Source organism: Oryx dammah, unplaced genomic scaffold, assembly GCF_014754425.2.
Source record: "Oryx dammah isolate SB20612 unplaced genomic scaffold, SCBI_Odam_1.1 HiC_scaffold_20, whole genome shotgun sequence".
Lineage (NCBI taxonomy): Eukaryota > Metazoa > Chordata > Mammalia > Artiodactyla > Bovidae > Oryx > Oryx dammah.
This window is the reverse complement of record NW_024070204.1, coordinates 67,908,404-67,978,164: the sequence shown is the minus strand read 5'-3', so window position 1 is coordinate 67,978,164 and position 69,761 is coordinate 67,908,404. Positions and strand designations below refer to the sequence as shown.

The window sequence follows — 69,761 nt, the reverse complement described above, 5'->3', positions numbered from 1 at the left end:
ATTTGATTGGGGTAAGTCCGAGTTTGATTGGGGCAGAAGCATTGTGGGCCAGGAAGGCAAATCTACATACAAAGTGAAGAGTCCAATCCAGTGAGAAAAAAGTGCTATCCCTTCCAATATGGACTGACCCATAAAAACAATGTAAATTATTTCTAACATCATACGACTTGTTCATTCCTCTGGGAAATAAGTTGTAAGAAGCTCATTGCTAATCTTTGCTACTGGCAGTTTGGGCTATAGAATTCCATGTTGCCAAGCCCATGCACAGCCTCTGTTTCTGCCAGTTTGGCCTTTTTTGTCTTTTTAATGAGCTTTTTCAGCAGGGATGGGATCACTGGAGATAGAGGCTGACTGACATTGGCAGACTCATATGATAATTAAGATTCTTTTTCCCTTAGGTTGCTTAGTAGTAAGTATTCATCTAAATATCCTGTGCCCGTTCAGAGAGGTCTGTCCACATATCTATGCCTCAGATTTCCTTAGCACCATTTTTCTAGTTGCCCCCACTCCAAGTCCAAATCATGAATCATTGCACGTCTGTACTCCTGACCATTTCTTTTTCTAGGCAGAATGTACAACCAGGTACACTACTTAGACATCTCCATGATGAGAGGATGTCTCTTCTCCATGACCTTTCAGGGCCCTGGATGAGTAGAGCAGTTATCTATTGCTATGTAACTAACCACACCAAAACTTCATGGCTTAAAATAGCAATAACTTAGTTTTGCTCATGATTTACTCTTTGGGCCAGGCTCAGTAACAACGGCTCGTCTCCTGTTGGAAGAGTCAGCTGGGAAACTTGACTGGGGCCTGGAGGAGGGACCTTCAGTTTGGCTCAGTCACATGACTGGCAAGTTGGTGCTGGCTGTTGGCTGGAGCATACCCAGGACTACGGGCTGGTCCTCTGCTCTTCTCTGTGTAGGCCATTCCACAGCTTTCCCAAGGTAAGGTGGCAGCTTCCAAGAGTGAGAGCCTCAAGAGCCTTGGAAGTCACATGACATCACTCTGCCTTACTCTGTTGGTCAAGGTGCAGGTTCAAAAGGGGGCAGAATACATAGATTTGGCTTCTTCATGGGGGAGTGTCAAGGTTATAGAAGAACAGATGGGGCAAGAGATATGACTGTGTCTATAAAGCAGATTGAGAGAAAGGAACAAGGAAGTGGCATTAGGGACCATAGGCACCCAAGCCCCTTGCCCAAGAGACTTACTTGTGTCTTCTGGATTTATCTGAACCTAATGAATGCAGAGTTCCAAAGAATAGTAAGAGATAAGAAAGCCATCTTCAGCGATCAATGCAAAGAAATAGAGGAAAACAACAGAATGGGAAAGACTAGAGATCTCTTCAAGAAAATTAGAGATACCAAGGGAACATTTCATGCAAAGATGGGCTCGATAAAGGACAGAAATGGTATGGACTTAACAGAAGCAGAAGATATTAAGAAGAGGTAGCAAGAAAACAGAGAAGAACCGTACAAAAAAGATCTTCACGACCCAAATAATCACGATGGTGTGATCATTCATCTAGAGCCAGACATCCTGGAATGAGAAGTCAAGTGGGCCTTAGAAAGCATCACTATGAACAAAGCTAGTGGAGATGATGGAATTCCAGTTGAGCTCTTTCAAATCCTGAAAGATGATGCTGTGAAAGTGCTGCACTCAATATGCCAGCAAATTTGGAAAACTCAGCAGTGGCCACAGGACTGGAAAAGGTCAGTTTTCATTCCAATCCCAAAGAAAGGCAATGCCAAAGAATGCTCAAACTACTGCACAATTGCACTCATCTCATTTGCTAGTAAAGTAATGCTCAAAATTCTCCAAGATAGGCTTCAGCAATACATGAACCATGAACTTCCAGATGTTCAAGCTGGTTTTAGAAAAGGCAGAGGAACTAGAGATCAAATTGCCAACATCCACTGGATCATGGAAAAGCAAGAGAGTTCCAGAAAAACATGTATTTCTGCTTTATTGACTATGCCAAAGCCTTTGACTGTGTGGATCATAATAAACTGTGGAAAATTCTGAAAGAGATGGGAATACCAGACCACCTGACCTGCCTCTTGAGAAATCTGCATGCAGGTCAGGAAGCAACAGTTAGAACTGGACATGGAACAACAGACTGGTTCCAAATAGAAAAAGGAGTACGTCAAGGTTGTATATTGTCACCCTGCTTATTTAACTTCTATGCAGAGTACATGATGAGAAACGCTGGGCTGGAAGAAGCACAAGCTGGAATCAAGATTGCTGGGAGAACTATCAATAACCTCAGATATGCAGATGACACCACCCTTATGGCAGAAAGTGAAGAGGAACTAAAAAGCCTCTTGATGAAAGTGAAAGAGGAGAGTGAAAAAGTTGGCTTAAAGCTCAGCATTCAGAAAATGAAGATCATGGCATCCGGTCCCATCACTTCATGGCAAATAGATGGGGAAACAGTGGAAACAGTGTCAGACTTTATTTTTCTGGGCTCCAAAATCACTGCAGATGGTGACTGTAGCCATGAAATTAAAAGATGCTTACTCCTTGGAAGAAAAGTTATGACCAACCTAGAAAGCATATTGAAAAGCAGAGACATTACTTTGCCAACAAAAGTCCGTCTAGTCAAGGCTATGGTTTTCCCAGTGGTCATGTATGGATGTGAGAGTTGGACTGTGAAGAAGGCTGAGTGCTGAAGAATTGATGCTTTTGAACTGTGGTGTTGGAGAAGACTCTTGAGAGTCCCTTGGATTGCAAGGAGATCCAACCAGTCCATTCTGAAGGAGATCAGCCCTGGGATTTCTTTCGAAGGAATGATGCTGAAGCTGAAACTCCAATACTTTGGCCACCTCATGCGAAGAGTTGACTCACTGGAAAAGACTCTGATGCTGGGAAGGATTGGGGGAAGGAGGAGAAGGGGACGACAGAGGTTGAGATGGCTGAATGGCATCATGGATTTGATGGACGTGAGTCTGAGTGAACACTGGGAGTTGGTGATGGACAGGGAGGCCTGGCGTGCTGCGATTCATGGGGTCGCAAAGAGTCGGACACGACTGAGCGACTGAACTGAATTAAGTAGAGGCAGATATGGTGACTTCCACTTGGCTTTTTCTCCCATAATAGCTTTTGTTCCACAGGTTAGGGAACCAATCGGGGGGCTCTGTCGGCTGATGAATATGTCTGTGCCAATTATGCACCCTGAAGGAAGGAAATGATAACCTCAGGTTGGCCAATTACCAATTAAGGACGTGGGGAGAGCCATAAGCCTTCGTGTGAGGTTTAAATGTAACTTCAACCATGGGCATACCATGCTAAAAGACTGGGTCTAGGCCTTATTAGTAACAGTATATTTGTAGACTCTCTAAATCTCTTGAGTCATGAGAGGGAAGAAATGGGCCCCCAAGACCTGGAGTGGTAATACCTGAGGAGACTATGTTTGACCTCAGAGGCACTCCAGCTTCCTCTGAAGCCACGGGTGCGCAGGAGTGTTCCACTGCCCCTTGCTGGAATCCCCTTGCCTGAAGATGACATAGGTTCTGACCAAGGTGGATGCCTTTCAAGATGATACTTTCCCTCCCCCACATCTGTCCCCAACTCCCCCACTGGCTATTAGGCCAGTGACTAGAGTCAAGTCACAGCATGGGCCAGATCTGATAGGAAAGAAAAGGGATTATTCCCTGAAGAAGTTACATGGCCTAGAACCGGGAAGAAAAATCCACTGACAATGGATTTTAAGGAATGAGAGGTGAATATAAAGTTTGTTGATAAACAGGATCTTTTCACAGCCTAGGAATCAGTACCTTAGCAAGGTTCCTGGAGCAGCTCCAGCTGGGGTGATTCCTGAAACTTTGGGGGGAAAAATTATGGCTTACATAAATGCAGTTGTGTTAAAGGATGATACTGAGGAAGAAATTGCAAAACTCATTATGTAAGACACCAGATGATCAGATGAAAGGGAGGGCAGAGGTTCTTCCTTTCATTAAGTGATACAGATGTATTCATAAGGGAGACACTGTAAGAAACTCAGTAAGAGACACTAAGAAACTCAGGACTGGCTCTTCTCCTGGACCAGGTGGTGATGCAAAGGCAAGGTGGATAGAATTACCCAAATGGGCACTAAGCCTGGAGTATCATCTGTGGTACAGATGAGAAGTTCCTGACAAGCTTTATGGGAGAAACACAATGCAGACCCCTAGGGTGCTGGAGCGAGGGCAAGCAGTCTGCAGTAGAGAACCACTCAAAGAATGGCTTCTGCAGTGCTACTGTGTCCCGGGAAAGACTGAGTATCTGAATGTTGGGTTTTAAGCCAGCTTTTTCACTATCCTTTTTCACCATCATTGTGGCAAATAGATGGGGAAACAATGGAAACAGTGACAGACTTTCTTTTTTGGGGGCTCCAAAATCACTGCAGATGGTGACTGCAGCCATGAAATTAAAAGACGCTTATTCCTTGGAAGAAAAGCTATGATCAACCTAGACAGAGTATTAAAAAGCAGAGACATTACTTGGCCGACAAAGGTCTACATAGTCAAACCTATGGTTTTTCCAGTCATCATGTATGGATGTGAGAGTTGGGCTATAAAGAAAGCTGAGCGCTGAAGAATTGATGCTTTTGAATTGTGGTGTTGGAGAAGACTCTTGAGAGTCCCTTGGACTGCAAGGAGATCAAACCAATCAGTCCTAAAGGAAATCAGTTCTGAATATTCATTTGAAGGACTGATGCTGAAGCTGAAGCTTCAATACTTTGGCCACCTGATGCGAAGAACTGACTCATTGGAAAAGTCCTTGATGCTGGGAAAGATTGAAGGCAGGAGGAGAAGGGGATGACAGAGGATGAGATGGCTGGGTGGCATCACTGACCCAACGGACATGAATTTAAGCAAACTCCCATGATGGTGAAGTCCCGTGATGGGAAGATGGTGAAGGATAGGGAAGCCTGTTGTGCTGCAGTCCATGGGGTTGCAAAGAGTCAGACACAACTGAGTGTCTGCACAACATCTGATTGCAGGGTCAAATCACTGTTAGACCCACTAAATCATAAAACTTGGGAGACACAGCTGTGCTGTGTGCTTAGTCATTCAGTCGTGTCTGACTGTTTGTGACCCCATGGACTGCAGCCTGCCAGGCTTCTCTGTCCATGGGGATTCTCCAGGCAAGAATACTGGAGTGGGTTGCCATGCCCTCCTCCAGGGGATCTTCCCAACCCAGCGATCAAACCCAGGCATCCCGCATTGCAGGCGGATTTTTTTTATCATCTGAGCCACTGCACTCCACTGCACAATGAAAGTTAACACATCCAGGATTAGGGTGAAGTGGGTTCAAGGCGCACAAGCAAGTTATTTGAATAGATGGCTAACTCCATATCACCTACGTCCAGTGCACCAGTGCTTGTAACTATGGCTTCTTGGGAGGCTCCCTAAAACAAGCTGACTACGAGAGAAAACCCTGGGCTGGTTTATAGATGGGTCAACTCAGCATGTTAGTGCAAGCTGGAAATGGATGGCTGTCACACAACACCTCCACTCAGAGGTGACTCTGAAAGACAGTGGAGAGGGAGAATCTTCCCAATGGGCAGATCTTTGGATGGTGCTGTTAGTCGCCCACTTTATGTGGACAACAAAAAGGTCTCATGCAAGGAAATAAAAATACTCACAGGCAGTGACAAAAGGCTGATTGCCCAGGAACTAGAAGGAACAGGATTAAAAGATCAGAGACAGGAAGATCTGATAAGAGTTGGACAGGAAGAACTTAGTGACTCAACAGCAACATTCTTGAAAAGGGATTAGTTTGTGGATGTTGTTATTAATTATTCTAATTATTGTCATATGGTATGCCAGGAAAAAGAAAAAAAAACAGGAAAAAATAATTACACCTAGGAAACAGATAGAGGACTCAAATATCATGAGCTGCTTTAGGGCAACCTTAGTGTAGCGGCATTAATATTTCCTAGCCCTTCCTTCTCTTCCTTCATTTTAGCCATTAGATTGGGGGTGCACACAAAATTAAAATTAATTCCCTACCTACAAGGAACTCACATGTAAACACAATGAAACATGGTAACGTTAAATAGTGGCAGTCAGTGAAAGGAAAGTCCTTTCTTCTAATGCGTGTGAGCCTCAGCTGCAGCACAGTTTCTCCACTCAGGACTGTTTGAGCACATCTTGAAACCCATAGCACAGTTTGGTGCTATCATCACCCCTACCTGGAATGGCTCTCACATTATCTCCTATGAAACTCTGCCCCTCTCCTCTCCAAAGGTGGATGTTTCAAGTAAGTACATAATGAGAGGATGGATTTAAAATATCTGATAATAGAAAGTTAGTGGGAGAGATGGCAGTTTAGGCTCATTCCTCGATCAGCCTCCAATTTTATATTGCAGTTTTTGCATGGTGTCTTTTTTGATGAAATATAGTTCAACAAAATAAATGAAACTGAAGTCACTCAGTCGTGTCCAACTCTTTGCAACCCCATGGACAGTAGCCTGCACCAGGCTCCTCCATCCATGGGATTTTCTAGGCAAGAGTACTGGAGTGGGTTGCCATTTCCTTCTCCAGGGAATCTTCCTGACCCAGGGATCGAATCCAGGTCTCCCGCATTGTAGACAGACGCTTTACCATCTGAGCCACCAGGGAAGTCAAATCTTTATTAAGTTTTCAGATAATGCCAGAGTGACACAGTAAGAAGTAAATTTCTTAGTGCAAAGACAAATTTCTCAGAATCTTTGGGCAGGTGGACTAGGCCCATACGAGGGAGGTGGGAGAGAGGCAGTGAACGCCAATAAATCAATTGTATGTATCTCTGCTCTATGAATTTATAAGAAAGCATCTGTCTTCATGTCTAACAGGTGAATGTAATAAAGGAATATGTGCTGAGTTAAACAGTCCCACCTCCTACATAGAAAGCATAGTCTCTTGGGCGATGATTATTTGTCCAACAGTGGAGAGGTAAACACACAGACATAGGAGGCAAGCAGAGGTTTCACTCTCCCTTTCATTAGCTTTGGGTTTTGGAAGTTACTTAACCTATTTAACCCTGTTTTCACATCTGCAAAATGAGAAGAGTTATGAGTTGAATTGTGACCTCCCAGAACTCACATGTCCAAGTGTTAGCCCCCAGTACTTCAGAATGGGATCTTGTTTGGGAATATAATACAGATGTAGTAAATTAAGTTAAAATGAGGTCATACTGCAGTAGGGTAGGTCTCTAATCCAGTACAACCAGCAATCTTATTAAAAGGGGAAATTTGGACATAGAAACAAAGAAAGACACAAAGGGAGAATACTATGTGAAGATGAAGGCAGAAATCAGAAGATGCTTATAAAAACCAAGGGACCAGCCCTGCCAACACCCTGATCTCAGCCTCCAGAACCTTGAGACACTGAATTTTTCTTGTTGAAGCGCACCCAGTCTGTGTTGTATTGTTAAAGCACTCCTTACAGATGAATACATAGATTAAAATAGTTACAGCCCCAAAGAACTGTAGTGAAATTATATGAGGTGATGCACAGGAAGTGTTTAATATGGTGATTGGCTCATAGAAAGTACTTAAAAACTGGTTGCTATTGTTATTGTTTAGATTAATAGACTCAACCAACAACAAGTGTATCTTAATAGATGCAGGTTCCTGGGTAGGGAAGATCCCCAGGAGAAGGGCATGGCAACCAACTCCAGTATTCTTGCCTGGAGAATCCCATGGACAGAGGAGCCTGGCAGGCAACGATCCATAGGGTTGCAAAGAGTCAGACACGATTAAAGCAATTTAGCATGCACACACACACTGAGACAAGACGTACTCTGAAGTGGCCTCCCCGGTATCCACCCCACGTTCTTTTCAGATATCCATAAGAATATATATGGGAAACCCCTGGTGGCTCAGCAGTAAAGAATATACCTGCAAAGATCTCATGTGCTATGGAGCAACTAAGCCCATGCACCCTATTAAGCCTGGGTTCTAGAACCTGGGGGAGAAGGCAATGGCACCCCACTCCAGTACTCTTGCCTGGAAAATTCCATGGACAGAGGAGCCTGGTAGGCTGCAGTCCATGGGGTCGCTAAGAATCGGACACGACTGAGCAACTTCACTTTCACTTTTCAGTTTCCTGCATTGGAGAAGGAAATGGCAACCCACTCCAGTGTTCTTGCCTGGAGAATCCCAGGGACGGGGGAGCCTGGTGGGCTGCCGTCTATGGGGTCACACAGAGTCGGACACAACTGAAGTGACTTAGCAGCAGTAGCAGCTAGAACCTGGGACCCAAAAATACCAAGCCCACGGGCTGCATCTACTGAAGCCCCTGCACCCTAAGAGCCCACTGCTTGCAACAAGAGAAGTCACCGCAATGAGAAGACCATTCACTGCAACTAGAGTGTCTCCCACTCGCCACAACTAGAGAAAAGTCAGCACAGTTACAAAGACCCAGCACAGCCAAAAATAAATATTAAAAAAACCCCAAGTTGAGCAATATATGGATCATATGTGTTAATATACCAAACCTCCCCCCCCCACAACTATGAAATCCTTCCCTTCTCCCCATATATAGTCTAGAAGTACAGTCACTCAACTACTAACACTGATTAACCTTAGGGAATAGGAATGGGGATATGAGAAGAGGGGCAGTTTAGTTTTTTACCTGCTTAAGTTTAAATACTTCTGATTTATTTAAAAGATGAGTATTCATTACATTTTTAAGTCTGAGAAATGCAAAAAGTGTTTTTTTAAAATCAGTTGAGATCATATCTATCTATTCCATGAGATCATATCTAGACTAAGTGCCTGCAATATTGAAAGAGAAAATGTATTTATATAACATGGGCTATGGCTCCCAAATGGTACGGGCTCTGTGCAGAGTTGTATTGAATAATCATGGTCCAGAATCCAGAAATTACGAAGTGGTTCCAACTCGTTTGAGCAGGCTTAATGGGGGAGCCTGGTGGGCTGCTGTCTATGGGGTCGCAGAGTCGGACACAACTGAAGTGACTTAGCAGCAGCAGCAGCAGCAGAAGACATTAATTCCTTCTCCACCATCCTGTAGCTCTTCTCTTGAGACATCCTCATTCTAAATGTCTAAATCCTCCTCAGCCACAGGCCTGTCCTCTCTTCTATCAGCCTTTCTCAGTTTTTTCTCTAGCAATTGCTCACACTCTGCATTTTAAAAGATCCAAGAACCAGGCTGGTGAAGACTTTTCTTCATCTGGGGGCAGGGAAAAGGAGGGGAACAGCTTAGTCCATTCACATAGTGTAAGCATTGATTTCTCCAAATTTAGAAATGTTCTGTTAGTAATCGGTTTATGTGCATCACAGTTTATCTCAAGTAGATTGTATTCAGAAAAAAAAGAGGGTAGGGAATTACTGCCACTACTTTTATTCCTTACAGCACTTCTCTATTATTTGATCTGTTGACATAAAAAAGATAACTAGGGGAATCCTAGGAAAGTGTCCAGGGGCTGTGGTTGCGGGAGCGGTGGTCCTCAGTTTGTCAAAGCGTAGCTTGAGATGCTCATATCCCGGCTTACTTCCAAAGAGACTAATTAATAGGCATTTCTTACAAGTCTTATGCCTTCTTTACAGGTCAGAATCTTCTCAGGAATGTTAAAGACTAAAGACTAAGTGCACTGCCTCAGACCCTCATACAATGAGGGTCTCATATATGCACCCTCATATAATCCTGCGAGCTGTTTTAGATGGATGTTAGTATTGAACTTAGAGCTAGAGAACCCTGTCAGTAATCACCTCATTTGTTTGGGCACCGGCTGGTTTCCTTATCTGAGAAGTGGGGATAGTCACACATATCTCACGGGATCTTACAGTGCGCACTCCGACGTGTCCGAGTCTTCGCGACCCTTTGGACTGCAGCTCGCCAGGCTCCTCTATCCCTGGAATTTCCCACAGCAGAACACTAGAATGGGTTTCCATTTCCTACACTAAGGGATCATCCTGACCATGGATGGAACCGGCGTCTCCTGAGTTGCAGGCGGATTCTTAACCCTGAGGCTTCGGGGAATAGCAGTTTAAAACCTTCGGTCTGGAGAAATCACTCAGACTTGGTTCCTGCCGTGCTCATGAGGAATAGGCCGATTCAGTCCCTTTTTGCCTCCGAATGACATAATGAATGACAACTTCGGAGATGTTTCCTCAGAAAGGACAGGGCGATTAAAAACAGTTGAATGAGTGACCAGCAGCTATATCTTTTCTCTCCAACAGATGATATTCCATAGTTCACTGTATGTGGAACCACAAGCTTTAACTTTAGGGAAACAATGAATTCTGAGCCCAGGCCTTCAGGCAAGTCAAATAAAAACCCGCAGTGGTTACGCCTGTGTGGAGGCCTGCGAGGCACGAGGGGATGGAGAAAGGTGAATGGAGCAGCTCTCCGACCCACAACCAGCTCGCCCTCCAGTGCCTAACACAGCTCAGCGTTGCCGGCGCCATTTTGCTGGGTGGGCTGCGCAGGCTTTTGGCGCAAGGCCCGCGCGCCAGAGCGGGAGAGGACGTGGAAGGCTTGAAGGGAGGGGGGATCGCGCGCTACCCGGGGAAGCACGCCTGCGCACGGGACGCAGCTGCTGCGGAGGGGTGGGGCCGAGGTACAAGTGCGCGTGCTCGGTGGGAGCCCGCGGAGTACCTGGAGGAGGTGGGGGGCGAACTAGAAAGGAGTGAGGTTGAAGAGCGCTTGCGCGCGAGAGCGACCGGGAGGGGCGGGTGCACCGGAGCACGCGCGCGGAAACGGGACTTGAGGAACTCTCGCGAGATCTCCAGGGTGCTATATATGTACGCGGGGAGCCCGCGTCCTTTCCCTGGTGTGATTCCGTCCTGCGCGGCTGCTGGCTTGAGTAGTAGTCGTTTAATTCCGTCCGGCTTCTCTCCCACATAAGTGCGTGCTGCCAACCCATGGAGGATTCAATGGACATGGACATGAGCCCCTTGAGGCCCCAGAACTATCTTTTCGGTAACAGCTGGGGGGTTGGAGCGAGGCCGCGGAGGGCCTGGAGGCTTTGATGGGGGAGTGTAATCATGTTGAGGCCTGGGTTGGCGGAGAAAACTATGCAGGCTGGAGGTCTGAGGGAGTCGGAAGCGAGCTGCCAGGATCTTCCAGCCTGAGGTATGGGGATCCAGGAGAGTCGAGCCGGCAGCACGGAGAGAGGGGAAGAGCATGGGAAGGAGGTGCGGCCTGAAGGCTGGAGCATGAGCGGTCGGGGCCTAGGGCCTGAAGTAACTTGGGAGCGACAGGTTGAGAGTTTGGCGTTAGCCGGGGCCCATGGTAGAACTCCGGCTAGTTATTCTTGGGGTTTTGTGAGTTGGTAGGCTTCTGATTCTGGGCGGGTGCCTGATGCTGATCTCCGGGTTGGTGGTGCAGGAGGTTGTGTGTTTTCGGAGTGTGAGGCCTGAGCCTCCTTTCTGAACGAGAGGATGGATTGAGCATGGCGTTGTCATCGGGCCTCAGGGTCAGGACTGTAGGGCCAAGACTCGGTCCCGTTGCTTCGGCCGGTTACGCGGGGACGGGAGGTGCAGCCCAGGCGGGCGTGAGAAGGCCGCGACCGCTGGGAGCACGTGGTTGCCACGTGGTTGGGAGGAGGGGGTGTGGGCGCTACATCCGGGGCTTTCTGGTGTCTTGTCACCCCCCAAGCCTGGCGACTTAGGGCTTAATTGAGGCTGGTGGGCGGGAAATGTTAGGTGAAGTGTTTGGTAGCGCCAGGACTCTGGAGGTCTTTGTTCAGTGCTTAACATCTATGTTGGTAGTACTCGTTTAGAGAATCCTTTTTCTAATTTCACCGCGCCCACTTTACAGATGTGGTACTGAACTTAGAAGCGGCTTAAGGAAAATTAGACGATCCTTGCTTCCAGAACTATTGCATTACAGTTGATTTGGGGCGGTAGAGGGAGACCAGCGAAGGCAGCCTTGTGTTTTGGGGATTTCCCTCTCAGGCACAGTGTACCATGCTAAGGGTCTTTCTTGGTTTTTCAGTCTCACTAAACTTAATTGTTGACGCCATTTCCTTGTGTCAGGCTCTGAGGCATCTCTTCCAGTAACTGTTAGATGGTAGTTAAATAGAACTATTTAAAATTTAATTCTGATGGTATTTCAAATAATTGCCTATTCATGAATGATAGTAGTAACATGCACTGTATACGTTAAGGCAGCGTTTCAGATCTATTTCTATCAAAATTTTTATGTCAACTCTATTAGAAATATCCTTAACATATTTCCATGTTTTAACTTCTGAGCAGAGTTTAATGTGCATGATTTCTGACACCTCAAAAGTGGAATGTTGACCCCTGTAAGGAGTTTAGTTCTACATTTGTAGTTTTCTGCTACAAATACAAGCTGTTGATGTAGGTGTTTGTGTAACTCTTGCCACTTATAAATTTGGTTGGCACTTTTTTTGGGAATTTTGGTAGGTAATCAACTTTTTTAAATAGTGGGATTTTATCAACATTGTTAGGATGGGTTTGAATTCCAGCTTTACTAAATTTTTGATCCTATTTCTGAGACTATGTAATTGAGAATTAAATAGTATAGGGGGAAAGTGGAATTTATAATGCTCTGTATGGATGTTATTTGATGTTGATAAACTTGTGATCAAAAAATCCAGGGAGTGGTACCTCTTCCTTTTTGGTAGCTAGAATAGTAAAAATTCCTTTACAAGTTAATGCTTAAGTTACACACACTGAGTTTCAGTGTTACTTTTCTCCTTGTTACAGTTGGTTTTGTTCTTAATTTACAGGTTGTGAACTAAAGGCTGACAGAGATTATCACTTCAAGGTGGATAATGATGAAAATGAGCACCAGTTATCTTTAAGAACGGTACTTAAACTTCAAAATAAATTAAATAACCTTTCTTGATTTCAGCCTTTTAGTTGTTAATACTTAAGTGTGGCTTAATACTTTATAATAGTGTTTTTCTGAGTAATTGTACATACTTGATTTTCTAAATGTGTGACAGGAAACTTGGCCTCTTTACCACTTGGCAATTGTAAAGTCCAGTCACACTGTTCAGCTTTCCTTATTTGTGTACACTTCTTCAGTTGGATTAAAAAGCCTTTTAAGAGAGGGATAGATATAGATATTACTTTGTTCCCCACAGACAGCCTATAGCCTACAACCTAAGTTGTAAGTGTCTAATAAATGTTAGGTGACTTAAACATTGCATGTGTGATGACATAAACATATGTGTTATCAAATGTGTTTTTCTGTGTTTAGATTTACTGAATCTTAGTCACATAAAACTTGAAGACAGCATTGTGCCCAAGTCAGTTTCTCTGGCCAGTGGTCATAATGAAAGGTTATAATTGTCTGCTTTTACAAACAACTAGTTTGCAGGGCTTGTAGAAAGTTGAAGCACTGTTTTTGTCTTTACAGGTCAGTTTAGGGGCTGGAGCAAAGGATGAGTTACACATTGTTGAAGCAGAGGCGATGAATTATGAAGGCAGTCCAATTAAAGTAACACTGGCAACTTTGAAAATGTCTGTACAGCCAACGGTAAGGGCGCATTAGTACTTTTAGTCTAATTTTGTCTGATTAGATTTTATTCCAGTTCCGTCACATTAAGGTGGCTATCATTTAGGTTACTCTTACTGTCCCTGGGCTGACTGATAACTCTTGAACATGGTGGTAGCTGCTTGTTTATGAAAAAACAGGCTCACTGATTTGTTCATTTGGCTGATGGGTTTGCTTATTCAGAAACATTTTAAAGTTATGAACAGATTTCATACCAAACGTGTAACCTTTTATTTTTTTCCACAATATTTAGTGGTTTATAATTTCTTTTAGGTTTCTCTTGGGGGCTTTGAAATTACACCACCTGTGGTCTTACGGTTGAAGTGTGGTTCAGGGCCTGTGCATATCAGTGGACAGCACTTAGTAGGTATGTTACACTGTTTATTCTTCTTATTGCAGTTGCCTTGTTCCCAATTTGGACTTTATAAAGTATGTTTAGTTCTGGTGCTCCTGTCTGTAATAGGTTCAAGTGGGAACCTAGTAATTTATAACTAGAAAAGCAGTGTTTTTTTTTTTCTGAGTTCTTGCTGTTGAGTTTTAGTAGTGGCTAATAAAAGAAATTTATTTTAGCTGTGGAGGAAGATGCAGAGTCAGAAGAAGAGGAGGAGGAGGAGGTGAAACTCCTAAGTATATCTGGAAAGCGTTCTGCCCCTGGAAGTGGTAGCAAGGTTCCCCAGGTATGGATGTAATTTACTGCACAACACATAATATATTCTTGCCTTTAGTTCAGTAGTTTGGATAAGCACTTACTGATGAGTGTGTGTCCAATTATTTTTTAAAGAAAAAAGTAAAGCTTGCTGCTGATGAAGATGAAGATGATGATGACGACGACGACGATGATGATGATGAAGAGTGAGTAGTAAGCCCTTAGAGACTTGACCGAGTTGTATGGGAGTGATGATAAAACAGTTTATCAAAATCATCCTGTGGGATTAAGTAACTGTTTTAGTTACACAAGAGGTGAATGGTCAGTGGTTGTCAGTAAGGATGAAGTATGTTAAAGGATGAAGTATGAAGCGTTTCCTAAATATATTTGACTAGGTTCCTTTTTTCCCTGGGGAGCATTTAGTGGATACATTACTGTATGCTGTCTGCTGTATTTCATCACTGTACAGTAATAAATGGATTAGGCCTAAAGAGAATCTGAATGGCTCCAGCTGTATACATTTTGTAAGTTGTCACATGGTTTTTTTCCCCCAAAAGGATTTTGGCCCATGGTTGTCTGGTCCTTAGGAGAGAATTAGACTCTAAAAGGGAGTAGGGTTTTATTGGAGAGTTAAATGATTGTAAACAAGATTTGATATGTTTATTAACTAGGTTGGACTATGGTAAGTGTTACAAACATGCTATGGAGTAAAATGTTAGTCATAAGTAGTCTTTCCTATATGTAGCAATATAAAAATTTGTTAGTACTGAATGTTTAATTGCCTGTCAGCTTTGTTCTTGAGTTCTCACGTTGGTCCATACATACTGAAACCAACCGAAGTTGGAATCTTAAGACTCTGAGAGAACATGCACTAATGAAAAATAAAGTCTGCAAATCAGATTTTCAGTAACCTCAACTAGCCAAGCTGGTAGTTAATTAAAAAGGTCTTTGAGCATGATTAAGAAAGCAGAAAATAGGAAGGAGTTGAATGCTTAAAATTCTAAGTTACCTGCATCACTTTCAAGACAGGGATAATTCCTGATGTAAATAGTTGGTGTTCTTGTCTTCCATGTCTCCTTTAAGTTTTCTTCAATTAGTTGATCAGGGAGGAATGAATAGTGTAGATGGTAACCAGGTCCAAATCAGGAAGATTTTTGGTAAAAGGGGAAAGTATCGTCAGATACATGAGTCAGTAGAGGCAGTTAATAGATTCGTTGAGGGTACAAGTTTTAGATTCTGTTGGTTAGGAGATAAATGATCAGTGGGTCCTGTTTTGGGGGTGGAAAGGGTACGGTGTGGGGTTGGTTGACTTGCTGTTGATGTAAGCAAGAAAAGCTGAAGACCATTTAGTACGTTAAAAGTTTAATATGGCCAACACAACACTGTTAACTGTATTCCAGTAAAAAAGTTTAAAAGTTAGTTTCCAAATGCAACCTTGGTAGATGATTGTTACTGAGTGGCCCAGGCAACTGTCATGGGTGACACTACGGGACAGTTTTTAGGGGCCGGGAAGGTGTTAGGTGCGCAAGCCTGGTTGACCTGGGGCCCCTGTTGGGCAAGAGTGGCCGTTCTCCAAGTGGCCCGTGCTTAGGGCTGGGTCCTGATGCTCCTTGGGCTGTACTTCCATCCAAGTTGTAGGTTTTCCCACAGGAGCCAGGTCAAGTGAGGGGGTAGTGGAGACTGTTCTGGTTCTACATTGAGGTAGCAATGGGAAAAGTGGGGTTATCCAGGAAAAAACACCCTCTCCACCTGTTTTATTAGGCAATATTCTGATGAAGTAAAACTGCTTACAGTACTGGTAGTGGTTGTATACAAATCATTGTCATCTTACTTTTCATTATGGGGGTAGCATGTGTACTTTTTGGGTACTAGGGCCAAAATTGATTAAAAAATCCCTGATAAGAGTCACTTAAAAGATTTTATATGCTTTTAGTGTAAATTATATGGTACTTGATGCAGTTAACACAGCAGATGTGTTTCTCTGGTATTGGAAAAGAGGTGTTTCTTTGGTTGAACATAGATAAAGTTGTCTTATTTTTGAGACTATATAATACTCAGTTTGTGAGGTAATTAAAATTTCAAGCAATTCCACAATTTCCTGTTTCAGACTTGTGGACTTCTCTAATAATTGGATTCCACTCCCCACCCCCAACCCCCCAGTTTGTACATTTAGAGTGTACAGTTCTGTAGTTGATGGTATATGCCCAGTTGGGCAGCCAATTTCAGAACCTTTCATCACCTTAAAAGAAACCAAGGTATAACCCCTCATTTTCTCCAGCTCTAGTCAACCACTAATACACTTTTTTTTTTTTTTTTAGATTTGTCTGTTTTGGATATTTCATATAAATGGAATCATAATATGTGCCCTTTTCTGCTGCTTGGTTTCACTTAGCCTCAGTGTTTTTAAGATTCACCTTTGTAGCATGTGCCAGTACTTGTTTTATATTATTGAGCTATAAGAACTTTTGTATGTTTTGGAAACAAATCCCTTAGAATTTACAAATGTTTTCTCCCATCCCATGTGTTGTCTTCTTTGTGTGACAGTCCTTTACAGAAAAGTTTTTTACTTTCATAAAGTCCAGTTAATTTTATTATTTGTGCTTTTGGGGTCAAACCTAAGAAACCATTCCAGTTTTATAATTTTAGTTCATGTTTGATCTTTTATCCATTTTAAATTGTGTATGTGCTGTGTTTTGTATGTACTGTGAGGCAGGAGCCAGGGACTGTGAATACCCAGTAGTCCTAGCACCATTTGTGAAAGATCCTTCCCCACTGACTGGTCTTTCTCCCCTTTTTGAAAATAGTTACTATGCTTACATAGTTTTTGTTTCTGGACCCTTCAGTTCCATGTCTGTCCTACCACTAGTAAAACATTCTGATTTCTGTTGCTTTGTAGTTTTTATACACCTTAGTTTGTAATTACTTAACATGAATGCTTCAACATTGTTCTTTCTCAGGTTCATTTTGGCTTCCTTGAGCTTCAATGTGAGTTTTAAGATCAGTTTCTATGGAGAAGCCACCTAGGATTCTTTTAGGGATTGTGTTAAATCTGTAAATTAATTTGGGGAGCTGCCATCTTAGTATCTCCTAGTCCATGAATGTGGGATGTTGCTATTTTAATTTCTTTAACCCTATTTTCATTTTCAAAAATCTACTTTCAGTTGTAAAAAATAACACTCTACCATCTTAACTATTTTAAGTGTGCAGTTTAGTAGTTTTAATCATAATGACATTTTGTTGAACCAGGTTAGGCTCGTCTAGTAATACTAAAAACTGTAACCAGTGAATGAAAAGTCCCCATTTCCACCTTTCCTCTGGCAGCCACCCATCTTCTGGTTTCTGTAGAGGGATTGCTGTAGGTAAACCTCAGATGAGTAGAATCGCACAGTATTTGTCCTGTGACTGTCTTGACTGTCTCGCTTAGTGTAATGTCCGTAAGGTTCATCCATATGCTGCATTTGACAGGATTTCCCTTAAGGATTGTGCTTTCAGTTCTTTTGTCGACCCCCAAAAGTTTGATTTGCTTTGATTGACTAAACTTGCAGGTTCTTCCACTTTCTAGATAAGCTTTCTAGATTTGTTGAGTACATTGAATAAGTAATAAGCACTTACTTCATTTGTAGTGATGATGATGACGATTTTGATGAGGAAGTTGAAGAAAAAGCTCCAGTAAAGAAAGTAAGTAAGATACAGTAATTTAAGATTGTTGGAAATAGTAACAAAAGGTGGGGATTTTTTGATGCCATTGCTTGTTTGATGGTTATCAAAAGTTGTCATAGAAGGTGCTGATCTCCTACTTAAAATTGCTCTTGAGTAGGGCTATTTTGGAAACATTCCTAATAGTGAAGAATTAACTTGTTTTCTTTGTGTAGTAGTAGCCTTCTTCCCATTAGCCCTTTTGTGAAAATGATTATTTTATCTTAACCTGATTGCTGCTTTTATATGGTTTGAGGCAGTTTAATTTGCAGTAACTCTGTTCTGTAGGGAGGGGCATTGATTAAGATTAATGTGATGAATTTAATTAATTGCAGTCTGTACGAGATACTCCAGCCAAAAATGCACAAAAATCAAACCAAAATGGAAAAGACTCAAAACCGTCAACACCAAGATCAAAAGTAAGTGGTAACAGATGTACTGATGTGAGCTTCACTGAAGTGGTTAGGTTCTCCTGCTCTCATAAAATTTGGTAGGTCTTTGGAGAATGACTTCAGGGTGTCAGAAGAGCTAAAATGTGCTTATTTTATCGGCATTCATCCTATACTGGAACAGTTTTAAACTGCATGGGCCCATTCATCACGGGTTTAAGTGGTAAACACTGTAGTACTGCACGTCCATGGTTGGTTCAGTCTGGATGCAGAGGGATCACAGATGTGGAGGGCTGACAGTAAGTTATTAATACGCATGTTATTGACCATGGTGAGTGCTGGGGTCATCTGTTGACATTCACTGGTCAACTGTATGTTGCGGCTGGCTTTCTCATAAGGGAGAAAGCCAACAAAGATTCCTGTGATACTGCGTTATTTAAGGGTTCTTCCTTATATATAAAAAGTATATTTATCACATAGGGCAGTTTCTCCCAGCTGGCTGCATATTGGGAGATTTTCTCTTAAGTTCTGTGGAATGGGCCCCAGGCATAAAACTGTAATTTGATTCATTCTTGGGTACCTTCTAGTTTCCTTTTCCTTTCGTAAGGAATAATTTAAGGGCAAAAATAATTGTTCAGATGAATTAATTTATATTGGTAACTCAACTCTGGTGTATGCACACTTGTTTTTATAGTAAAGGATTTAAGAATTTTTATTTATTGAGAAAATCCAGATACTGTGTTGACATTTACTTTTTCTTCCAGGGTCAAGAATCCTTCAAAAAACAGGAAAAAACACCTAAAACACCAAAAGGACCTAGCTCTGTAGAAGACATTAAAGCAAAAATGCAAGCAAGTATAGAAAAAGTGAGTAAAATAATATTCCTTCAACTTTCTGGGGATTGGAACAGGACTGTTTTCTCATTTTTTATCCCAATATACCTGCCCTTTTGTGGTGTGAAATTCTCTCAAAAATGGCTTACTAGTTTATAATCTCTGATGATTTCTTTTTTTGTATATTTGAATTTACGTGTGCTTTATTTTCCATTATAAAAGGAATACAAGTAAGTTGATTGTAGGATATATTCTGACTTTAGATTTAAATTAGACCATTTCCCATTGCCTGTTCTGTTCATAAGATGCCACAGTACCAGCAGAGGGCGTATGAGTCTTCTAAAATTGCAAACAGCTGGAAATGTAGTCTGGCTGTTACAGTTTTAAAAAATTACTCACTTTTGACTAGTCAGAAACATTCTTCAACAAATGAATTATTTCTGTTTGCCTTTTGCACCAAAGTGTCACCAGTCAGTACATGTGATGCTTGAATATTTGAATGACAAACATGTTTACATTTAGTTATCTTTTGTCTTAAATAGTGGCAACGTGTGAGAAAAAGATTAGCTTTTGTCCTACTTGCTTGATTTGTAGTTGGGCGAATCGACATTTCATGGACTTTAGTGAACTCTGGAGTATGGTGTAATTGATTTAAATGCCTTGAAACATATTTGAGAGGAACCTTTAAAATTCTGTGAACAATATTAATATTCTTAGACCTCAATTATTGAAAATAAATGTAGAATTGAGAGGAAAAGTTAATGACTCCTTTTCCCTTGTTTGCTCTATGCCTTCTAGGTTCTGCAAGGCTTCAGTAGATTTCCTTTCCTTATGCCGTTACGAGTCAGTTGGAAAACTAACATTTTAGAACCAGAATGTATTTCTTGATTTGTTTCAGTACTGCTGTAAACCTTTTAGCCGGAATTGCTGGTATCACTGCTGTGTTTTTATCCCTTGCATACAGTGCTTGACTGACAATTTAGATATCCTCCCCCTCAATTTTAATATGGTCCTATCTCCTTGGTTTAATTGCAGGCACATTGAACAGCCCTGGGCACTACTGGTAAATTAAGCCCAAAGATGGGGAGAGGAAAAGGAGAGACATATAGTCCAAACTGAGTATCATCAACAATCCAGACTGAAGTCTTCTATTTTAATCTCAATCCCCTTTCCTGATTGGCCACCCACCCACACCCTTCCAGGCTGGAAGCAATCAATTGATCTCCTAAAACACTTTGCCTGCTGTGATTCAGTGAACCTTATACTTTGCTTTCTGTTTGTACAATTGCCTCACCTCTGACCATGTATTTCCCTAGCTGCTCAATAAATATTTGAATCAAATAACAGATGTGGCAGTAATTTAAAAGTAAATGAAAGTGAGGTTTATTTTCTAGGTTATAAGGAGTTAAGAATTCACCACACTTGAAACTCCTTCCTCTTTCTTAAATGCATAGAAGATTCAGATTAACAATTTTTGTCACTTGTGTGTATGATACTCAAAGGGGCTATCTTTTTTAGAGTGGCTGGGAGTGGGTGGGCGGAAGTCAGAAACTTTGGTATGAAAGACCTAGGTCCTAATATGCTCTGCAAACGTCTTTCTAGGCTTTTTTTAAAAAGGATTTATTCAGTAGTAAAAGATTTGAAATGACAAGGAGTGATCACAAATAATCCCATGTAATAAATAGCACGCAAATCTTTGAGGAATTTCATAATGATCTCCCTCAAAAAATGCTTCTATACTTACCCGTAATGCTTTTGTCTCCATAGGGTGGTTCCCTTCCCAAAGTGGAAGCCAAGTTTATCAATTATGTGAAGAATTGTTTCCGGATGACTGACCAGGAGGTAACTGAACTTTCTGGAGACATGACCAAATCCAGAATTTTTATTGTGATTTATTATGGTTGTTTAGTCTCTTTAGGTATTGGCTTCTTTTAAAAGGTTCCTAACCACCTAACCACAGACAATACTTCAGATTAAATACATGGAAACTCTTAAGATTTAGTTGGCAAAAACTGAGAAGATAACTTTTTTAGTACATTTTTCCCAGCTTTTATATAGTTGGTAAATTATTTCTTGGTTACTGAACTCAGTTTGCTTTTGGTACCGTGTTGGCTAAGGAAATGAGCTGTGGTTTTCCTTGCTGCTCCATTTGGCTCCTTGGGACAGTCTGGTCTTTTTGCTTTCTTACGAGTTGGCAGAGATGATTTTCTTGATGTTATGGGAAGTACATGTTGCTGAAATAGACCTAACTGTAAAATCTGGAAGCAGGAAGCCAAATTGTACTCAATATATTGATTTAGATTTTGTATTTCTTAATATGAAGGCATTGTGTCAGTAAAAGAAAAATCATGCATTTATTTTTACTGTCTTCTAGTTGACGACTCAAGTTGTAAAGGAAAATGTAAAAGCTGTTACACAAGGTTGCTAGGCATTATGTACATACAGGACATAGTCTGTGTTGTTTTTGTCAGGACTCCCTAAATCTCCTGTGTTCAGCTTTCTTCAGTAAATTAAGAAATTTGTTATTAGAGCTCTTTTTCTGCCACAGTATTTAGTACTTAAATCACTTAATGGTAACACTTTTTCTCAGGTTTGAAAGCCTTTCAGTGATTTAATATTCTTTACGTGAGTTCAGCCTTCATTGCTATGGCCTTGAGATGATCAGACTAAATCTTTATGATTCTTTTGGTTGCTATTCTTTCTTTATGTATATTTGAATTCCAGAATGCCAGTGTATATTCTGTGAATTTTCTGAATAGCGGGCATTTTAGTAAAAATAAAAGCCCTTTTAAAATAGTGCAGTAGATAATTATTAATTCAGTGTTGAAAATCATGGCAAGTGAGATATATAAACTATCATCTGTAACTGGTAAGCATAAGAAAATATGTAATTTAAGCTAATACCAAAGGAAGTGGTAAAATAAAATTTTTGATGAAGAAAAATTCATGTGATGATAAAGTTGAAATTGCAAAGGCCTTCCAAATAGTATACCAGTCTTGTAACTGAAATGACTGAACTCACTGCTATCAGAAGTATTTTCTGACTTCAAAACTGAAAGCGTATTTTGAAGTGCCAAGATGAAATTCCTGTAATAATGAAAAACATGATCACTCACTTCACTATTAATGGAAATTACCAAAACACTGAATGCATCACATTTTTATTGCACAGTTGCAGATATGAATAATCACAGTGTATAAAATAACTTCCCATTGCTTGTGCAGTTTTTCTTTAGAGTTGCTTGTGAGAATTAGGCTAATAAAATCTAGATGGGAACTTGAGAAATAGCAACCTTTTGCAGAAATTTCTTGAATTAAAGAGTTAAGAAAATGTACTACCTTTTGAGGAAAAAACTGCAGAGAAAAGTTTTGCTGAATGTTTGTATAAAGGTGCAAACAATGTTTGGTCAAAGTTGAAGCATGAATTACTCCAAGGTCAGTATTCTCTATAAAGCAGGTCAAGGAACATCTGATAACCTTTGACTTTTTCAAATACTGTGAAATAGTTCGATATTTGTATTTAACTTATTGATTAGAGAATGACATGATATTCAGTTCCTGTTGATTTGAAGCACAGCAATATCATTAGTTTTCAGGAATGGAAAGACAAGTCATGGAAGATGGTTTTATGTGTTTAAACTGGAAGAGCTTGTCTGAGTAACTAATATATATATATATACTGCCTCATAAGTCTACTCATTAATAAAATAATCGGGATGTGACCACTCTAGAAACTTAAAATGTACCAAGATAATAAGCCTAACTAAGGAATTTATAAGCAAATTCTATAAAACAAGGAACTATTAGGATATCGTGGAAATATAATTAGAGATAAAGAAGGATATAACTGGTATATTTATATAGTTTATTTCAGATAAATGTAATTTTTTAGTATGTGTCCCATGTACAGGTGCATGTTTTTCTCTGAATTTGGCCCTAAAGCAGGTGGCATTGAGGCAACATTGACCAAACTAGTCTGATTTCCTTAGCTAAATGTCTAAGCTGTTAAGTGTATATTAGTATGAAAGTGACTTTGCGTATAAGAATCCTATAATTTACGTAAATGTATGATCATTCAATTTATGTTCAATCATTCAATTTATGTTCAAATTGAAGTATTTGAAATTAAATAAGTTTCCTTGAAATCAGTTATTAATTAACTAGAGTGAACCTTTTTGGTGGTGGAATGAAAAATAGCTATTTTGAATTGTACAAAGAGACGTGGTTTAATTTATTGGTGTCTATGAAGTGTTGTGGTTTTTCAACCACATTTCTTTTTTTTTCCAGGCTATTCAAGATCTCTGGCAGTGGAGGAAGTCTCTTTAAGAAAATAGTTTAAACAGTTTGTTAAAAATTTTCCGTCTTATTTCATTTCTGTAACAGTTGATATCTGGCTGTCCTTTTTATAATGCAGAGTGAGAACTTTCCCTACCGTGTCTGATAAATGTTGTCCACGTTCCATTGCCAAGAATGTGTTGTCCAAAATGCCTGTTTAGTTTTTAAAGATGGAACTCCACCCTTTGCTTGGTTTTAAGTATGTATGGAATGTTATGATAGGAATAGTAGTAGTGGTGGTCAGACAGATGGGAATGGTGGGGAGACAAATATACATGTGAAATAAACTCAGTATTTTAATAAAGTAGCCCTGTTTCTCTTTCTATTATCCTCTTTATACTTTGTCAAAGAAATACATTTACATAATCAAATGTTCCTCAGACCTTCCTACCACCCAAACTAGCCTTTCACTCCCAAAAAAATCTGGCATGTTAAATAACCTGCAGCAGCCTTTCTCAGCCTGGCTTCTCTGTGTGAACCAGAACAGAAAATGCTTTCTGTGACTATCTTTTCAGTACATAAGGTATTTGAGATTCTTGGGGGAGGATAATTTATTGCACGTAGTGGTTATTTAGAACATTTGGGGACTAATCCTTAGAAACCCCTTTAACTGTCTTGGCAAGATTCAATTGCGTGACAGGGCAAGATTCCTCTGCTACTTGTCTTGCTGTCGTGTGTCCTCCAATAGTTTCTAAGATTGCTTTATTGATGCTGTTCTGGAGTTTTATGTCTTGCAGTCTTCTGGACCCTGGGTGGACTGTGGATCTGGTCTTGAGACTCTCAGATGTTTTCTTGGGAGATTTAAGCCTCCTCCTAAACTCCCATGCATTCTTAGGCCTGTATGATTCTTTGTTTATCCTCATTCCTTTTTGTTTAAACTTGGAGAGAGACTTTATTTTCTGTCTTCAAATTTGTGTTGCTTTTCTTTAATTTCCAAATGTTCTTCCTTGGTTCTTGGGATGTAGCATCTAGAGTCTGAAAAAGACCTTTCTTATCCATGCATTGTTTACTCATTACCCCACTCACTCTCAGCCTATTAATTTTATATTTTATATTGATTAGAAGGGTGGTACTTGATGACTGGGTTCTAGTTCCAGATTATTTTGATGGAGGTCTGAAGATACTAGCTTTTCCATCTCGGGTAGTTTTCCAGAGTAGATTAATTTTACGGGGTGGGAACAATACTGGGGTAGTACTGTCTTGTCTGATCTGTTTCCAAGTGTTAGGTTTCTCTTCTAGTCATTTACGTTGTGATTTTCTTCATCAGTTATTCAATTATATCTGAATAAGCCATGTCTGCCCTGTAGCTCCTCTTTGTCTTTATTTTAATGGAGGCATACTGCTGCTGCTGCTAAGTTGCTTCAGTCGTGTCCGACTCTGTGCAACCCCATAGATGGTAGGAGATGGTAAATGTTAAGTGTTCTTAATTGAAATCACATCGGTTTTAAAAGATGTTTATGTACTTCAAATTTAAAAGATCATCTGCTTTAAATTGATAGTAAAATCCCAAATCACTTAGCCATCCTATATTGAAAAATTGCTGGTGTTCAAATAATGCAACTGCATTAAAGTTGAGTTATTCCTTCCCTAGGTAGTGTTTTTTTGTTACTGTTTGTGATGTAGGAGTGTTAGGTAGTTACTAGTATTAGTTATTTAACATGTTCAGAAGTAGAAGTATGCTTGCTGATAGTAATGTCTGAAATTTGTATTGAGTTGCGTTGTGTGGAAGTTGAACATTTGGTTTACCTGATGGGCACTTCTTTGTGGCAGGGAACCTAAAAGAACTTCCCACCATTCCGAGGGAAAGCAATTGGCCTTACTGATTGTTCTGTTCTTAGCTTATTAAACACAGCTAATCAGATCTAGAGGGCTGCTTTTTTTTTGAAAGGACAGGAATTAAAGATTCCCTGTGCCTCAGAAGTCTGATAGTGCTACCTGTTAGATATCACCCAATTAAACATGATAGTAATCTGGAAGTTAAATTACTAGTACTCCCAGGCTTAGGAAATCTCTTTTAAAGACACTTCCCTTTGTTCTGTATAAACTACTCAGTGCGATTGGTCATAAATTATTATTGGTATAAATGCTAAAAGTAAGTATAGATAACGGAAATCCTAAATCCTATGGACTAAAAATAAAATTTAAAATAAATAAATCCTATGGACAGGAGTTTGGTGGGCTCCCTTGTCCATGGGGTCACAGAGTCAGACACAGCTGAGTATATGCAACCAACTATAGAAAACAATATTTTTACTTTTAAATCTCTACTGTACAGCCTCTGCCTAATTTTGAAAAACATTTAATGTTTTCATTTACCAATTTTGAGAATGATGGTTGATGTCTTAGCGTACCTGAAAGTAACAAGTGTTCTGAATTCAAATTTTTTGTTTAACTTGAGTATTTTTTCAAAACTATAAAAATTTTTTGTTGAAATATAGTTGATTTAGAATGTTGTATTATTCTGCTGTACAGCAGAATGATTCAGTTTATACACATATAGACAATTCTTTTTAAAAATGTTTTCCATTATGATTAATCCCAGGAATGTATTGAATATAAGACTTTGTTTATACATTCTATGTGTAATATTTTGCATTTTCTAACACAAAATTCCTAGTCCATCCCTCCCCTACCTGCCTTCCATTTGGCAACCACGTCTGTTCTGCTTCTCTTTCACAAATAGGATCATTTGTGCTGTATTTTAGATTCCACATAGAAGTGCTACATGGCATTTATCTTTCTCTTTCTTGACTTAATATGGTAATCTGTAGCTGGGTCCACGTTGGTGCAAATGGCATTATTTCATTCTTTTTTTTAAATGGCTGAGTAATGCTCCATTCTCTCCTCACCCTCTCCAGTGTTCATAGACTTTAATGATGTCCACTGAATTCAGGTTTAAATACATTTTCTTTATCTCAGACCTTTATCTCTTCCACAGAGCTTTGGTTCCTTAAAAGTGGCATTTAGAGATCACAGCCTGGGTGGGAGTTGATGGTTCATTAATACTGAGCTGATGATGTTTAGCAGACTTAACCTGGATGATCAGATCAGACCCTTTGCAAAAAGAACATTTTTGAGCTTTAGGAGGGCAAAGATAACATTTGTCTGCAGGAAGCTTCTCTTTTTGATGCCTTTTCATTTTTATATCTTTAGGTCATGGGTGAGAACTCTACAGAGTTACCTTCAAACCTGAACCAGAGGACAAAATAGGTTAATAAGGGAGGCTATTTGAGAGTTGTCCAAGTTCCTGGACCATGCATATGATAATAAAATGAGTCCTGTGTAAAACTTATAAAAACTATAGTTAATGGGGAGGGAATTGTGTATACATTGTCAGGATAGGGCTATTTTTGTTTGAAATTATCTAAGAAAAGGTTAAGCGTCACAAAATTAAAGGTTAGTGGTCTGGGCTCTGGAGATACAGGGTTAAAGTCTGAGCAGAAAGTCTAAGGCTACCTTCTAGCCAGGTCTTAACAAAAGAACCAGTTGCTCCCTGACTCATGAACTTGGCAGTAGACATCCCATTTTAATGCTGTGAAAGTTCCAAGAGCTGATCTAGAGAAAATTTTACAGCTGCATCTGTGCTAAGGGTCTACTTTTCTCACTGAGCTACTTGATCCTCTTGAAGACTTGAGGCTGTGTTTGTCCTATTTTCTTAGGCTAAAAGTTCTCTCATCTTTGTCTCCAAAATATAAGGAATCCCTGAATTTTTTGATTCTTAGGTTTGGAAAGGTGGAAAAGGAATACTCTGTCCCAGAGCATCTAAATGCTTAGGATTAATCAGCAGGCAGAACACTTAACTGCCCTCCAGGGGTTCCTTTCCATTGGGCAAGCAGCCTACATACATTCTCAACTACCCTTGAGACAACCAGCGAAGTTTTGCCGATGAGATCTGCTCAGAAAATTGCAAACTTGCTAGCTTAGTGCTGGGAATTTGAATGTACGAGTGTCCAACTCCCAACACCAAATTAGCACAGGGCCACCTGGTTTCCGCTACCATAACTAGCTGGACTAGTAACAGTGTTTTCATTGGCCTCCTTAAGGCCACTGTCATTACAATGTATCCATGCTGCATTAAGCTTGTTAAAAACAGGCTGGGCTGTGGCCCTTACCAAGCCTTTGTTAAATTGACAAACAAATGGGTATATCCACTTTGAGTACTGAAAGTGTTAGTCACTTAGTTGTGTCCAGCTCTTTGCAACTTTATGGACTATAGCCTGCCAGGCTCCTCTGTCCATGGAATTCTCCAGGCAAGAAACTGGAGTGGGATGCCATTTTCTTCTCCAGGGGATCTTACTGACGCAGGGATTGAACCCTGGTCTCCTGCATTGCAGGCAGATTCTTTACCATCTGAGCCCCCCGGGAAGCCACTGAGTACTAGTTGGCAGTAAAAAGGAACAACAGTGATAACAGCAGCCAGATGGGGCTTGCCAGGTAGTTCAGAGGGTAAGACTACTTTCCAATGCAGAGAGCATGGGTTTGATGACTGGTCTGGGAACTAGGGTACCACAGCTGCATGGTGCAGCCAAAAAAGATGAGTGAGAATGAATCTCAAACATGCTGAGCAAAAGAAGCCAGACACGCAAGAGCAGGTACTGTGTATGGATGCATTTATGTGAAACGAATCTAGTGCCAGCATATGAATGGTAACTTGAGACTAGGGATGGGTGTGGGGAGATTGCTCAAGAAAGGTGTTTCAGTTCAGTCCAGTCCAGTTGCTCAGTCGTGTCCGACTTTGCGACCCCATGAATCGCAGCACGCCAGGCCTCCCTGTCCATCACCAACTCCCGGAGTTCACTCAGACTCAACGTCCATCGCCATCCAGCCATCTCATCCTCGGTCGTCCGCTTCTCCTCCTGCCCCCAATCCCTCCCAGCATTAATCTTTTCCGGTGAGTCAACTCTTCGCCTGAGGTGGCCAAAGTACTGGAGTTTCAGCTTCAGCATCATTCCTTCCAAAGAAATCCCAGGGCTGATCTTCAGAATGGACTGGTTGGATCTCCTTGCAGTCCAAGGGACTCTCAAGAGTCTTCTCCAACACCACAGTTCAAAAGCATCAATTCTTCGGCACTCAGCCTTCTTCACAGTCCAACTCTCACATCCATACATGACCACGGGAAAAACTATAGCCTTGACTAGACGGACCTTAGTCGGCAAAGTAATGTCTCTGCTTTTGAATATGCTATCTAGGTTGGTCATAACTTTTCTTCCAAGGAGTAAGCGTCTTTTAATTTCATGGCTGCAGTCACCATCTGCAGTGATTTTGGAGCCCCCCAAAATAAAGTCTGACACTGTTTCCACTGTTTCCCCATCTATTTGCCATGAAGTGATGGGACCAGATGCCATGATCTTCGTTTTCTGAATGTTGAACTTTAAGCCAACTTTTTCACTCTCCATTTTCATCAAGAGGCTTTTTAGTTCCTCTTCACTTTCTGCCATAAGGGTGGTGTCATCTGCATATCTGAGGTTATTGATATTTCTCCCGGCAATCTTGATTCCAGCTTGTGTTTCTTCTAGTCCAGCGTTTCTCATGATGTACTCTGCATAGAAGTTAAATAAGCAGGGTGACAATATACAGCCTTGACGTACTTTTTCTATGTGGAACCAGTCTGTTGTTCATGTCCAGTTCTAACTTTTGCTTCCTGACCTGTATATACGCATAAACATTTGTTGAATTCCAAGCATTTAAAAGTTATACATAAATAGTGCCTTAAAAGGCCTTTTTAAGGCTTGTCGACTTAAAGCCTCTGCCTAAAAGTTGAGAGATGTTACATTTGGTGGAAATTTTTAAAACTTCAAGCCTGGGAGACTGCTTCTCAAGTGACAGAACTGTTTGGAGGAGGTGGGTGGAGGAGTTGGGTTTTACAGACGTTTGCAACAAAGCAGGTAGTCTGAAAGTCAAAAGTGTTTCTGTGAATTAAAACCAGATACCTCAAGGAATTTAGCGCTTTTCTATATATGGGAAAATGCAAGAGTCTGGGCTCATTGAAATCTTGCCTTACATATGCATCTGGGCTATCTGGGGCCAATAACCTGCCTTTTTCAAGCTCACTGTAGGGAGTGGCTATAGCCTGATAGCTGCTGGATCAGGTATTGTTCTTCCTGGTTGCCTAAGGGGCTCAGAAATTCACATTTGGAGGGCCAAAGTCGCTCATCACTGTGACATCCTGCTTTACTGATTGGGCAGGAAATACTCCATTTCTCAGGCTTCTGATAGGTACCTACCCCGTTTTCACCCTCTTGCAACTCTTGGCTAACTTAAACCCATCCTTTTCCCACTTGGAGACAATTGATATATTTTCCCTGGAATACTTTGTATGGCTGGCTTTCCCATCTTTGGGTCTTAGCCGAAGTATCGCTAATTGGTGCTCTCTATCCCATTGTTTTCCTTCAGTGTACTATTAAGCTTGAATTTATCTCTTGGCTTATTTGCTTATTGCTTGTCTTAGTAGAAGTGAAGTGCTTTTTAAAGCAAAGGCTTTGTCTGCCTTCTCCCAGGGCCTGATGCAATAAATAGTGATTGAATAAATTGGAGAGAAGTGACTACCAGACTAGTGACCCATATTGCTACATGAACATGTCAAATTTGAATAGAAAAAGCTCATTTAAGATTCATTTGTATGGTGAATCAATAGGTTTGAAGGTGTGAATGATGGGGAAAGGGAAGAATGTAAAAATTTGATTTGAGTAGAAAAATTCAATAAATTGAGAATGATCCTACTTTCCTGCTTGGTGAACAAAAAATAATGAGATAGTAACCTGAAAACCCTGATCAGGATTATTAAATAATAACTAAAACCTTTGAAACCTTCATTGTGAGCCAGACCAAATGATCTCATTTGGTAACTCACAGCAACTCAACACTTGTTGCTGTTCTTAGATGTGGAAGATGTGGCTTGTAGATGAGGAAGCTTGTAGGAATTTATAAGTAAGTGTTGGAGGCAATACTCAAAGCCAGGACCTCTAACTCTTGAGTTTACACTCTTACTCAGAACATCTTTTCAAGTCAATCCTATTTGTAAGTAAGTGTTAGTCGCTCGGTCGTGCCTGGCTCTTTCCGACCCCATGGACTGCAGCCCACCAGGCTCTTCTGTCCATGAGATTTTCCAGGTAAGGACATACTGGAGTGGGTTTCCATTTCCTTCTCCAGGGGATCTTCCCAACCTAGGGATTGAACCCAGATCTCTCCCGCACTGCAGGCAGATTATTTACTGACTGAAGGGAAGCCCAATCCTATTTGGGTGACAACTTTGTGAAATCAACAAACACTATCTGAGCCTTAAAAAAAAACTGCAAGCATTTTAGAATATGAGTGATGATAGACTCATTCAAAAGTAATAGAAAACAGTAATAGTATAGGAAACTGGAAGTGTTGATTCTTAGCCAGGAGATGCTTCAAACACCCCACAGTAGGCCCAAACTACCTCTTAACTGGTCTGTCAGAGGTCTTAATGAAGTAAGATAAAGCACATGGTGATGTCACAGGACCCAAGGGGAGCATTTCTGTGCATCTCTTTCTTTTGTGGTTGGTCATTGCATGCTGTCTTGGAATTTACCAGCTCTAGCAATGACAATGTCTAAATTCAGCCCAGTGCTTCAAACAAGAACTTTCTGCATCACTCAGCATCTGGCTTTGAAAAGGTTTTTTGCACTTGTGTTCAGTGCTGAAACAGAGGCTGTTTAAGATAGCCTCAGCTTTGGGCTTCCCTGGTGGTTCAGTGGTGGAGTCCGCCTGCCAGTGTAGGAAACACGGGTTTGATCCCTGATCTGGGAAGATCCCACATGTTTTGGAGCAATTAAGCCCTTGTGCCACAACGACTGGGCCTGTGCTCTAGAGCTGGGGAGCTGCAACTGCTGAGCCTGTGTGCCTAGAGCCTGAGCTCCGCAACAGAAGCCACTGCAGAGAGGAGCCCGCACACCTCAACTAGAGGGTAGCCCCTGTGTGCCGCTACCAGAGAACGCCTGCGCAGCAGCAAAGACACAGCTCAGCCAAAAATAAACCCATTAAAAAAAACATGCAGGGAGGCCTGATAGCCAGAACAACTGCTGATATTTATATAGGAAGTATTACTGTTGGACAGCGCCTGTGGCAACCCACTCCAGTGTTATTGCCTGGAGAATCACTTGGACAGAGGAGCTTGGCAGGCTATAGTCCATAGGCTTGCAAAGAGTAGGACATTACTGACTGATTAAACACAAGCACACCTCAGTTTCACTGTAAGGGAAACCACAGTGAACATAGAAAACCATCAATCATGGCACAGCCATGGCACATAATCATGACACAAAGTTTTAACCAAATAGTTTGGATTCCTGAATTTTGCTTTTTGAGCTTATTCAGTTGCTTTCCTGCTGCGACTAAGTAGAGCCTGGCTGGCTGGAGCTTCACACAGTGTGAGGCACTTACGTGTGATAAGAACACCTACATTCTGAGGTTGGTGGGAAGGACAGGAGTGATGCCTCTGAGGAAGCAGAGGGAGTAAGAAGAGATGGTCTCAGAAGGGATCTGGTTAAAAGAGTCAAACTGCTTGGTATGCAAAGAATAGCAAATCTCAGCCTAGAGGTCAGAAGAGGGCCTGGAGTGGTCGCTGACCAGAGTCCTGCTGGCTCCTCCCGGGCCTGTATAGCCTGCCCGGGCTGGGCTGCAGTGAAGCCTTGGGGACGCTAGGTGGCAGCCGTGCGTTTCCAAAGGTGGCTCGCCCCTCAGCCCAGCTGGGAACCAACCCCGGAGCCCTGGAAGGGGGTTGGTGGGGGGCGTAAGAGAAACCCTCAATGCCCCCTCCTTTTCAACGGCAGGGACGGAGATTAGAAGGGGGTTCACTCAGGGTGGCCAGGCTTCCCAGAGGGATCTGGGACACGCTACGATCCTCTGTGGACTCACAGGGTGGGTAAAAGCGACCCCCCTTACGTGGAGCCGCCCCGAGGGTTGGGCCTGACCCGCCCTCTCCCTGCTCCCCACTCAGGCGCTGGTGGGTGTGAGTGCGAGGACGAATGTGGGTGAAGAAGGACATTCTGCACCTAACTGCGTTCTGGGGGACCGCAGCCGGCCCAGTTTTGGCATCCTTTGCGCCGTGGCGCTGGTCACTGCGCCCAGGCGCAGAATTTCGACGGCTCCCAGCGCTCATCAGCTCCAGCCTCGCGGGCTCTGCCCCTTCGGAGCTGCCGGTCCCGTCGCCGAGAGTCTGAGCGCCTCCCTCCAAGCCGGAGCGCCAGGAGAAGAGGAGGCGGCGGTGGAGAGGCCGCGGCAGGCCGGCAAGCCGGCAGGGCCGCCTTTGATGTGGGCGCGGCGCACCCAGGCGAGCTGAGCGCCCGTCCGGCCGCGCCCCGAGGGGGGAGCCCCCGGGCCCCGCATCCTCATTGTGCCGGCTCGGGCCCGGGCCCGCCCCCGGCCCCCCGCCCCCTCGCCGCCCGCGCGTAGAAAACGCCCCGGCCGCCGCCAGTGGTGGGAGGCGGCGATGCGCACGGCCGGAGAGACGCGGAGGAGGAGACATGAGCCGGCAGGCGCCCAGACGGAGCGGCCGTGACGCGTTCGTGCTGCCGCCGCGCGCCCCGGCCCCGGAGCGCTGACCCCTGGCCACGCGCAGCCCCACGCCCCGCCTGGAGAGTGCGCCCCAGCTTCCAGACCTTCCGCGCATGCTGCCCCCGGAGTGAGTCGGGCAGCCAGCCTCCCGCGGACGCCCGGACGGCCGGCCGGCCGGCAGAGAGCCAGGTTCCTCGCACCGGCGGGTGCCTCCTGCCCAGCGGCGGCCGCCTCGCAGCCCCCGCGCCAGCCCGGAGGGCGCAGCGCTCGGGAGGAGCCGCGCGGGGCGCTGATGCCGCAGGGCGCGCCGCGGAGCGCCCCGGAGCAGCAGAGTCTGCAGCAGCAGCAGCCGGCAAGGAGGGAGCAGCAGCAGCGGCGGCGGCGGCGGCGGCGGAGGCGGAGGCGCCCGGTCCCGGCCGCGCGAAGGGGACATGTGCAGGCTGGGCTAGGAGCCGCCGCCTCCCCCCCCGCCCAGCGATGTATTCAGCGCCCTCCGCCTGCACTTGCCTGTAAGCGCCCGCGCTCGGGGCTGCCCACCCTGCCCGGACGTCTGTCCGTGTGCCTGTGGCTCTGCCCGCCCCGCCGTTCTTTTGACTTTGCGGCTGCGTATCTGTCTGTCTGTGCGCGCGTTTCCCTCCCTCCAGTCCCAATGACCTCCTCTCCCTCTCTCTCCCCCGCAGGTGTTTACACTTCCTGCTGCTGTGCTTCCAGGTACAGGTACGTGGGCTCCTGACTCTGACCTTCCCTCTGCACCCACCTGCCCCTGCCTCCCGGTACGCGTCGGTCCCCTTCCCCCGGGCCGCGCCCCCTCCCTGGGCCCCACCCCTCCTGGGCGTGGAACGGTGCACCTGTTCCCAGGGAGCCGAAGGGCGGCTCCGCGTGCGCCCAGCGCGGGCAGGGAACCGGCCAAGGGCAAGGGGCTCTGTTGCTGGACTCAGGCCGGCGCGGCCCCAGTCCGCTTCGACTGGGAGCAGACCCTTGGAGCGAGGGCTCAGTCGCCACAATGTGCCGGGCTCCGAGCCTCTCGGCCCCGGCGAAGAGTTAGGACGGAGGGATTTTCTCTGCCAACCGTCTCTTCCCCATCTCCGCTCGCTCTTCCAAACAAAAAGGCTCCTTTCAACCGAGTAGATTCCGAGTCCAGGGAGAAAGCTTCAGTTGTAAATTACTCTGTGGTTTCAGAGGCGTTTGCAGCATTGAGAGAGATGTGGAGCTAGGAGGGGAGACGGGAGAGAGGGCGCAGAGCGGAGCACCTAAGCCGAGGGACCCTTGCCTGCGAGGCGGCTCCGGAACGGGCCGCGCTTCGCACACCCTGGCCCAAGGTGGTGCAGCCCTCGGCTGCTTCCTCGCCTCACTCCTCTCTCGCTCACTCTACTGAATCAGAAGAGGGCTTGGCGCTCAGCCTGGAAAGCACTTGCTAAAATCTGATCTGTTACTTCAGCAGCTTTCAGACTCGGGAAGGTCTTGGCACGCAGACAGTTGGAACGCTGGTGCTTCCAAAGCCGTGGAAATGAAGGAAGAGGGTTGGGGCGGGGGCGGGAGGGAAAGAGAAGAGGGACTGAGGGAGCCGACTTCAGCGCCGATTAGAACCAGACCAGGCTGCCTCAGCTTGGGGTGGAGGGTGCGCGGAGGAAAAGGGACTAGGAAGTGCCAGCTGCCCTAGCCCCCCGCCCACCTGAGCTCTGCGGGAGGGGCCCTCGGAGGAGCTGGCCTGGGGCCAGCTGTCTGCCCCTGTCCCCTCTGGCCTGAAGGCAGGTGTCCTCCTAGGGCTAGAGAGCATGCTTAGGCCATGGTTTTCTGGATGCTTGAGGTGCCCAGGGGGAGCCCGAGCAGGGAAGACGGTGGTTCTCCCAGGCGTGGGTGTTTTGTGCCGTTGGCACAGCGGTCTCTAGCAGAGGGTGGTGGCCGGAGCAGCAGTAGCTGTGGTGGAGGGCCTGCTTGTCTCCCCTCCCACTCCCAGGAGGGAATTGTTACCATCAAGATGGACTTTGAGCTACGTGCAGGAAGCATGGATGGACAGACTGATGGGTTCTTTCCTTCTGTTGGCCAGGCTGGGGTCCCTGGTGACTCTTTGAATCAATACAACTGGAGTCAGTAACTTAAGACTGGCTGTTTGCCAAGCAGATGTGACCCTATGTGGTGGCGGGGGCGGGGTGGGGAATGGCTGGTGTCAGAGAGAGAGGCCAGTGCCTGGCATGGCCTGCCTGGTTTGCAGCTGAGTCCCCAGGCAGAGGGCAAGCCCCAGGGTCACTGCAGGGAACTGCTTGTCGGACCTGGGTGAGAGCTCTTCCTCAGTGTCCTGAGCCTGGGAGCGGGGACAATGAAATGGGCGTGAAGTAGAGAGAAATGGTTTCAGACTTTGTTGCCCAAGCCTCTTGTTGTCTGCTGACTCTTGGTCCTTGAAGCGGGGTCCAGGAGGGGATGCTCTGTGGTCTTTGTGTTTGCTGGGAGAGTGTAAGGGAGGGAAGCTGGACTCTGCATCCCGCCTTCACGTCCTGGCTAAAGCCAGAGCCAGCCTTTGGGGGAAAGAAGCTGGGGTGGCCCGTCTGGGTTACGTCTTCAAGCAGGTGAGGGAGCCTTCCTCCTCTCCCCTCCCCTCACTGCCCCACCTCTCCCCTTTGCAGTCTTTTCCCTTCTAAACTACCTTAGGTCTGACTAATGTTTTAAACTCATGGTCCTTGTACCCTTGGGATGTCTAAGGATGGGATTATGGGGAAGGGGTTTGAAACAGTGTTCAAAATGGTGCCCAAGTATGCAGGGTCTGTGAGTGTTCTCAGCTCCCCATGGATTTTGGAAAGCACCCATGATGGCTGAAAGATAAAGCAACACTACCCTAGACAAGGTTGGCAGGTGCAAATCCTCCTTTATGCTCTAGGGCCAAGGTGGAGTGGTCTTAGAGGTGAAGATGAAGGGTGGGTCGCCCACAGGAGTCTGCAGGAGTCTGGAGTCTGCTCCCTACTGCAGTGTTGGGCCACCACCAAGAGAGCAGCTATTTCCTGGACAGTGGGCATTTGGAGGGTGGTTGTGAGAGTACCCTTGGTGAGCAGGGCCCAGCGAGGCTCCCTGCATGGTGGGAAGGCTCAGGACTCTGCCATCCTGTGGACGGGCCTGAACCCCAGCTCCATCTTTCCCTATACATGGACCTTTGTGAGACTTAGTTTTATCATGGGGGGCCATGAGGATGAGATGGCATATGAAGGTGTGGAAGAGGTTTTGCGAATTCTCATCACCCAGGAGGGCACGAGGCTCTGTCAGAAACTGTATACCTAACGCCCTTCCCTCCCGGCCCTAGTGTTTTGGAGAACTGGTCCAGTCCTAGCAATGGAGTTTCTGGGCTCCTGCGTCTTCCCATCTATTAGCCACCAAGCCCCCACTGGGCCCCCTGCCCCCAGCCACATTTCCTTGAGCACAGTCAATGCCAGACACTGCCCCCACCCTCCCCCCAACCCCCCCCCCCCCCAGCAACCCCCAGGAGCTAGAAGCTGGGAATTTAATAAAATCCTTTCTCCACACGACTTGGGACACCGTGGATAGCTCAAATCGGAAGAATTTTAAAAATTTCCAAGGGGAGCAAGCGGCGTGACCAGTAAATTGCTTTTCTGCACTTGGCTGAGCGCGGACAACGACACCGGGCTGGGCCTTTCACGCAGCTCCGCTGGCACCTGCCTGACATTGTTCCTGCCGCCGGCTCCGCCAGGTCCTCGCCTTCCCCAGACAGGCTGTGAGGCCGGAGCGCCGCCCCCCCCCCCCCCCCCCCCCGCCCCGTCCTGCCTCCCACAGCGCTGCTTCCTCCCTTGCCACGCTTGTTCAAGTCTGGAAGTGTCCTTCCAGGCCTTGTCCTGACCACCCCTACACCTGGCCTCCTCAGTGCGGTTTAGAAGCTTTCTTCCAGTTCACTAGGATGGCGAAGCCAGAGACAGAGTCCTCTGGGACTTCAAAAGAATGGAAAGCAGTCCTGTTGGGTTGCACTTTTAATTTCTCAAGAAGCAGCCTCATGCATCCGTTCATCTGACCAGTCAGGTGTCCCTTCCTCGCATGTTGGCCGCAAACCTGATTCTTGCTGGCCGTGGAGCAAGGCCAGTCGCTTCCTGGCCTCATGGAGCCCCTGGTCTAGAGAGGGAGTGTGCCAGACTCACAGGAGCTCCTTCAGCGCCTTCCTTTCCAGGATGAAGTGCTGAGAGGCAGGGAGTGGCCTCCTGGCTGACAGAGGGGGAAACCAAGGCGGGGGAGAAATGACCCGCCTTTGTTGAGCAAGTTTTGCTTGTAAGAATTTCCAAGTGGCTCTTGCGTCAGGAAGTTTGTTTCGTTCCTGCTACCTCGTGGCAAGGGAGACTGAAGGAGGTGAGGATGATATTCCCATCTCCCAGATGGAGAAACTGAGGCCCAGAGTGGGGAAGCAGTTTGTTCAAGGCCACGGCTAAGCTTCAACTCTCTGAAATCAGGATCTTGTATTCTTTCCAGCACACCAGGCAGACTTTTCGAGAAATACTGAAAGCATACTGATGGGGACACTGAGTCTCCAGAGACATGCTAGGTGTCCTGAAGGAGAGATCTGGTGATCTTGTTGGATCTCCATGATAGGATCCCTGTAGCTGGGATCAGAGCTGGTGGGGGCCTGGGGGCTGTCTGTGGTTGAGGGCATCTGATCTGGTGTCTTCAGGCCCTGTTCGTCCTGGGATGTTCTGGTCTAAAAGGGTTTCCAAGCTAGATGTGGGAGTTTTGTAGGGGGCACAGGGCTGGTGGGTTCAGCCCTCTCCCCACATGGAAGGGGAGAGGGGCACCCTGCAGCCTTCCTGCAGCCCAGGAGTGCTACCTGCTCTGAGGCAAGGAGGTGGATTTTTAAAATTTCCTGTGGTTGGCACTGCCAGGGTCCAGCATGCTCTGGGTAGCATGTCAGGGCCACAGCGTTGCCTCTTCCCTCCCTGGAGACTGCGAGGGCATGGTGGGCCCCAGAGGGAGGTGGGTGGGGACAGGGAGGAGACTTTCTGCCCTCAGCTGGTCCTGATCAGAGACGTTCTTGGCATGGGAAAGCAGGGTGTCGGGCTGACACCCTCACCGGGAGCTCCCGCCAGGTGCTGCGGACTCGTTACGTGAAGGACGGTTTCTCACAGCACCTAGGCTGTGCCTCACAGGCAGCCTGAGATTAGGAATTCTCAGATGAAGGGAGTGAGGCTCAGGGGCAAGAAGTAATCTGCCTTCGGGTGCACGGCAGGAGAGTGAGGCAGAGTGGGATTCACCTCTAGTTTAGCCACTCTAGGACCCAGGCTGATGAAACAGCACTTCAGAGGCTCCAGGTCCGCCAGGCTCAGAGAGTCACTCTGCCTTGTCTTTGCTGTGTGATCTTGGGCAAGTTACTTAACCTCTCTGGGTCTCAGCTTTTGCGTGGATAAAATGGGAAGGAAACAACCAGTAAAACAGTTCCTCCTCCCTAAGGATGTGGAGCAGGGGGGAGTGCAGAGCCCAGGGCTCTGAAATCTTACCTGCATTTCAAGACTTTGCTCTGGGAGGACTCCCTCCACTGCCCTGTGAGTGGCGTAAGCTCCACTTGCCCACGTCACTCTACCTCCTGGTGACTGGGGAGAAGGAAGGGGTTGATTGCTTTCTTTCTGAGGGCAGGAGTTGTCTGATGGATATCTGTGTGCTCCTATCTTGTGCTGGGTTGCGCTTGCCCCTCACTCACAGGAACCCGTGGCCAACCACTTGGAGGGTAATGCCATGGGCCTTGCCAGTGAGGCTGAGGAGAGCCACCGGGCCTCAGGCAGGGCCAGGGCCTGCTGTTGGCTCCTGAGGTCTGAGCACTGGGATTTGTTCGGAAACATGGAAGGGTAAGCGGGCCCTCAGGCTTTAGGCAGACTTGCTGATTGTGGCTGGGAGGTGACTGGCTTTTGTTTGCTCTGACATCCAAATGGCATAAGGCCTCAAGTCCATTTAAAATACTGCTTTGCTGAGGATGGGGCCAAAGAAAAGCCCCCCATGGGCCACAGAGCAGAAACGTGCTGAGGATGCTTGGATTGGAGTCCTGGCTCCATCCCTGGCTCGCTGGGTGACCTCCCTCACTGTGCCTCAGTTTATCCACCTGGGTGTCAGTGAAGTAAGCTAGGCAGCTTCTGTGAAGCTTGAATGTGTGGGCCTTGACATAGGAGAAATCTTGGTTTGAATCCTGTCCGTGCTGCTGAGCAGCTGTTTGGCAAATTTCTTAGCCTTCCACTCTTGGCACTCAGTTTTCCCATCTGTGTAATGGAGCTGTGGAAGGTACCTGCCTCCTAAGGGCTGTGGTGAGGAGGACTAACTAGGACAGTGGGCACAGAGCAGCTGGCGCCGAGGCTACACTCAGTAAGTGAGTCAGTGTAGTTGTTCGACGGATTATATGCTCTGTGTGTGCTGACGTGCTGCACAGTGCTGGAGAAAGCCAGAAGGACCCGCTCCTTGCATTGGTGATATCAAGCCCCCTCTTGTCTGAGCACAGATCTTGGGTTTAGGTCTGAATTTTATCCTCATTGCATCACTCACAGGCTGTGTGCCCTTGGGAAAGATCGCTAACCTCTCTGAGTCTCTTATCTCCTCATCAGTTGAGAAATAGGCATAGTAATACCACTCCTTGGGAACAGTCACTGAAGCCATATCATGAACCTGAAATGCAGGGGGCATTCAATTATGGGGCTTCTCATTAGCAATCATGGCTGACCCTGGACTGGGTTTTGAGCAAGATGAAGAAGATATCTGAGGGTTCGGCATTTTTCCTGAATGTGCTGTGAAGAGATGGCAGGTGCTTTGGGCAGAGTGGCTTTTTACCACTCTCCTCATCCCACCTGTGCCTCAGAACCCCTTCGCACTTTCTCACTGCTCCATGACCCACTGTATTCTCTGCTGGGGCTCACAGGGATGAATAGGAGCTCAGGCTCTGGATTCAACCTACCTGGGTCATACCCCGCCTCGGCCACCTGGAAGCTGAATGATTGAGGGAATTCTGGCTTCTCTGTGGCTCAGCTTTAATAAGAGCATCAAGGTGGGACCCCCCCCCCCTTGGGGTTACTGCCGGGGTGCATTGTGGTCCCCTGGGGGAAGCTCTTGCTGCAGCACCCGGCTCATTACCAGCGCTCAGTGACTACGGGCCGCGGTGATGCGTTTGACTGTGGTGTGCCCCGAGTCCTGCCTGTCTGCCAGCCCCTGGTTCCTGAAGTCAGAGGAGGCCTGGCACAGACCGACCGTGCAGCTCTAATGTCAGGTCAGCAGAGTAGAGGGCTGTGGGGAGCAGCTTCCCTGAGGGCCGGGTACTCGGATTGAACCCCCTCAACCCTGTACCAGCTGGGGGCCACAGGGTATTCAGGACCTGTCTCAACACTCAGGGACTTGAGCAAAATCTGTGCAGAGGGTGTTCTGATGAAGGGCCTTGAAACTAGACTCAGGGTAAAGGGATGATCTGGCCGGGGAAGGAGTTCCATTTGAGTCTTGAAAAAAGAACAAGCTGGGTAAAGAGTCTGAGCCTGCCTCTGTGTGTGTGTTTATGCATGCGTGTGCACACAGAAAAGCCTTTGCAGGCACATGGAGCATTTCTGCAAGGAGCAGGGAACAGCCTGCTGTGCTCAGGGGACTCCACACTGGTTGGAGTGGCTGGTGCATCAAGTTCAGGAATGGGGGTGATGTAAAAGGCCATGATGGGCCTTGAATGCTGGAATAAAGGGCTTATTTATTACCTCTTTGACATGCAGGACCATTCTCCCCACCCAAGGGTTTCCAGGAAAAGGGACTGGAAGGAATGAGAAAGGGAGGAAAGAAGGGAGCGTGGGTCTGTAGGAGTCCTCCCACAAGCTGGCTCCAGGGTTGACTGGCTGCGGCGCCCATATTGACGATCTGTACAGAGAGGCTGATGTATGGGGAGGAGGCGCCCCCAGTCAGCGCCTTGGGTGGCCACACCCCCTCCCGTGGTGATGCTCAGCCCTGCCAATCAATACATTGACAACCCCGGGAGCTTAATGGACAGGCTGGGGGTGGGGAAGTACCCTTTGGAGGGTCACTCTGTCCTGACTGGGATGGATATGGTGAGTGTGACGGCAGAGAGGGGAGGAGCCCGGAGCTGCAGGGTGGGTGGGGCCTGGGTCTGAGTGAGCCAAGCTCAGATTCAGGGGTGGTCTGGCCTTTCTCCTACCCTTCCTGTCCAAGGGTGGCTGCTTGGGGAACCTGATGGGCTCTGGAGCCAGAGATAGGCCCTGGTCTTGGCGCATCTGAGTTCGTCCACCTTGGGCAGATCCCTCAGCCTCTCTGTGTCTCCCTGCATCATGGGGATGGCGATCGCACTAACCTGCTCAGGTCCTGTGAGCAGTGAGGAAGTGGGGCCTGAAAGTGCTTAGCTCAGGCCCTGGCCCTGAGCACGTGCCCACTAGGTGGGTGCCAGCATTAGTTTCACTCTCAATGACAATAATAATCCACAGAGCTCTATGACTGGCATCAGATCCTGGGCAGGAGGCCAGGCTTGCTCTCGAGGAAGAGTTTGGGAGCTGCCTTTCAGCTTGGAGAGGGTGCTGACTCTACCAGGGGCCACTCCTGGAAGGGAGTGCAGGTCTCGGGGTTGAATCCAGAATTTGGAGAAGCTCTGAAAGGCCTCGGCACGGCCGGCCCGATGCTACTCCTAGAGCAGGAGGCAGGCGGTGGTGGAATGTGGCCGGAAGTCTGGGGGCTGCCTCTCCTGGGACTGGGGAGACCCTCCCTTTCTGGGCAGGCTGCCTGGAGACAGGGGCACGGGTTTTGTGAGGCCTCAAGAATGGGGACCTGGGCGGGAGGGGGCAGTCTGAGCCCATCCTCCTCTCTTAGGTAGGATGGGGAGCTCAAGGCCTTCAGTCCTTTCATGTTTAATCCTCCACCTCCATCCCTGCCCCACTGGCTTGTGGCCAGAGTCAACTGCTTTCCTGAATGGGGGAGAGGTGGGTGACAGAGAGAAGGGAAAAGCAGAGAGAAGCAGGCCAGGCTGAAGAGGAGGGGAGTGTGCATCCTAAGCTGAGCTGGATCCAAATCTTGATCCTTTTTTGCACCAATTCTGTGCAATGTAACCTATCTGAGCTTCAGTTTCCTAATCTGGGAAATGGGGATAATGATCATACCGACTCATAGGGCTGCTCTGGGGACGACGTGAGATAATTTACTTAAAGTTGTTCTTAGCACAGAGGACATGCTCCATAAGTTGTGGCTGTTTAGACAAAAGAAAAAGAAAAAAGGTACCTAATGATTACTAATGGTTTTCTGAGATAAATAATTGTAAGCAATCTCATTCTGCTGATGAGAAAACTGAGGGTTAAAGAAGTCGAATAAGTTGGTGATTTGCGATGGAGCCAGGTCACACTTGAGGTCAGTGAGTGTTAGTTACCTTGTTGAATGTGTATGATGTGGGTGTCTAGATGTAAGGTGTGTATATAGAAGATGTGGCCAATGGTGGGAGGTGGGCCCAGGAAAAAATAGGAAATTCCTGCAAACATGCCTTCAGAGTCATGAGGGATTGGGGAGATGGAAACCTGGAAGCTGGCCCTGGCATGGGGGGCTCACCCCAACATCTTTTCACACATGTTAGTTTCCCTCCAAGATGCCTAAGGGAGGAGGCTTGGAAGGTAGGTGGGGGCTGGATGGGAAAGGACTACGTGTGGGTGCTGTGCTATGGATGGGGGCAGCCAGATGGATTCTGGAATAGGGGAGCCCCCCGCCGTGAGACTGCAGGCAGAGAAGGCGAGCTCTGTTCCACCAAGCACCACCCTGTCCATGCTACGTTCTGGGGCACAGCCAGGTGGGCACAATTGAACCCATTGGGCCATTGCTGCCCCTGTGCAATTCCTGGGTCTGGGTGTGAATATTCCCATCAGAGCCCAAGGTGAGGGAGGGGGGCCCCAGGAGGCAATCGTGGTCTCGGTCAGGCTTCAGGAAGACCCCCACCACAGGCTCCTCTGTTGTGGGAAAAGCTGCCCTGACCCAAAAGGCAGGTATGTGGTGGGCGGGAGAAGGAGAGCCTCTTATAAGGCCCTGATCTCTGCCCCAGGAGACACCCTGCCTGTCCATCCCTGTTCACCTCATGAGAGCTGCGGCCTTTTGATTCCTGTCACACTGCAGCCTTTCAGCACCCCTGGTGTTTATGCACCTGGATAGCTGTTAGCCGGGTAGAGAGCAGCTATGACTGCTCTAGGAAGGCCTGGAAGACGGGCCCCTCTTGGGCGGTGAGGCCAAGTAGCAGGAAAGAGGAGGGAGAGGACCCTCCCGAGCAGTGCTGTTCTGCCTGAGCTCCATAGGCAGACCTGGAGAGGTGGACCAGTGCTGGGCCTTCCTCCACAGGAGACTGAAGAAGTGTGATGAGGTACCGTGTCTTGAGGTCTTCTTAGCAGAGAGCCTGGAACAGAGGAGAACTTAGCAACTGATGGCTTTAAAAACCCTCTCTTGTTACTCAGCTCATCTGGTTAGTAAGTGGCGGGCTGACTTTGGCTGCCAGGACCCCCTCATCCTAGCCGCAGTTGTATGGCAAGCATTTGCCAGATGCAAAGGTGGAGATTCAGGGGTACACCAGGTAAACTGGACCCCGGGGACAATGAACAATGCGTTACAGTAGTGCCCACAGGCTATAACCCAACCTGAGTCCAGAGGAGAGGAAACAGGTACCTTCCAGAGGAGGTGCCTGGGGCAGGGGCCAGACAGGCAGAGGGGACCGGGCGCCTTTTTTTTTTAAACTTTTTATTTTGTATTGTAGACCCAGGTGGTGCAGCGGTAGAGAATCTGCCCGCAATGCAGGAGACACGGGTTTGATCCCTGGGTCGGGAAGAGCCTCTGGAAAAGGAAATGGCAATCCCCTCTAGTATTCTTGCCTGGAGAATCCCACGAACAGAAGAGCCTGGTGGGCTACAGTCCATGGGGTCGCGAAAGAGTCGGACACGACTGAGCGCACATGCAAGGCTTTATCCAGGGCTTTTGTGTTGTGTTGGAGTGTATCTGATTGACAGTGCTGTGACAGTTTCGGGTGGACGCAAAGGGACTCAGCCATGGAGGATCCGGCCCATGCAAAGACCTGCAGCCCCCAGACGCCCGGCCCAGGAAGCCCAGGGTGCTCCCCACCTTTCCAAATGGACGGACTCTGTCTCCATGTCGGAGGCCACCCGGTGACCTCCCTCGGGATTGACCTGGCCCCAGAGTGTGGTTCAGATGGTGGGAGCTGGGCAAGATGGATTGTCCCCACACCCTGGGAATGGCCCCGCATAGCCTTGCTGACCCTGGGTCACCCGGCCCCCTCTGCCCAGTGGGCCAGGAGGAAAATCGTTAATGGGAGGCTGCTTCCGGGCGGGACAGCGCCCCTCAGGGACCAGGGGTGAGGAGATTGGTTTGACCTCTGGTCAATAAGGTCTCCTGTGAGCAGGAGGAGATCTGGAGAAGAGGGGAGGAGGCCTGGCCCTGGGGGCGGGGGACAGGGCTGGCCCACCTTGTAACGTCATTCCACAGGCCCCTCAGGTGTGGGCCTCGGGGGCATGAAAGCTCTGTCCTCCCTGAGCGCCAGGGTGTCACAGGAAGCGGGTCCCAGGTATGAGAACTGGCTCTGAATGGGTTGGCCACTGAAGGTCATGCAAGTGAAACGTGTGCACGCTTGGTGTGCCGGTGAACAGACCCTGTGTCCCTGGGCAGTGCAGTTCAGAGCAACCAACTCAGTTTTCTGAGCCTTGGTTTCCACATGTGCTAAATGGGGTGACAAGCATTCCCATGTCCTAGGGCTGAAGGGATGATCAAAAGCACTGACATCTTCCCAGACTCTCATCTGAGCAGCTCAAGGGCCTTGTCCCTAAGGATGTGAGAGTATGACCTACTTGTGTCATGGGGAGGCTTCTGTTTGCGGGGTTTTACCAAGAGCCTCTTAAAAGCATCCCTGGTATCCTCTCAGTAGTTTTTTTATTCTAATATCTATTTCCTGGGCTATGCTGGGTCTTAGTTGTGGCACAGGTGATTTTTGGTCTTCATCGCAGCATATGACATCTTTAGTTACGGCTTGTGGGGCCTAGTTCCCTGACCAGGGATCGAACTCAGGCCTCCTGTATTGGGAGCATGAGTCTCAGCCACTAGACCACCACGAAGGCCCCACTCAGTAATTATCTATGCCTGCTGAGCACTTGACTCTGTACCAGGCAACTGCTCTAAGACTGTGTGTATAATATTCATAGCAGCCCACGAGGTGGGTATCGTTGTCACCTCTCAGTAACTTGCCTGGGGACCCTCAGCTCAGGAGTGGCTAGCCCTGGGTTTTGAACCTGGGTCCTGCTCCCGATGGCACTGGTGGGGCAGGCGGGGCCCAGTGAGGGGGGGCTGAAAGCAGCGCTCTGGGGACTGTACAACTTGGGGCTACCTCTGCCAAGGCCTGCTCTGTGACTGTGTTGGTCCAGCTTCAGAGCCTCAGTTTCCTCACATGTCATGTGGGATAGTGTTTCCACCATGAGGATGACAGTGAAGGTTAAATGACGTGGTCCAGCTGAAGTGCCTATGAGGCTCAGGCTGGGGTGGAAGGACGCGTACAGGCCCGCCAGGGCACAGAGACCTTGGCTTGGGCATAAGCAAGTAAGTGTGTTATTCACTCAGTCGTGTCTGACTCTTTGCGACCCCATGGAATGTAGCCCACAAAACTCCTCTGTCCATGGATTCTCCAGGCAAGAATACTGGAGTGGGTAGCCATTCCCTTCTCCAGGGGATCTTCCGGACTCAGGGATTGAACCCAGGTCTCCTGCACTGCAGACAAATTCTTTACCATCTGAGAAACCTGGGAAGCCTCGGCATGGGGTGTAGAAAGAAGGAAAACACAGTTCCTGCCCCAAGGAGCTCCACAGCTGAGGGGTGAGACATGCTCACGCAGTCCTGATTCCAAGAGCTCTTCCATGGGCTGAATGGGGTCCTGCTCACATAGGAATGGGATCCTGAAAGCCCAGCATGCCTAGAACAAACCTGGGATGCTGTCTGGACTTCAAGAATTACTTAGCTTTCTGGTTAAATGGGCTGGGACAGGCATACAATTATCAGGGCACAGGGAAATCCAGAGGTGCTAGTGGTAAAAAAGAAAAAACCCTGCCTGCCAATGCAGATGTAAGAGAACGTGAGTTTGATCCCTGGGTTGGGAAAAATCCCTGGAGAAGGGCATGGCAGCCCATTCCAGCATTCTTGCCAGGAGAATCCCATGGACAGGGGAGCCTGATGGGCTACAGTTCATAGGGTCACAGAGAGTCGGACGTGACTGAAGTGACTTAGCACGTATGCAGGGAAACCTCCTTCAATGTTACATGGGGTGACAGGAGCCCGGATCTTTTCAATGTTAACTTGTTCATTCATTCATTCATTTGACAAGTGTTTGAGTTTCTACTATGCTGAGCGCTGAGGATGTGGTAGCAAACCAGTCAGGGAGACAGACAAAAACCAGATAAGTAGATGCTTATGTCAGGTTGATGAATACTAGAAAGAAAACCAAAGCGTGGTAGAGAGATGAAGAGCGACAAAAGTGGGGGCCGCCCCAGAGAAGCAGTCACGGAAGTCCTATCTCAGGATGTGACATTTGAGCAGAGACTCCAATGAATTAGAGGAACCAGAGGGCAAAAGTCTGGGAGAGAGCAGTGAAACAGAGGGAAGACAAGTGCAAAGGCCCTGAGGCACCTGTTGGGTTTTCTGTGTGGAATGCTCAGAGGCATACTCAGGCAGCCAGTGTAATGGGAGGAAGAAGTGCTGGGAGACGGAGGTGGAAAAGCGGTCAGGGGTTCATCTTGCAGGGCCTTGAGGCCACAATGGGGACCTTTATAAAAACATGATGGGAAGGGACTTCCCTGGAAGCCCAGTGGTTAAGGCTTTGCCTTCCAAGGCAGAGGGTGAGGGTTCCATGCCTAGTTAGGGAGCTAAGATCCCCTATGCCTCATAGCCAAAAAAATCAAAACATAAAACGGAAGCAATATTGTAACAAATTCAATGAAAGGCTTTTAAAAAATGGTTCCCCCCCCACCCCCAAAAAAAATCTAAACTTGATGGGAAGCCCTGGAGAGTGTAGGAGAGGATTACACAAGGTGATTGGATTTGGTGGGAGATGGACTTCCAGGCGGGAGAGAGTAGAAGCAGAAAGCTGGTGAGGAGGTACGTGCACGTTGTTCAGGTCTCACCTGGACCATGTTCGGGAAAGGAAGACTGGAGAGATACTGTTGGCTTAGCCAGAGCTGGATTCCTGGAGAGTGTGGTCAGACGTGAACTAAACTTCTAGTTGTTGTTTAGTTGCTAAATCGTGTCTGACTATTTGCAACCCCATGGACTGTAGCCCACCGGGCTCCTCTGTCCATAGTATTTTCCCAGGCAAGAATTCTGGAGTGGGTTGCCATTTTCTCCTCCAGCGGATCTTCCCGACCCAGGGATCGAATGCATGTCCCCTGCATTGGCAGGAGGATTCTTTACCACTGAGCCTCCAGGGAAGCCTATAAAAGTGGGTGGATTTTTTATGTGTGTGTGTATGCATAGGCTATCTCTGCAAAGTATTAGTTGCTCAGTCATGTCTGACTCTGTGACCGCATGGTCTGTCCATGGAATTCTCCAAGCAAGAATACAGGAGTGGGTTGCCGTTCGCTTCTCCTTGGGATCATCCCGACCCAAGGATCAAACCGGGGTCTCCTGCATTGCAGGCAGAGTCTTTATCACCTGAGCTAACAGAGAAGCCCTAAACTTCTCGGGTACAGGAAACTTGATGGGAGATGCTAAGCAAAAGCTTCTCTACAAGGGGTCAGGGGTGTGGGCAAATGCTTGGTGGTAGAGGCGAGCATAAGGACCATTACAGTACGAAGAGGAAAACCCCTCCAGCATCAGCTCCTAGGGGAGAAGTGACAGTGGGGTGTGGATCATTCATTCCGAGGGAGAAACTTGCCAGGTCTCCCTCCTTTCCCACTGAGGACCTAAAGAGCAGTGATATGCCCCTAATCCCTGTCCCATCTCCGTGATGATTTTGGTACTTTTCTTCCCATTGGCTCACTTTACCGTCACAGCCATCCTGGGTTGCAGTCAGGATGGGGGCTCTGCTCCACTCTTTTACTGGGGAGAAATCTGAGGCAGAACAAACTGTGTTCTCAAGGTCACATGGGCAACTCTGGTCCATATTTCTTATTTTAATTTGGGGCTGTGGCAGAAAGAAAGCAAACTTTGTTTGCTGTCAAATATATGTGTTTCCAAATAGACCTAGACCTGATTCTCAGCTTTGCAGCTTCCTGGCTGGGCCACCTTGGACAACTTGCCTCACCTCTCTGAGCCTCAGTTGCCCCAGCTATGAAATGGGAAATAACAGGGCAATTGAGCTTCCCTGGTGGCTCAGTGGTAAAGAATCCGCCTGCCAGTGTAGGAGACACAGGTTTGATTCCCTGGGTCAGGAAGATCCCCTGGAGAAGGAAATGGCAACCCACTCAGTATTCCTGCCTGGGAAATCCCACGGACAGAGGCGCCTGATGGGCTATAGTCCTTGGAGTTGCAAAGAGTCAGCCACGACGGAGCGACGGAGCAACGACAAGCAGGGCAGTTACGAGCATGTGCTGGTGCTTGCCCCAGAGCTGGCATCACGGAGGCCCTGGCTCTCTGCTGTGAACGTGGCTCCTGCACGCAGGGTGTCTGGGCTTCCAGGGTGGCTCACTGTCACCCCTTTCCCTGCCCAGGTGCTGGCGGCCGAGGAGAACGTGGACTTCCGCATCCACGTGGAGAACCAGACGCGGGCTCGGGACGATGTGAGCCGTAAGCAGCTGCGGCTGTACCAGCTCTACAGCCGGACCAGCGGGAAGCACATCCAGGTCCTGGGCCGCAGGATCAGCGCCCGCGGCGAGGACGGGGACAAGTATGGTAGGTGTCCACCCCTTCCTGCCCCACTGTGTGCATCTTCCTGGTCGCCGAGACCTCAGGTTCAAATCCCAGCTCGCCCAGATCCTGGCTGCATGGTTTTGCACCCAGTGCTGAGTCTTTCTGGGCCTCAGTTTCCTCATCTGTGGAATGGGGATGCAGAAGCACATCCCTGACAGCCTTGTTGGGAGTAGTAACTGAAGACATGAGTAAAGCCTACTCTTGCTGGTCAATGCCCCATAGATATTAGCTGTCATGGGTAATCGTGGCTTGCCAGGGGCTGGGGTCTAACAGGTTGCTGCTGCTCCCCAGGTGTCGTTTCACCTGTCCACGGTTCAGATGCTTGGGTGGGAGCCTCTGGGGAATGTTTTTTGGAGGTTTGTGGTGGTGGTGGAAATTGGCCTGGTGCGAGCGTGTGTGTGCATATGTGTGTGAGAGTATACGTATTTGCACGGAGAGGCGTGTGCATGTGCGCTCTGTGGGCTGAAGTTTGCTCTCTTATGAAACACGGTGCTCACACAACCTGGGGCTGCCCTTGACCTGCCTTTGACCCTGGAACGACCCAGCTCCACTGAGGTGTTCAGAAGCCATCACCTGCCCCAGGCTCCCTCTGCAGGGGGCCGGAAGGAGTGCTGTACCGACTCCCTTCGGTCCACAGGCCCCTAGCCGCAGAGATCCTCAGCCGTGAGGGAGGCACCCAAGACTCCTCCCGCCCAGCCCCTGAGCGAGTGCCGACCGCTCCCTCACCGCTTCCTACCTTCCCAGGCCCGGGTTCTGGAAGGTGTCCCAGGTCCCAGCCATGGGCTGGGGGGCTGTGGTTGCCGTGCCTGCCAGCCTGGGCTGTTCTGAGACGAAGCTCTGCCTGCCTGCCAGTCCTTGCCCATTGCAGTCAAGACATGACAACAAGACAAATAATTTCTTGGATCTCTTTATCTTGGACACTATTTATTCTCCCTGTGCCCCGGGGCAGGACTGACCTCGTGGTGGGCCCGAGTGTGGCAGCTGCGCTGTCACTGGGGGCTGGGCTGGCCGGCCGGGCTGGGCCGGGCTGGGCTCCGGCTCCTCCAGGCCAGCTGCCTCCTCCCTCTCCTGCCCCATCGCGCGTTACTGCCTCGTCTCCCTCCTCCCTCTTCCCCCTGCTCCCTTTCTTGGTCTGGCTGCTCCTCCTTTCATCTGGCATCTCTGTCTCTTGAGTCTACCTCCCTCCTCCTGGTTGCTCCTGTCCATCACTCTGCCTACCCCATCCCCACCATCTCAGGCTCTCTCCCTGCTTCCCTCCCTCTGACCAGGGTCCTCGCCCTCCTCCCCACCTCTCCCAGGCCCTCTGCTGGCCGCCTCTCTGTGGCCTCAGCTCTCTGCTTCCCCCCTTTGTGGACGCCTGGCTGTGCTGGGCAGACCCAGGTGCTGGTTTTCCCTGGGATCTGCCGTCCAGTTGCTGCCAGGGAAGGGGCAGCTGGCTGGCTGGGGCAGGAGGGAGGTGCCCTCCTGGGGAGTCCCCGGAGTTCTCTCTGGCCCCTCCAGGCTGGGAGAGTACAGGGGGGTCAGACTGTGGTCTGAGCCATCTGTCCAGGCTCTGAGATCGGGGTCCGGAGCTCGGGAGGGAGAGGAGGTAGGCAATGGCGGGCCCCTCTCTCCAGAAGCCACTTGCCCTCTTGTTTCCTTCACCTGAACCCGAGGCTTAGCGGTCTCTCCCGTGTGGCCTGAGCATCTCTGGGGCTCAGCAGTCTCCCTTCTGTGCATTGCAAGGGATGGACTCGCCTCGCCTCTTAAACATCCGTGTGCACCCGAGTCACTGAGAGGTTTTGTCGAGAGGCTCGTCGTGCTGATGGGGAGGGTCTAGCCTGAACTCTGGGTGTCTGACAAGTAGCCTGGAGGTGTTGGGGGAACCACACCTGGCGTATACAGGGACTTGCCCATCCTGGCTTCTCCTCCAGCTCCACAAAGTCTAGATTTAATGATTCTCTGTCAAGGAACATGTTTATCACTCCTCCAGTCTCCCAGCACCCAGGGCAGCAAGGGGCCTTGAGGGCCACTGAGACTGCTCCATTTAAATGTCGCATTAGTAACGCAGATGAGGGGCTGGGACCCCATCTGTGAGCCCTGAGAGAGGAAGTGAGACAATGGAGCCAATTGAGGCTTCCAATCTAGATAATCAATACAAATATTATTGGGAGGGTGATTTATGTGGCCAAGTCAAACAGGAGGATGGGACTGCATTAGCCTGTCCTGCCTGTGGGGGAGGGGTAGCCAGTGGTCCTCAGTCAGGCCAGGAGGCCCAGGATGTCACAGAACCTGCTTTCTCCTTCTCAGGGCTCCATCCAGCTGAAAGAATGGTGTCTTCTGAGACTTGCATTCATACACAGTTAGAATACAGTCTGGGAATTCCAGCAAACACCAATTATAAACAATCCCTATAAATGCCTGGAATCTGGGATCCATGCAGACCCTCGGAATCTCAGATTGGAGTCTCTGAAACACTCAGAATCTCAGATTCAATGGCATCCTGAGGCGCTAGACCCCTTAGGCAGGTGCAAGACGCTGGCCTCCCTTTGCATGGATGCCTGCCCCAGAGCTCTTAGGCTTTACCACAGTGAGCAGTCTTTAGTGAAATCCTCACAGATGAGCCGGGCTTCTGCACCAGGCTGATCTGCAGGAGGGTCTCCTCATGGCTCCCTGAAACTCTCCCAGAGCACCGGGGGCCCCAGGCGTGGCTGTTCCAGGAATGCGGGGCTTTCACAGCTTTGGGTTCCTCTCTGGAGGGAGAAGTCTGTGGGCTGGGGGCTAGCGGCATAGGTCGTGTGGTGGACACCTGGCTGGCCAGGAGCTGGGCAAGCGCCGTCCTGCCCACCTGGGGTCATTGCGTCAGTCCCGCCCTTCCTGCCTTTGGTCCTGGTCACCTCGGTCTGGCCAGTAGTCAGGAGACAGGACACCTGGGTTCTAGTGGCAGCTCTGTCACTGAGCAGCCTCCAGTGCCCGGGGCAAGCATGTCTGTCTGGCTATCGGCTGAGTTCCTTCACCAGCCAAGCAAAGATGAGAAGGCCCCGCTGCCTCCGAGGTCGATGCTCTTAAGCTGGAATGTGGAGGCGTCAAGGCACACTAGCTGCAGGAAGCAGGACTGCTGGGTGGTGGGACCTGAGACAGCAGAGGAGAGCCAGGGTCAGCTGAGCCAGCCTGCAGGGAAGGGTTAGGAGCCCCAGCATTGGTTATGGTGGTATAGGAGCCACTCTGCTTTTATAAGGCTTGTGGTTGCCTACTTTCATTTGATAAAGGCAGCTTTTCCACCTGATTAAGAAAAAACACCCCACACGCCCAAGTTTTCTTTTTTAAAATTTGTTTTTAATTGGAGGTTAATTGCTTTACAACAGTGTGTTGGTATCTGCCATATATCACCACGAATCAGCCGTAGGCTTTGCAGGAGGCCAGACTCCCAGGATGGACAGTACCCAGAGCAGCCCTGAGAAGGCCTCTGGAGGGCCTGTGAAAGCCAGGGAGGTGGTCTTCTGAGAGGGTGAGCATGTGGACTCTGGCATTGGAGGGAACTGGAATCTCAGCGCCACCACTTAGGAGCTGGAGGCCTTAGGTGGGAGTTAGCCTTTCTGAGCCCATTTATTCTTTTGTAAAATAGGGTCGTTGAAATGAAAGGGTATCTTGTGCTCAAAGATGTTATGATTATTTAAGCCAGAATACTCAGCGCTATTGTATGGGGGCAGGGGGATGCTGTTGTGGGCTTGGGTGAAGGCTCCCCTCCGGGGAACTGGTTCGTGGAGCTTCCAGAAGGGGTGCTGCCTCTCTCCCGTCAGTGGGCCCTGGCACGTCTGCTGCAGATAGAAGAGGCTCCTGCGGCGCGGTTCCAAGCAGCCCCGGGGGCTGGGAATGCTCTGCTGGCCCTCTCAGGTCGGAGGTGGAAGCGTATTTGGACCCTTCTGTTGGGTGCGGTCGGGTCTCTCGGGTCACACCTGGGTCGCTCCCTCACTCGGGTGGCCGTACAGCCGTGAGTGAGACTACCTGGTCTTAGCCTTCAACGAGCTCCCAGGCCGAAGCCCCTGCTCTTTCCCAGGGGCTGACTCTGAGAGTCTGGGCCTCTTGCTCGCTATGTCCCTTGGGCCCTTCCCATGCCCTCCCTGCACTGCAGGGAGGTGGAGGACAGGGCATGGAGCTAGTATGCTGTGGACTGGTTCCAGCTTGGCATGGACCAGGGATGCCAGCTGCGTCACCACTGCCCAGGGTCACGGGGAGTCAGCCTGCTCAGCATGGGCTCTGCCCCACTGCAGCCTTCCTGAGTTCCCCTACTCCCCTCCAAGAATGTGAGCTCCTTGAAAGCAGTGACCTTTCTTCCTGTCCCCGTGTCTACTACATGGCCTGGCAGAAACCAGGCCCCCTTTAAAGGTTCCTGGATGAGTGACTAAAATAATTACAGGGCAGCACAGAGCCCAGTTAGGGGCTGACGTGCGTGACCTGGGAAAGCATGGGGGCTCTTGCAGGGCTTTTTCTGAGTGGGTGATGGAAGTGGGCGGTGGCCCTCTGGTCCCCGTTACCCTCCTCCTGGTGCCTGCTGCAGGGCTGGGCTTGAGCGAGGAGCCAGGTCCTTTGGGCTGGCTGGTGTGGGCAAGGCAGCAGAGACCCCCTTCTCTCTGAGTCTGACACCTCATAGTCCATTCTTCATACTTCCAAAACGTGAGCCTCGGTCACTCAGTCAAAGGTGGTCATGTCGTTTAGAATGGAATCCACACCCTCAGCAGGAAGGCCTGACCTGGCTCCTCCCTGACCACAGGCCCCATCACCCCAGTCCTTGCTGGCTTTGCTCCAGCCCCAACTTCCTGCTGCCCCTCGCATGCGCCACGCGTGTCTGCAGTTAAGGGCCTTTGCTGGGCCCTCCGCCTGGGGCTGCCCTTCTTCCAGATGTTCCCGTGGCGTTCACTCCCTCACTTCATTCATTCAGTCACCGCCTTATCAGAGAACTCCTGTCTGCGTCCTCGTGTGCGTGTATTTCTCTTCCTGGCACTTACTGCTCCCTGTGGCTTTGCTGCGCGTGCAGTTGCCCGCTCTCCGTGTCACCTGCTCCAGTGCACACTCTGAGGCCAGGTGGCTTCAGTCTATTGTCCCCACTGTATCCCCTCGCACAGTGACACTGTTAGTCGCTCCGTTTTGTCAGATTCTTTGCAACCCCATGGACTGTACCCCGCCAGGCTCCTCTGTCCATGGGATTCTCCAGGCAAGAATACTGGAGTGGGTTGCCATTTCCTCCTCCAGGGGATCTTCCCCACCCAGGAATGGAAGCCACGTCCCCCGCATTGCAGGCGGATTCTTTACCACAGAGCCACCTGGGAAGCATCCGCCTTGCACACAGCCAGCCACAAACCAGTGTGCAATACATGTTTGAGCCAGTGAGTGCATGGGTGACCTGTGAGCATCCAGGAGTGTGGATGAGACCACTCCTCTGGGGCAAGCGCCCGGCACAGAGTAGGTACTTGGGGAATCGGTGATCCCTCGATTCTCCTGTCCTCCCTTCCAGCCAGCCTGCATCTTGCAGCCAGGATACCCCGAGCAACAGAGCCAGCTTTTCCAAGAGATGTTCCCAGCTGGAAGGAGCATTAATATATCCGTCTAATAGCCCTGTCCTCTGAGCTTGTGTCCCATGACTTCTGTCCTCAGTGAGGAGTGACCACCCACACCTTGGTGACTCTGCAGCTCAACCGGTCACATGAAAGCTGCAGCTAGGATTAAATATAGCTCCTATATCGATCCTATTGATTCTCTCCCTCTTCCTTTCTGGCAAACCCACATGGCCTGTGAGCCTCCTTGGGTGACTTCATGAGAAGGGGAGCCATGGGCACCTTTGGAGAAAAGCCGTAACGTGTGTGTGTGTGTGAATAGCGATGCTGAAACCTCTCCAGAGAGGAATCCTTCCTCTTGCCCCTGCTTCTTTCCCTTCCCCTAGATCTGGTTCAGAGGGGAGGAAGGGGGTACTGGTTCAGTGTGACCTCCCAGCGCCTTCTGTGGCAAGGACGTTTCCTCGCTGGAGGATGATTCCTGGAGAGGGGCCCGCGGCACCTGCCCTGGCACTGCGGCAGCCAGCCGGCGGCGGGTCACCCTGTGCAGGCCCGGGGGCGCTGCTCTGCCCAGCCTCTCATCAGCTCCCGGCTCCCTGCTTGCTTTCTCGGGCCTTGGAGGTTTAACTCTGAAGCTTGTGGGAGAGGGGGAAGGATACCAAGTCTCCTGCTTGGTTTTCTGCAGTTCCATTTTTCTGGGTCTCCTGTGCCCCTCTGTGTATGTCTCTCTGTATCTCTGTCTGTCTTTCCCTGCTGTTTCCAACCCTTCCAACCAAAAGGCTTCCAAGAGAGGTCCTGGATCGCCTGCAGGGAAGCCCAGCTGGGAAATCACACTGGAATCAGTCAGTCCATCCACGCACCAAAGTCACTTCTCATCTCTCTGCCGTCGCCAGCCTGCCTGGTGTCTGTCCTGCTCTGCCTGAGTCAGACTAGCTGCGGAGTTACTCTGTCTGTGTTCAAATCCTGGTCCTACTGAGTGACTTTGGCAAGTAACCTCTGGAGCTCTGCTCAGAGCCTCAGTTTCTTCATCAGTAAAATGGGCGTGATACTTCCTACCTCATAAGGTTGTTGTGAGGATCTAATGAGACTTTCCATATTCAGACTCTAAGCACAGCGCCTGACGGATGGTAAATGCTCAAATAAGTATAAGCTTTTTAAAACCATCGTTACTCCATGCATTTCAACAAAACTGGGAGAAAAAGACAACTTATTATTATTATTTTTAATCGAAAGGGCTTTCTCTCCAGTTTCCTCCACTTTCTCTCTTTCCTTTTCTGCTTTCCTGTCTGGATGCTGGAGAAGGGGTTGGGCTCTCCAAGCTCCTGGCCTGCATGGGCAGGTACTGGGCTCCTGCCCTGAGCCGAGACTGGCTCTGTGGCCTCCCCTGCAGGAGAGATCCCTCACTCACTCGGCTCCTGGTGCACACAGCCTCTCCTGGTCAGAATGAGGTCAGAAGCCATTTGCTGCCTCTCTGGCTTTGAACCCAGACTTGGGTGCTCCTATGGGCCATCTCCCAGAATCAGCTAGAAGCTGTCTTCCTCAGGGTGACTGCTGGTACCCTTCCCTGCCTGGAGGTCATTTGGAAATGGAGCTGGGGAGGGATGGGCCCCAACCTTTGGCTCTTTGGGCGTCTTGACCCACAGACTTCTGCCCCTAGAAGGTGAAGTCAAAGGCAGAGACCCTCCTTGTTAATTCACTAACTTCCCCAGGAAAGGGACTGGCATGGAGGAAAAGTTTGACCTAAGGGGGAGACAGGCTAAGACCCAGACTTCTAGGTTAGCCTGCCTGGGTTTTAACTCCACCATTGTGTGACCTTGGGGCTCTATTTTCTCACCTGTAAAATGGGGTAATAAAAAAAATAGTTCTAATCTCCTGGGATTGTCATAAGGATTGAGATAATGTGTATAGGGTAGAACGGTGACCAACATATGATGGGCTCCAAATAAATATAAGTTACTGATGCTTCCCAGAGGAGCACTACTGAAAGGAAGTCATCTAATCCTGGCCCAGAGAGGGATAGGATGCTCTCCCTCTGTCAGAATATCTGATAGTAACTCTGAGGCTGGGGGTGGGTGAGTCGGGGAGCTCAGAGTTCTAGTGAGGGGCAGGAGTAACACTGGTGGGGAGCAGAGTTGCTAAAGGTGTTGATCGTGGGATCAGACATTGAATTTGAACTTCTACTCTGCTTTTACCAGCTGTATGCCCTTGAGCAAGTCCCTTTTCCTCCCTGAATCTTGTTTGCTTTAACTTTTAAATGGCATTATGCATACTTGGGGCTTCTCTGGGGCCCAGATGGTAAAGAATCTGCCTGCACTGCCCGGGACCTGAGATGTCACCACCCTCCCAGTCCAGCTCCTGCCATCCCCTGCTCAATTCTCCTCCGAGCTCTCCTCCAAGTGGTCTCCTCTTATTTGCTACCTTTTCTGTGTCTGTCTCTGTCCACCCGAAGGTAAGCTCCATGAGGGCAGGCTCTTACCTGTCTCATCCACCACTGTGGTTTCCAGCACCTAGCCCACACTTGGCTTATGGTAAATGACCAATAAGTAAACTTTAGTAAGTATATAAAGGGCTTGATGAGGTAAGTATGAATAGTGTGTGAGAGTGTTAGTCGCTCAGTCATGTCTGGCTTTTTGTGAGCCCATGGACTCTTCTCTGAGGAGGTGACATCTGAGTTGAGATGTCAATCTAGGAGGTACGGAGCTGCTGTGGGAAACTCTGGGCAAAGCGATCGCCAGGCGGAGGAAGAGTGTGAAGGCCCTGAGGCGGGAGTGTGCTGGGTGAGTCAGAGCAGGAAAAGCAAGGAGGCTTGTGTGGCTGGAGGGCTGTGAGTGAGGGTGGGAGATGGGGGCGGATGGCAGGGGCCAGACCGGTGCCTCTTAGGGGTCCCCTTGAAGAGTCTGGATTGTTAGTGAGGTGGCACAGTGGTGAAGAATCCGCCTGGCAATGCAAGAGACACAGGTTTGACCCCTGGGTCGGGAAGATCCCCTGGAGGAGGAAATGGCAATCCACTCTAGTATTCTTGCCTGGAAAATCCCATGGAGAGAGGAGCCTGGTGGGCTGCAGTCCCTGGGGCTGCAAAGAGTCGGACACGACTGAGCAACTGAGCATGCACGCATGGAGATCCATAGGAGGCGTTAGCAGGGGAGAGGCACAGTTCATGTTACATTTTGTAAGGATCCTCTGGCTGATCTGTAGAGGAGAGACTGCTGGGGGCAAGCATAGCAGAGAGTGGAGGAGGGGATGCCAGGGTGGCAAGATGATATCATTGATGCCTCCTGCCTGGCCTGGGACAGACCTGAGAATCAAACCGAGTGGAGGTGAGGTTTCTGGCTCCTGAGAGGTGTGTCTTGGGGGCTTAGGTCTTGGGTCATGAGACGGGGAAGCATGATGCTGAGGACCAGGCAGGCTCTGGGGCAAACCTGGTCTGGGTGGGTGGAGTCTCTCTTTCTCTTTTTCTGAGAACTGCTGCTGCTATTACTCCCCAAAGACTTTACATAATCTTGGCCCGGCTCCCTCCTCATTATGTCATGTGCTGAGTGGAGTCTAGGTCACTCCGTGGCTTGCTGCGGTTGGGGAAGAACAGACTTCTGGCTCCCCAGGGCGCAGCGGCTGGTGCAGACCGCCCCCTTGCTGGGGTGGGGGCTGCTGGGCTGGTGGGGGTGGGGTGCTGTCCAGCCTCAGCCCCAGGCCCCTGGACGGCCAGGGCTTCCTCAGATGGGCTGTGGCTAATGAGAGGCGGGGGCTGTGTTTTGAGCCAAGTCTCCCTGGAGCTGGGGCCCCTCCTCTGGGACCCAGGCCCCAACAGGAAGAGAGCCAGCCAGACTGGATGTCAGCCTGCCCCCACACCCCCAACCTGGGAAGGGTTGCTTCTCTGAACCTCAGTTTCCTACACTGTAAAAGGGGAATGAAGGTACCTAACCTCCCGGGGATGTGTGACTTTGGCAGGCTCACAGGGGAGTCGGATCCAGTGTGCAGTAGGAGCTGTTCTGAAGACGGGCCCAGGCTGGTGCTGGGAGAGGACAGACAGTAGTCTTCCTCTCAGATGTGCTTGGGGCTGCCTGGCCTCAGCCCTGGCCTCACCCGCTTTTTATGATTTCCCGTCCCTACCCCTTTCCAATCCCAGAGACAATCAGAACAGTCAGGCCTCACTCCCGTTGCATAGGTAAGGAGACTAGGCGCTCAGATAGGCTGTGTGGCTTACTCCAGGTTACCCCTCCAGGATGGCAAGGTTCTGTAAATCCCCGCCTAAGGCATTTTCTGATGCACTCACAGTGTGGGGTACCTGAGACCCTGGAGGATGCTGAGAAAGTTCAGGACAGAAGGCCTGCCTTGGAGAAGCAAGTTTTGCTTCCCCGCTGCCCTTTTATACATATCAGGTTTCTTTTCCACTACTTTTTGTTTTTGTTTTTTTGGTAAATGGGTTTATTTTGCAGTTATCGGGAAACTTAAAGAATAGTTACTGAGTTTCTCCTACCCAGCCTCTGAGAACAGCATCATTTTATATGACCCTCACATTGGCTGTTAACAGATGAGGGATGACCACCCCCATTTTACAGATGAAGAAGCTGAGGCCCAGGGTCATATACTGGCAAGTGGAGCTAGGGAGTCATATCCATACATGTGCATTTCAAAGCTCTTACCTTTCCCCTTACACATGCTGCCTTTGTCAGAAGCTCCTGGAGGTTGGGGACTCTCCTGACCCCTAACAACCCCCATCCCATGTGGGGCCTGAGTTTGTGAGGAGATGCTGAAAGCAAGTCTCAGAAGTGCTGTGATGTTTGACCCTTGGTTCTCAGGGACTAAGCCAATAAGAGAGTTACAGGGAGTTTGGATTTAGGGAAGCAGGGAGCATGAAGGGCTTATAACCCCCTATCTCAGTGTTCACTAATATTCTCAACTCAGTGTTTACTAGGGATGGGGGAAGGTAGAGAGAAGAATGTGCCCGCACCTTTGTTCCTAGAATTACTAAATTCTTGTTAGATCTTTAAATTTTATGTAAATTCTTCTTTTTTTCCTTGGAAAGGTGGGTATCACATTTTAATTAGTAGTGGTGTCAAAGGAGGGCTAGATTAATTATTGGAAATCCTGAGTTCCAGATGGTTTTAATTTTCACAGCAGGGCACCAGGGTATATATTTTAAAATTTTTTTATTAAAATCATACCTCTTGTATTTTAGGGGCACTGAGGTACACTGTTTGTGGCTCCAAGGATGCTGTATTTAGAACTATGATTTTGTTATGGAGAAGCAAGTCCCTTGTCACTGAAATTAAAATTTTGTGGGTGAGGGAGGGGCAGGTGTGGGAAGCAAAGAGTCAGGGGAGGGAGGGTGAGAATGGGGGGTCAGAGGCAAAGAAAGGGGATGGAGGTGGTGGGGAAATCTAGGCACTGGGATTCAAATTCAGAGAGGGCATGTGACCTGCCAAAGTCGCACAGCATCCTACCGGGGAGAAAGTGTGAAGTGGCCAAGGGACAGGGAGGGGTCTTACAGTATGCCTAATCAAGAGAGAGTCACCCTTCAGCCACTAGATGTTCTTGTTCAGCCAGGCCTTGGGGGATCAGCTCTGGCTACCCCATCCAGGATCATCTGGACACCCCATGTGTCTGTGGAGTACGGGGGTTTAACATGAGGTCTCCCATTCCAGACCAGAGGCTACTGGGTTCTGATTGGGACTTCTGGGCTCCTGAGAGTTAGTTATCCTTTAGCCTTGGCGGCCTTTTTTTTTTTTTTTTTTCTATCCACACTGTGTGGCATGTGACATGTGGGATCTTAGTTCCCCAACCAGGGATTGAACCCATGGCCCCCTGCATTGGAAGCATGGAGTGTTAACCACTGAACCACTAGGGAAGTCCCCAAGTCTTGATGGCCTTGATTGAGGAAAGTGAAATATTATATTGATAGCCTCCTTTCCCTGGGGTCTTGAATTACCATTTCCAGGCTGGGGCACTCCCTCTCTCATATCCCCATCAGCAAGGGGACACCCAGATGTTTGCCCTGGAGGAAGGGGCTTCTGACCTAAATTTTGGAGGAAGTAGCTTAGCATTCCACAAGGCAAGACGCGTGTGCATTTATTGTGTGTGTGTGTGCGTGTGTGCCCACATTGTGCATGCCTGTGTGAGCTCATACACATCTGAATGTCTGACCCCTCAGTCCAAAGATTGCTGCTTCTTCGGGGTTCTTTGTGTGGTTGTGTGTCCTGCATTGGGGAAGGGAATTGAGGGGCAGGGGAAGGTGGGTGAGGAGGGCGGGAGAAGTCACACTGGTCTGTAGCCACCAGAAGTGACCTGGGTCCCCAGTGGAGTCCAGAGAGTCTGGGAGTTGGGAACAGGTGTCAGAGAGCTTTTCTCCCTGCCTGAGGGGCACATGCTCCAGAGAGACCTGTCGGAATCACCGCCCCCATACTTGATTCTGGGGGCAGTGGGGGGTCCAAGGGCAAGGTCAGAGTCAGGGATCATGTTGCTGAGTCTTCAGGCCAGCCACTGCCCCTGGTAAAAAAATGTGTCTTATTCTCCTTCTGCCTTTCGAAGCCCAGCTCCTAGTGGAGACAGATACCTTCGGTAGTCAAGTCCGGATCAAGGGCAAGGAGACGGAGTTCTACCTGTGTATGAACCGGAAAGGCAAGCTTGTGGGGAAGGTAAGTGGTGGTCTGGGACTTGGGTGGGTCCCTCAGCAACCCGGGGGGCTGGAGCAGTGCCTCCTGGGCCCCATCAGCCCTAAATGGGAAAGAGATCCCATGAATGTGTATGTGTGTGTGAGAGAGAGATTCCCATTGTGAGATCTCTTCCTCACCCCCTCTTCTCTGTCCCCTCACCTGCAGCCTGCCATACTGTGGCTGTGACTTTGGGGAGTACGTGGGGCCCCAATCTCTCCTAGTGGACGTGGAGCTCTGGCTTGCTTGGCAGTGGGAGAACCTCCAGGGGGTCTGAGGCTCCCAGTCTGAACGTACCTGACGTCTGGCAGCAGGGAACCAGCGGGCCAGGGCCTGGGGCTGCAGCGTTGTTTTAATAGTCACAGGGGGTTTATGACTCCCCACAGCCACACCTCTGGAACCCAGCAGCCTCTTCGGCCTTGTGATTCTAGCATTTCAGGAAGGTTTTATTACTTTGGAACAGGCATGTAACAAATTAGGGCGGGGGTAGGATATGGGTGGGGTGGACCCACGTGCCAGGGATTCTGAGCCTCCACTGATGCTGCATTTTGATGCTGCTGCCCCTTTTGGCCCGGGTGTCCTTGTTTGTGAAGTTCACACACTTGGCTTCCTTTGGATACTCCTGTGGGAGGTGTTACAGGCAGTAGCTCTATAGTGGATTCACGCTTCATGTTCCCTTCTCTCTGCAGGGACCCTACTCACCCCCTGTCCAACTTGTATAATGAGGGGGTGGCTTCTGCTGGCCAGTTGGAGTGGAGGGTAGAGGGTAGACCCAGATTCCAAAGAGGACGGCTTCTTCTCCTTGAGGCAAGGCCCTCTGTGACAACCTGCATTTATTACACCTTGTTAGGGTGGGGGGAAGGAAGCATGACTTCAGTTTCTGTTTAAGCCATGGCTTTGACTCCCCGAATCCCCCAATTCTTATCCCTCTTCCACCCTCCCCTCCATATCCTGGGGAGAGAATGACAGGCCAGAGACCTGAGCCAGGAGAGTGTCTCTGATTATTTGTTAATAACAAGGGTACCAATAGCCTCTGTTAATTGAGCACCTACTTTCTGCCAGGCACTAAACAAAAAATGCTTCAAAATAATCCCATAAGGTGAGTCGGGGAAGAACAGTCTTCCACCATTCCCATTTCATAGATGAAAAGGCTGAGGCTTGGCCGTGCTCGGGCACTGTTCCCAGGTCGCGGGCTAGCGCTTGGCGGGCTTCAAAGCCGAGTTTAGAAGGCAAGGATTCCAGCTGGAGCTTCTCAAAGAGCAACAGAATAGTACTCCGTAGCGCACCCCGGGATGCCTAGGAGTGGTTTTAATTAGCGGTTCACTTTCCGCGGACTCACTCACCGCGTCCGTCCGGCCAGCGAGGGGTCCGGGGCAGGGGCGACGGGTCCCCTGGCCTGGCTGTGCGTTTCCTGCGGCGGCGCGGCCAGCCCCGCGTCGGGCGCTTTGTTCTCCTGCCCGCCTGGGCCGCCTCCCAGGCCCAGCCTGCTTGCAGTTGTGGGCTCGCCTTTCTCCCCTCACCCCCCTTTTTTTTCCTGTTTAAAGGAGGGGCCGCACCGCAGCCCGCCGTGCCCAGTGCCCGCGTGCCCCTCCCTCCCCGTCTGCGTGGTTCCCGGCATCTTGACCCCAGGAGGGCCGTCCTGGGGTCAAAAGAACAGCCCCGTCCCCTCGGGCCGCTCCCCGCCGCCTGCCCGCCCGCCCGCCGGCTGGCCGCTGAGTCACCGCTTCCACAGGAGCCGGCTCCGATTTCCTGCCCCCTCGCCCTCTCTCCCGTCATTAATATTGGGGACGGTTCAGCTGGCGGCGAGGCCCGCCCCGCGCTCCACTCCCCTCCCGCCTTGCTACAGGCGAGGTGCCCCTCCACCTTGCTGCAGGGTCCCCTGCCCCCCCACCCCCAAGTTTCCCCTCCAGGCTCCCGGGCTGGCCACGGAGGCTCCACGGGCGTCCGGCCACCCCTCCACCTGTCCCGACTCGGCCGGGCAGGTCCCCCTCTTGGCCCCTACCCAGCCCAGCGCCCACTCTCTGGGTCCTGCAGTTGGGAGCTCCGGGTCCTTGGGTGGCAGTTCGGTCACAGGTCGGCAGCCGATCAGACCCCGACCTGGGGTTACTCCTGATGGCTGCTCTGTGTCTGATCCTTCCCTAACTCCTGTCTCTGTTCGGCCCTCGTACCTTCTCCAGAATAGTGTTCCTGCGCTGCCTCAGGCTGCACCTCCAGGCCTTTTCCCTCTGCCCGCTCTCAGCTTTCTAAAGCTCGCCCCTCCTCTCCACCCGCGGCTCAGCCAGAACCAGCCCTCAGGCCCTCATCTTCTACCCGAGAACGGCTACACTCCTTGGGGAGAGCCTGCCCGCCCTCTTGTTCCTGTGTCCCAGACACATGGCGCTGCCAGCCTCCACTCCTTGGATGCGGCCTTCAGCCTGTGTGCACGCGGCTCCCTCTGCCAGGACAGCCTTTCCCTCCACCATCCACCCTGAGTCTTGGCTCCTCCTTTCATGATCTCTGGCTTCCCTGACCGCCCAGTCAGCACACCCACCCTGGAGCCCACGGCTACGCACACAGCCCTCTCTCTGCAGTCTGCTCACCTGGGTTGGCACTGGCTGTTTTCCTGCTTGCATTCCCCACAGGCTAGTGGCTCTGAGGGCCAATTCTGGATCCATCCATCATGCTTCTTATACCTGCTCAAAGGATACCAAAGAAATAGAAATGTGGTGCTTACCTTTTGAGAACTGACTCAACCTACAGCCAGAGTTAGCCACGTCAGACCTGGGAATCTTAAGTGCTCTGACCTCACTGAGCCGCAGTGTCCTCACCTGTAAAATGGGAAGATAATCCTGACATTAAGTAGGCACTTTCTTGTTAAACATGAGCTACATTCCCCTTAAAAATCAGGTTCTTCATCTGTGGGAACTCTTGACCTCAGTTCAGGCTCTGGCTCATTTGGCTCAACAGGATAGCTTGCTTGGATGGCCTTGACCCTGGGTATCAATCTTCTACGTATCTGGCCACAGCCGGACACATTACTGAACCCCCAAGAGAGCCTCTGCTGATGCTCCAGACCCTTGGCCTTGCTTCTGTCTTGCATCATACTGATCACATGCCAGAGCTCTTCTCCCAAGCCCCCGAGAGAGAAGAAGCCCCCTTCTCCTTGCCACCTCTCTGGACCCCACCTCCACCTGACCCAGGAGATAGTACTTCCTTTCATTCCGTAAAAGAGTTGTTGAATGTCAAGCACTATGTGCTAAGCAGTTGTTTCCCATCTCTGGAGATTCAACCCAGGTGGATTTTTCTCATCTGTCTCCTCCTGTGTGATCATTGGTGTGTCCCCTTTGGGGCAACATAGGGCCCCAGACCCATTCAGAGCAGGGGGTCCCTTGTCCAGTGTGTGTTTGTGAAGACTGCTTTGGTTGAATGTGACTGAAACCTAATTCAAAATGCCTTTAAGCAAAAGTCTTTTTTTTGTCTAGGTAACTAAAAACATCCAGGGGGTAGTTCTGATTTCAAGGAAGACTGGATCTAGGGGCCAAGTGATGTCATCAGGATTCAGTCTTCAGATCAAACAGAAGGAATAGGACTCCAGTTTGGAAAGGAGGTTGGAGGTGGTAGATATTCCAGAGATGATCAAATTCTACTAAATCACCAAGGTTCTGGGATGGGCTGTTCCGTTACTCTCTAAATATTGGTGATCTGCCTTGCCTGAACCAATTGAGTCAGCATTTTGGGGGGTGAGGCCCATGCACATTTGTTTTTTAAAAATCTCTGCAGGCCATAAGCAGGGTCATAGAGGTGGTGAGGAGAAAGGCAAGGGTCAGGCCCCAGGGCGGCCTACCGTGAGCTTCTTATCCACTGAGTCTGAGTTCAGGTGGGAACTCGTGACCGTTATAGGCCCTATGGCTCCTCCCAAGGGCTCCTGACCTCTGGGGTGTCAGAACCTCAGCCTGAAGCCCAGATCCTCAACCCAGGCAAGAGCATGTGTGCCAGGCACTGTGCTGGCCCTTGAACCTCCAAGTCACTGCTTCAGGAGTGTGGTAGCTCTGTGGTCCTGGGGGACCTGAGGTGTTTTGATGGGCAGCACCCACTCTTCCATACCCCTTCTCCCCATGGGCCTGTTTGGGATTAGACAGCAGAGAAGTGAGCTGCCGTGGCAAATGCAGGTTCAAATCTCTGACTGTTTCTCTGACAGCTCCGTGACCGTGGGAAAGCCATTTTTGTGTCTTTGAATTGTTTTCTTCCACCAGGTAGAGTCTCCCTTGGCAAGTTAAGAGAATTAAAGGAGACAGTGGATGTGGAAATATCTGGGCTGTAGTTGGCAATCAGTAAATGCTGAATGAATGAGTAAATGGATGAGTAGGGACACCACGGTGGGCAGGCTGAGGGCTTGGGCCCTCACTGTTCTCAGCACATCCCCCAGGAGGGGCCTCTTACAACTCACAACTGTCTCTGGGACATTAGTAAGGGATCCAGGAGGCAGAGTCCATTTTCTTTTGGAGGAAGACCAATTAATGTGTCACCCCCACCATTTGTGTCCCAGCAGAACTCTCATCCATTTAACCGCAAATTCTCCGGGTGCCCCTGTCTTGGGCTAAGACCTATGCCGAAGCCATGAGAGCAAGCGAGAAGCAGTCCTGACCTCCTGAAGCTCCTGGGCTGATGAGGAGCAGGCAGATACAGAACTACTCTGTTGGGCAGGCAGGAGAAGGAGTGGGTGTGGAGGGGATTCAGAAGATCTAGTATGTGAGTTGGATAAAGCATACTGCTAAATGGGAGAAAGCAATGGCAGCCCACTCCAGTACTCTTGCCTGGAAAATCCCATGAACAGAGCAGCCTGGCGGGCTACAGTCCATGGGGTCACAAAGAGTTGGACACAACTGAGCAACGAACACACACAGTGCTCAAATGGAGTCTTGAAGGAAGAGGAGGAAATACTCAGGGAGCTAGATGGCAGTCAGGGAAGGCTTCCTGGAGGAGGTGGTTACTGAACTAACTCTTAAAGGTTGAAAGCAGTTTTCCAGGCAGATATTCTAAGATGGGAAACCAGCTGTGGTATAGCCTTTATTCAGTTTTCTCTGACTGTTCCATCAAAACCATTCAAGGGACCTGGACTCAGGTTGGATAGGCAGCTTCCAGAATTATCCATGGGGAGCCCAGAGCCCACTCCTTTTTATCTCCCTTGCACATATGCCCCAGCTTCCCTCACAATAGGCCCTCTCTGCTCACTCAGCCCATAATGCCTCTGGGTCCTGTGTGCTTCTCCCAGGCCCATCCCCTGTATACTCTGCAGGCTCCTCGAAAGATCTCTCCTCCAGAGAATGTTTTCTTACCCTGCCTGTCCCTTTCTGCAAAGTTCAGCACTTTGTCTGCAGGGCCCAAGCTTGCCCTCCGCTCAAAGGTGAACGTTCCTGGAAGCTCCAGCCCGTTTTCCACTTCAAACAAAAGGCTGGAACTTGCACCTCAGTCTCCACACACAGCCAGACCGCTGGGCTTCCAACTTGGCTGGGCACCCGTCTGTAACGAGGAGTGGGCCCGGCCTAAATTTGGAGATGTTAGTTGGAAACTCGAGTGCTGCTAATTCAGGCCTTCCAACTTTGTGTGTTTCCCACTCTTCCACACGGAGCAATTCGGCTTTTTCAAGGAGGAGATTCAAAGCCTGCTTTCCACCACCTTTTGTTCAGATCCAAGGAGGGAGGTCAGACCTTCGGAACCACCTGCTCTTCAGAAATAATGTGAAAACTTCCTACTGTGTGCCTGGCTCACTTATAAGCGTCATTCCTCATAACATCTCTATGACGCAGGAGTCATTTTCCGTGTTTGGTCCAGGCAAGGAATCCAAAGTTTAGAGAATGAAATTAACTAGCCTGAGGTCACATAAGGAAGTGTGAGTTGATTCAATGTCTGACTATGAATCTAGTGCTCCTTGCCTGGCATAGTCTCCCAGGGAGTTCACCTGGGACCCTAAAATCTTAGAACCATGGGTATAGGCTTTGAAGTTTGGTCATGCCAAAGCCCTTATTTTTAGAGGCTTCCACCCACCCTCTTCACAACAAACATTAAGATGTACCACATTAAATGTAATTTATGTTTAACTCTGTAACAGTGGAGTTGAATGGCAGTTGAGTAGGCAGTTAACTTGGTCCCCAGTTTAGTGCACATGAGTTGGGACTTCTTTCTGCTGCATGTGATAGAACACAGTCTCAACTGTTTTAAAGGAAATGAGATATTATTGGCCCACTTAACAGTGAGGTAACTTGAGCTTCAGAGATAGCTGGGTAGGTCCAGAAACTGAAAGATGTGAGGAGGACTTGGTTTCTTTCATTCTCTTCCTCTTGGCTTTCTTCCTCCAAGCTGACCTTGTTGTCAGGCAGCGTTTCCTCTCATGGGGGTACAGAGGCTGCCTTTGCTTCAGCTTTACCTATTTCCAAGTTTAAACTGGCTATGTTTGGGGGGATTATTTATAACAGGATCTTGAGGACTGCTGATTGGATGACTCAGGCTACGTGCTGTGCTCTGCACCAATCACAGGAAATAATATTTTGATTGGTCATATCTGAATCTTTTGTTCTAGTAGAGCTGAGGCGGAAGCCCCTGGCTCCATCATGCAAGTGGAAAAGAAAGGGATCCCTGAATGGTAACGGGAGGCTGGTACCTAATTGGTGAGCAGGGAAGGATGCAGGGGCCGCCAAGTCAAGTCCACTCTAGGGATCCAGGGAATGAAACTGCTGAGGCCAAAGCTTGGGCTCAGTCCCTTTCTACTTTGCCATCTCAAGCCTTGGCCCTTGCCCCTGACTTCTCTACACAGCTCTGCCCCTTACACCTGTCCTTCCTCTCTCACCTCCTCCTTCTCTCTCTTTCTGCAGCCTGATGGCACCAGCAAAGAGTGTGTGTTCATTGAGAAGGTCCTGGAGAACAACTACACAGCCCTGATGTCGGCTAAGTACTCCGGCTGGTATGTGGGCTTCACCAAGAAGGGGCGGCCGCGGAAGGGCCCCAAGACCCGCGAGAACCAGCAGGATGTGCACTTCATGAAGCGCTACCCCAAGGGACAGGCGGAGCTGCAAAAGCCCTTCAAGTACACCACCGTGACCAAGCGGTCCCGGCGGATCCGCCCCACGCACCCTGGCTAGGCGGGCCCCGCCGTGCCCCCCCAGGCCGCCCCAGCCCACGCTCACACTCACGGAGAACTGCAATCAGAGGAATATTTTTACATGAAAAATAAGGGAGAATTTCTATTTTTGTACATTGTGTTTAAGAGAAGACAAAAACTGAACCAAAATTCTTGGGGGAGGGGAGCGATAAGGATTTTATTACTGACTTGAAACCCGCTCTGACAAAAGGCTCACGCCAAGGGACTTTGTTAGCGCACAGGTGCTTGTGTCTCTCTAGGAACAGACAACTCGAAACTCGTCCCCAGAGGAGGACTTGGATGAGGAAAACGACACTCTGAGAAACCAAAGTCCTTTTTCCCAAAGGTTCTTAAAGGAAAAAAAAAAGCAAAAAAAAAAAGCAAAAACACAAAAAGAGAAAAACAAAGAGAAAGTAGTGTTCCCCCCCACCCAGCCAACTCCCCCTCTTTCCCAACCCCCTGTTCCTGCCCCAGAGTCCAACAAAAATCGCTCTCTGGTTTGCAGTCATTTATTTATTGCAAGCTGCCCTGAGACACCGCGCAGGGAAGGCGTGCCCCTCAGAATTCTCGGCGCCTCGACTTTCGACGACAGACGGCCTCGTCCAATCACGGTGACCCTGCATTACTCACAGTTCTGGAGGATGCTGCTATCGACCTTCCGTGACTCACGTGACCTAGTACACCAATGAATAAGGGAATATTTTAAAACCAGCTATATTATATATATTATATATATATAAGCTATTTATTTCACCTCTCTGTATATTGCAGTTTCATGAACCAAGTATTACTGCCTCAACAATTAAAAACAATTGACAAATTATTTAAAAAAATCAAGGGGCGAGTGGTGGCCGGGGGCAGGACTCAGGTGCCCGTCCATGTTTGTTCTTCTTGGTCTGAGGTCGTTGGGCTGAGAGCTGGGGCCTTGCTCATTCATTTCATTTATCATTCATTCATTCCACACGGGCCATGCTCCAGGCACTGGTCTAAGCACTGAGGATGCAGCCTTACACAAAGCAGATGGTGACCCTTGCTTCCAGAAAGATTAAATTCTAGCGAGTCATGATTCAGTGAGTGACTCAGTCACACGTTCACATACACGTGCTCTCACGCACATTTATGTCCCAAGGGTATTCAAGGCCCTGTTGTTCAGTCACTAAGTCATGCTGGACTCTTTGTGACCCCATGGACTGCAGCATGCCAGACTTCCCTGTCCTTCCCTGTCTCCCAGAGTTTGTGCAAACTCATGACCATTGAATTGGTGATGCCATTCAACCATCTCATCCTTTGTCACCCCCCGCTCCTCCTGCCCTCAGTCTTCCCCAGCATCAGGGTCTTTTTTCAAGGCCTTGGGGATTTATCAAAAAACATAAACGAAAAAATCACAGACTGCTGGGAACTTCACTTACAGTAATTCTCTTGATAGCAATGATTCATTGCCTCATGTGTTGATTAATTAATTGAATCACTGACTCAACATACATTTATTAAACACTTACTAAGTGCCAGCCGCTCAGGTACTGAGAATTCATCAAAACAGATCCAAAAAAAAATCATGAATTTGCAGTAAGGCTTATTGATTTAGTCATTTGGGGAGTTGACCCCTGGGTTTTGCTAGGCCCAGACTGAAAAAGGCACGGGTGGTCCCCACTCTCTTTTTGGTGGTGGAGGGGGTCAGATGGCCCAGCTCAGGAGGGGACCTGGTGTTTCTTCCACAGACCCTCACGGGCTGGAGC

The 69,761-nt window shown here is 48.7% G+C and overlaps 2 protein-coding genes across 5 annotated transcripts; both read left to right on the top strand.

Moving 5' to 3' along the window:
* The first annotated feature begins 10,587 nt into the window (after positions 1–10,587).
* Positions 10,588–23,685, top strand: NPM1 (nucleophosmin 1). Of its 4 annotated transcripts, none has more exons than XM_040262763.1 (11): positions 10,588–10,913; positions 12,691–12,770; positions 13,326–13,445; positions 13,737–13,830; positions 14,034–14,140; positions 14,245–14,315; positions 17,733–17,787; positions 18,141–18,224; positions 18,959–19,060; positions 20,795–20,869; positions 23,315–23,685. In XM_040262763.1, the coding sequence occupies exons 1-11, from the start codon at positions 10,856–10,858 to the stop codon at positions 23,351–23,353; spliced, it is 885 nt and encodes a 294-aa protein (XP_040118697.1). In that variant the 5' UTR covers positions 10,588–10,855; the 3' UTR covers positions 23,354–23,685. The 4 variants fall into 4 exon arrangements, 3 of the variants coding, with proteins under 3 accessions (XP_040118697.1, XP_040118696.1, XP_040118699.1); XM_040262762.1 differs by having other exon boundaries at positions 10,708–10,913; positions 17,733–17,796; XR_005724854.1 differs by having other exon boundaries at positions 10,718–10,913; positions 20,063–20,869.
* Positions 23,686–33,269: 9,584 nt separating this feature from the next.
* On the top strand, positions 33,270–68,778 carry FGF18 (fibroblast growth factor 18). Its single transcript, XM_040262761.1, has 5 exons — positions 33,270–33,390; positions 33,562–33,598; positions 48,538–48,718; positions 60,790–60,896; positions 67,760–68,778. Exons 1-5 carry the CDS (start codon positions 33,359–33,361, stop codon positions 68,024–68,026), a joined length of 624 nt encoding a protein of 207 aa, XP_040118695.1. The 5' UTR covers positions 33,270–33,358; the 3' UTR covers positions 68,027–68,778.
* Positions 68,779–69,761: the final 983 nt, after the last annotated feature.

What these genes read in the sequence shown, in the direction of transcription:
- NPM1 (XM_040262762.1), top strand. Translation starts at nt 10,856, where the DNA reads ATGGAGGATTCAATGGACATGGACATGAGCCCCTTGAGGCCCCAGAAC. An exon ending in GTGGTAGCAAGGTTCCCCAG is followed by an intron (nt 14,141 to 14,244) that starts GTATGGATGTAA and finishes TATTTTTTAAAG; the next exon opens with AAAAAAGTAAAGCTTGCTGC. An exon ending in TCCGGATGACTGACCAGGAG is followed by an intron (nt 20,870 to 23,314) that starts GTAACTGAACTT and finishes TTTTTTTTCCAG; the next exon opens with GCTATTCAAGATCTCTGGCA.
- FGF18 (XM_040262761.1), top strand. Translation starts at nt 33,359, where the DNA reads ATGTATTCAGCGCCCTCCGCCTGCACTTGCCT. An exon ending in TGCTGTGCTTCCAGGTACAG is followed by an intron (nt 33,599 to 48,537) that starts GTACGTGGGCTC and finishes TTCCCTGCCCAG; the next exon opens with GTGCTGGCGGCCGAGGAGAA. An exon ending in AAGGCAAGCTTGTGGGGAAG is followed by an intron (nt 60,897 to 67,759) that starts GTAAGTGGTGGT and finishes CTCTTTCTGCAG; the next exon opens with CCTGATGGCACCAGCAAAGA.